Here is a 72089-nt window from a genome sequence, read left to right on the forward strand (position 1 = left end):
CTCGATTATTTACGGCCCGTCGTTATTCACCTGCAATACGACGGAGTCCAGCGTTAATATAAACAACAAACACCTTGTCTTGTCTTTAGGTCAATCCCGAACACATACTGAGTGATATTCCTTTTGTATCATCATGTATGTTAAAAATTATGTATGAACTGGGTCTTGGGGGACAATGTGACAAGCTAGCGTCTTTCACAGATGTATAAGCCGGAAAACATATTGTAACAAATAATCAAGGCGTTGTTATGCACGATACGTTCGCAGTCTTTGAAATAAATCGTGTCTTCAAGGACCACTGGCGGGTATTTTAGAAGGCAGACTGGGACACAGGTTGACTGGTGGCATCCTGATACTTGCAGGACCGACAACTGCATCCTTCTGTAGAACTGTCACTGGATTGGTCATCACCCTTGGAGTTATTACAGGTGAATATCGCTATTATGATAAGTGGTACAAAGCAGGTTCATTGGTATGAATATTCTACACATATTACCAAACATAATAGTCAGGATACACTGTGAGCGATAACATGTTTTGCTTTTGAGGATTAAATGACAGATCTAGTGAATAAACTTCTATATCATACAAGGTCACAACTTTTCGAGACAGTTCCTAGTCTCTTCTTCAGGTAACGTTGTGACCTTGTATGATAAAGAAGTTGAACCATAAAGCATATTTAGTTTGATTCCACCAACTTCTAAATGCCTTTGAAACAACTGGTAAATAAATGACTGATCTGGGGAATAATGACTGATCTTGTAAATAAATGTGATAGTGTCAATTTACACAGAAGTACATAATAGCAAACGACCCACGTACCTTCTTATTTAGGTTTAACCCAGTTTCCTTATTATTAGTCCACACTCGTCAACCGCACATACAGATCAAAGGACCCTCTTCAATGAATGATGTATATATTTAGAAGATAAAGATCATGTATTGGCCAATTTCCGGGTGTTATTGCGTATTTGAAGCACGGGAATACATTTGAAACCGACGTTTATCGACAATGTAAACAAAGGTAAACCAAAGGGTTTTACGGTCTCCACTCGTTTACATCGAGTACGGGTACAGCAGGGAAGTGGCATCTGGAGCTGCTTATTTGTGACGTCATTCTGATTTACGTCACAATATGATTTGTATGACGTCACCACTGTGGATGACACAACAAAACAATTGCTGGCGATGTTTCTACGTGTCAATACGCAGTAAATAGTCTTGTAGATTCGGGAAATCAAATACCAATTGATCATGTTTTTCAGATAATCAGAGTACAGAACACAGTGTCTTTTGGTTTACAATTTGGAGATAAACATCATGTGTTGGCCAATTTCCGGGTGTTATTGAGTATTTGAAGCACGGGAATGCATTTGGAACCGACGGCGTCAGCCGGAAATTGGCCAACACATGATGTTTATCGACATTGTAAACAAAAAAGTAAACCAAAGGGGTTTTAGTGTCTGCACTCGTTTACATCGAGTATGACTACAGCAGTAAAGTGTCATCAGCTGGCCGTTTCAGCTGGTTCCCATGGTAGCATCTGGAGTTGCTCATTTGTGACGTCATTCTCACTTTACGTCACAATATGATTTGAATGACGTCACCACTGTTGATGACACAACAAAACAATTGTTTACGTGTAAATACGCAGTGAATAGTCTTGCAGTTTCCGGGAATCTAATACCATTTGATCATGTTTTTCAACCAATCAGATTACAGAACACAGTGACTTGTGGTTTACAATTAGGTATATCATCAAACTATGTGTCATTGCACCATTCACTCTAAAATATTGCCAGTACTTTCTCGTGCTCCCTGATGTCCAAATGACATCTATTTTCAGGTGTAGGATGTGGTCTTGCAGCCAGCGTGAGTGGCGTGGCACCTGGTGACTACTTCGCTAAGAGGCTCCCAGTAGCTTATGGTATTTGTATGTCTGGAGGTGCATTGGGACTTCTTACAGTTGCCCCATTGACAGTTTTTCTCTTAGACCTATACAATCTTTCTGGAACTCTGCTTATTTTGGGCGCCGTTGGATTTCATGTGTGCCTCGCTGGAACTCTTATTAGACCACTTTCTACATTGGCAGACCAGAAACCAGTCTCAACTGACTTTGATAGACGCGACCTTGACTGAAAAGAAGATCTGTTTGGACCTCAGAGTGTGGAGAACAATGATGGATGGGCTCAAAAGAGGAGTTCCGACAGCCAGCACTATGACGTCAGACACGATTCTTTTCGAACTGCTGATACCTACAATGTTCCTGGTTGTCTCACAGAAGACAATTCAGTATCAACCATTACAACTGTTGCACCTCTACTAGAACCCCAAACACGTTTGTCAAACACAATATGTTGTGGTACTATAAAGGCCAATGTAGTTTTGTTTGGCAAAAGCGGATTCTTCTTCTACCTCACTAGCGTCTTTCTATGGTCCTTTGGGCAAGCAATCTGCATGGTACATTTGCCATATTATGCTGAACTGAAAGGTAGTACCCCGGCACAGTCTTCAAGGCTCTTCACCGGAATGGGTATTACCACCCTCTTGGCGGGAATACTGACAGGCTTTGCCTCCTCTGACCCAGCTATTGGAAGCATTATCCTCCATGTCGGACTACAAGGAATGTTAGGGATATCACTAATGGCACTTCCCCTGCTCTCCCACACGTACTGCCTTCAAATGATGTTCAGTGTATTATTTGGTGCTTATAGTCAGGGGGTATTTACGTTAGTCTGCCCTATATGTATCCAGCTGATAGGCCGATCCAAATTGGCCCTTGGCTATGGCGTATGGTCTTTTGTCTTAGGAGCTGGCTACATGATTGGACCACCCATTGGAAGTAGGTAAACCCTGAAAATATATTTTCTGCTATCCATTTGTTAGATGCCTCACACTATGAAATTTAATATGTATCCATTCTATGTTTCTTGCCTGGGGCTTATTGAGATTTTCTTTTTATATCAGAATATACACGTGTTTATGAGCTACAAGTTAGTCCCCATTATCTATTATTATTTCCTTTTATGTCAACGTGGACACGTGTTCATGAGCTACAAGTTAGTCCCCATTATCTATTATTATTTCCTTTTATGTCAACGTGGACACGTGTTTATGAGCTACAAGTTAGTCCCCATTATCTATTATTATTTCCTTTTATGTCAACGTGGACACGTGTTCATGAGCTACAAGTTAGTCCCCATTATCTATTATTATTTCTTTTTATGTCAACGTGGACACGTGTTTATGAGCCACTAGTTAGTCCCCATTATTCATTATTATTTCCTTTTATGTCAACGTGGACACGTGTTTATGAGCCACTAGTTAGTCCCCATTATTCATTATTATTTCCTTTTAACGTCAAAGTGTACAAGTGTGTTTGTGAGCTACGAGTTAGTTCCCATTATCTATTTTTGTCTCCTTTTGCATCAAAATGTACACGTGTTTTTGAGCTACACGGTAGTCTATATTCTCTATTACTGATGTGACGTTTATGGAATTGGTCCCATTTGTGTTTATTACAAATGATTCAGAAAATGGCCTTGATGTAATTATACCTCTTTCCGTAAGGCAACATGCAAACAATGAACTTCTTGTGCAGGTTCGGTGGCAGACGTCACTGCTATATGCATACCATGACCACCTGGTGTATATATTTATCGTTTCCAGTGGTCTATAAATATTATTATATCATTTTATACCAAACAGAATTTCTTTCAGTCCAGATAATCGACACTGGTCAGTCACTCTTTTCGGTGTATCATAATTTTTGTTTGTTTCAGGTCTCATTTATGAAACAACCGGAGTTTACGACTACACCTTTATCTTCGCCGGTAATTGAAATACTATATCTGAATATTTCCCAGTATCTGACATCCCACGCTCCCTGACAAATTACGTAGAACGTTTTATTGGCTTTGTTCTATTTCATTCACAAACTGGAGTCTAGTCACACCATACGGCCAGTTAGTGGCAATTATCAGCAAGAGGGCTTAGTTCGCTTGTTTGATGTTTAACACCACACTCAGTAATATTCAAGCTATCAGGACCAGACAATCCAGTGATGACCATCATGAACATCGATCTACGCAATTGGTATACGATAACGCGTGTCATGCAAGTCACTGAGCTTGACCACCCGATCGTTAGTCGAATCTTACGACAGATATAGGTTGTTAAACAGTAGTAGTAACCCTGATTTTCACGTGTGGGATGAGGGTTTATCTAACGGTCGCGTTATGTAACAGACGTTTTAACCAAGTGGCTACCTTCGATTCGTACAGTGACTGCTGGGTTTATGTACGAACCTAAACAGTATGGAATTAACTGTTGACTCTCTGTACTAGTCTAAACAGTCTGGAATTGCTTGTTTACTCTCTGTACTAGTCTGAACAGTGTGGAATTGACTGTTGACTCTCTGTACTAGTCTGAACAGTATGGAATTGATTGTTGACTCTCTGTACTAGTCTAAACAGCCTGGAATTGATTGTTGACTCTCTGTACTAGTCTAAACTGTCTGGAATTGACTGCTGACTCTCTGTACTAGTCTAAACAGTCTGGAATTGATTGTTGACTCTCTGTACTAGTCTAACCAGCCTGGAGTTGACTGCTGACTGTCTGTACCAGTCTGAACAGTCTCGAATTGACTGTTGACTCTATGCGCTAGTCTAAACTGCTGTCAGACGACCCTTGTCCCGCGTCGCAGCTCGGACACATTACCCGTTGTGTTGGCTATTCGGTGCATGGTGTCACATTTATTTCTTCTTTCAGGATGCTGCAACCTCGTCAGTGCCTTCTTTGCCATGTGTATCCCTGTGTGCAAGAAGACGACACAGATACATGGCCATCATATCATGTACTAATCAAGACAACCTGGAATTGATTGTTGACTCAACGTACCAATCTAAACAATCTAGAACTGATTATTATATCATTATTATTACGTTCTACAATTATCAATTATAAAGACTTAATGGATGTCCACATACATGACGGCCAAGGAAGGGAAAATGTGGCTGTAAACCCCGTCCCACATCCATAAGAAATACAGTCTATTGTCCAACTGGGACTCTATGATAAGTATGTGTTTATGAATTTCTATGACATAGTGATGGTAGAAAGGGTTGGCGAACATGTAAAGCTATCCTTCTCCTTCGGGGAGCCCGTTAGGACCTGTTATTAACGAGGAACCACTTAGGTTGAAGGTAATTATAAGAACAATCATCCAGTGTGGAGGTGAGAATGTCGATAAGTTGACGGTTAACTGTACATATACATCATCGCTTTCAAGGAAAGAAACTTTTCATAGTTAATGATATATATTTCACTGAACAGAGACACATTAGACATTATTATGCAAACTGCTGCGCAAGAGTCACAAGTAGATTAAACACCTACTGTCACGGACAGTATTTCATATGCACGTGTTACTCAATATGACGTCATGAAACTATCAAGTTCATAAACACATCGCTCGTTTCGAATGTTGTCAGTCACTGGATTGTGTGGTCTGATATGGTTACAAATGCACAATCGGCTCTTCTTTTAATAGATTTCCGAACGATGCGGACAGGGTTTTGTCGTTTGTATTATTATACAAATGTTCATGTTAGCACATACTCATGATATACCAATATAAATGCAGCTCGCCTGACGGTCAATCAACAATGGGGTTCCAGTGTTCGCGGTCGCAGGATACCTCTCTGGAGCACGTTCACAACGAGATGTTGACCAGGTAGATTGTGACCTGCATAAAAACACAAGCTGATATTCCACAGCTTATGTGAACGGCGTTGAATGCACGTGTAATGGGCATAATGCATTCACTATTTTTCTGTTTGTCTAGGAAATTGTGCAGAAAAACAGACTTCTCTGTATTGTTGGGTATTTCAGTCAGATTAGGAACTGAGCTTGTCGTGGCTACATGATTTGATCTCTTAGACACCGTGAATTGGTTTATGTACGTTTCCTTGAACCGAGACGACAAGCGTTGTTGCTCATAATATCAATCATTGGATTGTCATATATATATATATATATATAATAGTGGTTAAAGCGTTCGCTCATCATGTCGAAGACTCGGATTCGCTTCTCCACATGGGTGTAGTGTATGAAGCTCATTTCTGGTGTCCCCTGCCTTGGTCTTGCTTGAATGCGGCTAAACTAAATTCACTCACTTCATACCGGTAGAACGTGTTTATGCGCTTGCTATGTTTTATGGCTGTTCGTGTTCGTTGTTAAAAGATCCAAACAAAGGAATAATGCAGCGTCTTCTTCTGATGTACACTTGTATGACTGAAAGTTGCAGCGTGACAATTCTCCACAAGATCGTATGATTAGAGGAATGACGACCCCCCCTCCACAACCCCCTTCCCCCTCCCCCCCAAAACACACACACACTCACACACCCATTTGCAACAAAATATTGATAATTTGTTAAACCGTTGTAATTCATATGACCCAAATTATGAGACAAATCAATAGAGTTGGTCTGTCTATTTCATGTGATTGCGGGTTTTGTTGCAATTACCTGATATTATGTTAGTGAGCAGTTCATCGGCCTCAAATGAAATCAAACGGAGTGAAGGTTCGATGACAAGACGACACAGCGTGCAGTAGTGCAACACGCAGCTATAAATAATGTGCACACAGCTCCACGGGAGCAAACACTCTCATATCACATCACCTCCTCCAATCTAGCTCCTTGACACAGTTCACCACCATCCATGTTTGTTGTAGAATGTCATATCCGGGTTATATAGAGGTCACTGGGGTGGATATCGCGTGAGAGGTAGGATACAATATTTATATACTTAGTCTTGTCCCTATCTTTGATTGTTCTCGCGAGTAGTTTCATAAATGAACCGGGTATTTATCATTAGCAAAGACAAAGAAGTATGTGTACATACGACATAAAGTAGTGCCTCAAATCTGAATGTCCGGGTTAGAATCGACCTTCAGCAACCCGTGCTTGTCGTGTGAGGTGACAAATGGGATCGGATGGACAGACTCGCTGACTTGATTGACTCATGTCATTGTATACTGGCGGTCCGGACCGTAATGATCACCGACATGTGCATCTATACAGGCAGTTAAGATATAGGTACGATGCTTTGCCTTATCCATTCAAGGTAGTGCCTCAGAGCTGAAGGTCTGGGTTAGAATTGACAAACCCATCTTTGTCGTGTGAGGTGAGAAATGGGATCGGGTAGACAGACTCGCTGATTTGGTTGGCACATGTCATTGTATACTGGCGGTCCTGACCGTAATGATCACCGACATGTGCATCTATACAGGCAATGTAGATCCAAGTCAGTGAGCCTGACCACTCGATTCCCTTAGTCGCCTTGTACAACAATCATGGTCTGCTGGAGACAGTTCTAGCCCTGTGGCTCCTTTCACAAAGCAACCTAAACTAAGGTTAACCTTAACTCCCATTCTTTAACACTGCACTAAGGTTACCTAAAGCTAAGGTAACCATAGTTTAATGCTATAGAAAGTGAGTTAAGGCTGACCTTAGTAAAGATTGCTTTGTGAAAGGAGCCCCTGATCTTCACGGGTTGCACCTTCTGCAATTAATGAAACATCTACATGGACCTTGTTTAGAGTTGAGTTGATGTTTCCATTATACTTGGTTATGTCAGTAATTATATGATATCTATATTTTTATGTTTGTCAATCGCATACAGCGCTGCAGGTAAATATGGACGATCTGTCTGAAGTTGTTACTACTGTATTCTGTATGTATACGGTTTGGATATTTGAGACATAAATATTTCGAATAAATGAGAAATGTTGTATTTGTTGTTGGCAATATTCAACCAGCTGTTGTGAGAGATAATGAACTGCAGTCAGCCAGTGGGCACGTTCATTTCAAACAGAATCTACATATACATTACCATTTGTTAGGAAGCATATTGCTGCTGGTCAGTCAAGCGGGACTCTCTGCAAAAGTGACAGATGCATAGATGCTTTCGTGGAATTGGAGCAATAAGATTTCAGTATGATATTGTTAATGGTAGTGACAATGATGGTGATTGTCACAGGAGATAGGTTGAGTGGTTCATCATCTGTGTCAGGTCCAGCAGCTGGTGCTACACAAACACCTCCCTCTGGTAGCTATCAACAACAGGAATATATCAGCCCTTCTAGTTTCTGTACTTTCATCCTTTGAAGATAGGCAAGAACATATATAGCCACGATTATTTCTCAGTTTTGTGCTAGTGTATACTGACAACTCTTCAGAAGACTATTTGTCATTGAGGTTAGTTGTACACGGCTTTTAGCAATATTACGTCCTTATAACGAGGAACAACAAAAATGGGTTTCACACATATTATTCGGGTCTCCGTCATGACGAGCGAATGTTTTAACTACGAGGCTATTCCACCGCCTCATATATTTTATTACACATTAATAAAATACGATTCATGTGCATGAGGTGATTGGACATATAAGCATTCATTTAGCTGCTTGTATTTAATGTCAGGTGCTCCTATTCAAATTGATCTTTTTCTCGGAAAAGGACGCTTAATACAAACAGGAGAGGTAAACTGGAAGTACTGGTAGACATTTTGCAAATAAATGGAATGTGAAGAGGAGGAGGAGGTAATTAGAAGCAGAAAAGATGTCATGCAGATAAATATTTGTTATCGATATCTATTGATTGCCTTTGTCCAGCTACAGGTATGTATAGCTATGTACAGCCAGTGTAATATATTGAAACTCATTGAATGATTCTTTTGACACGAATGAGCAATGCGTTTCTTGCTATTTTACCTATAAACATAGTCTGACTTAGGTTTGCTCCATAGATTCAATATTCTATTCTACGTCAATATCATGAACAGTTACATGTCATACTATGTTGGCTTCCTGTAATATACGACCACAGCGACAGCAACGGCAACAAACAGCGGTGGTCGTATGGTGTGTTATTGTTAAAACCCCACCTGAAACTGTGAAACCAATCTCCTATATCTGACTGCAGAGAACAACAATAATGTTGATACACTTTCAAGCGTCTGATTCATGTTTCATGAGCCATTGATTAAATCAATTCCCTAAAGAGAACAGAATGACCGACCCTAAAATAAGGCTCATATTCCAGAGAACAATATACGGATTTACGTGCAGAATATTTCTAAAGTTTGCCCATAATATAACATTACGCTATTAGTGCTAAAACCTCGACTGGGTAGCGTAGGCGACAGGTCGATGGCTGTCGATAATACATGATTAAGCACGGTCACATCACGTTGGCGGACACCTACCTGAATACAGCTTGTTCAAGGTAGTGTTGGTTTTGATTTTTAGTTAACAAGGTAATGTATTAAACATCCCGCTACTGAACATAGAACATGTGAGTCCGTTTGGCTGATAACGTCTCCTTTGATGTAAACAATGTGCACGCACGATATTGATGATGTCGCCACCTTGAACGATATTGGTCTGCTTTGATGATGAACACGATGTCACACTGACCTGCGTGGCTGGTCGGCCGGTAGGCGGGTGTTTGATAGATAAACAAAGCTTTTGTGTAATTTGAAATGTGTCTTGGTCATATCAGATTTTAAAATTGTAATTATGTATACAAATCAGGAATCTGCAAATGTTGAAGGGAACGGTTTGGGGTAAGAAGTGTTTTTATTCAAGCACATATTCCACTACAATAAATTGTGATTGACTGATTAACGAATGTTTTTACAAATTATTTACAATAATCATTTCCTAGATATATGAGTCGGAGTCGGAATGAGAAAATATCGGATTGTCGAGAATAATTATCACTGTTTTAAATGGTGACAAAGTGACAATTTGGATTACTCTAAGACTAAAGGAGTTTCCGAGTTAAGCACATGGAGTCTACGATTCAATGTTTGTAAAATCATGCTCGTTTCGTCCAGCATTTCGAATATATAAATTAAAGAGTTGATAAATAAAGAAATAAATAAATAAATAAATAAATAAATAAATAAATTTGTTTTCATTAAGGTTATCATACAGAGAAGCAATGCTGTAACATATAGCACTTTTGTTTAGCAATTGATACTGTTTGTCATAATATGCCAGTATCATATTCACCCGTATGCACGTTACATGGTTTGCATAAACACTTTTCCTTCATAATCCCATTATTACCCTTTGCACCTTCTGTACAGACTCTTTTGAATTTAGTGATACAAACATTAAACCATTAAGTTTTGATTCGAAAAAATAATATTCAAAACCCATTAGTAAAGCTAGATATGAATAATATATAACAACAAATCATAGCTTTCCTATTTAATGTTTCCCAATCACGAAATCGGCGTCAGAAGTTCTGTGATGGTACCTTCAGCATGTGGCCGAGTTTATATTGTCAGATCTACTCCATCCACACCTTTGTTCACGATAAGATGTTGCCATCAGAATATGCCTTGTTGCGAAACAAGAAGCAGGTTACGTACCAGAGACTGTTCTGCTTCCTGAAACAGAAAGCCTGCCACCGCTCTGCACGTCATATTCCAGCCTACCTACTCACGTTTTCACCGACCTCGAGCACTGTTATACGTGTGCTCTCAGTTTGAAACTGTCATTCTTACTGGCGATTTTAATGTTCCCACTGGAACACTGTGTGATTATGTAAGTCTAAATAAACATTTGTTTAAAAGAGTTGGATACTGACAATGATGAAATGTCAAATGACTTTGACCCTGAAATTGTTTCATAAGAGCTGGGTCTGCTTCAGAGATATTCACGCGACAGTAACAAAATTACGGACATAAACTGATTGATATTTGCAAAAACTTTGATATGTTTATTTGTAATGGTAGAATGGACAAGGACGGAAAATCACGAATTGTTACTCGGAAGGACACGAGCACTGTTGACTATGACATATGTTCTACTAAATGTCTGTCATATATCGGGAGCTTTGAAACTGTTGATATTTCTCCTTTATATTCAGACGTGCATTGCACTATAACAATTTCGTTAGCAAACATGAATAGCAGTTTTTTTCCAAAGGCGCCTAAACCAATTATTGCTAATCCTGTAATTACACTGATTAAACCGAACAGATATGACTCTTCAAATAAGGATCAATGTGGGAGTAATATTGATATTATGCAAATACAGAGTATAAGCACAATATTAAATGAAGTGGTTAATGACAACAAACGGTAAATGAATAAGAAAACAAAGCCACTGTTGTCTTCTAGGAAATTCTTACAAAAACAGCTAGAAATACTTTTGGCATACACCCCTTCACGCCCATATAATTATGCTGGTAATGGTAAGAATAATAAAACTGACAAACCTTGATTTGGAAAGGAATGTACTCAGAAACGTAAACACTACCATACAGCTAGACAGAAACATCGAAGACATAGGAATCAGGGAAATATTATATATTACCGCCACGCAGGAAGGAGTAGAAGAATGTATGAATAAGTACATGAATAAGTATAAGTGTAAATTAGGGAAATAAATAAGAAACAAGCAGAAGAAAAACCCACTGGAATACTGAAAATTACTGCAGAAGCGAAAGTCTACGCGTAATGATTCTTCCCCAGTCTTGTATGAATACTTTGAGAATATATACGCACAAGGGCGTAATGACACAGTCATTGAAGACATTAATGAGACGCATGTACCCGTTGACTGCTCAGTTCTTATTGTTGCCGTAACACAGAAGGAAATTTCTGAAGCAGCTTCACAACTGAAAAGAAATAAAGCATCAGATGGAGATCTTATAGAAAACGACCACATGACTGACTCAATAGACTTACTTCTTACATTCCTGGAAAACCTGTTTGATGCTGTCATCGAGCGCATCTACAAAGGTAGAGGTGTCTCATGTGATCCTGGCTCTTACAGTTTCGTTTAAAATTTTTAGCTGCCTTGGACAACAATTTACCAGCATACGTAACTGCAGATTATCCAGATTTCTAGGTATTAACTCTTTACTACCCCTTGCCAAGCTTGTTTTCGCAAAAGTTACTCAACAATTGACAAAACGTTTATCCTTAATTCAGTTATTGAATTCCTAAAACACAATAAACATAAAGTGTACTGTGCTTTCTTTGATCTTTCTAATCAGTGCCTGGAGAGTTGGTCTTTCGTAAAAACATGTTATCTTATGGTATAAAAGGAAAGTTCTTTACATTAGTTCAAAATATGTACTCTAACATTGCATCCAGTATTGAATTTAACCACGAAAAGTCTGCCTCTTTCCCAAGTTTCTTGGATGACACATGTCATCGGTTCCCAATTGCGCAGATCGATGCTCATATTGTTGGTCAATGGATTGTCTGGTCCAGACTCGATTATTCAGAGACCGCCGCCATATAGCTGGAATATTGCTGAGTGCGGTGTAAAACTAAACTCACTCACTCACTCTCAAGTTTCTCAGGGGTTCGGCAGGGAGAAAATCTTTCTCCATTATTGTTCTGGTTTCATAAATGGTTTAGAACATGGTTAAAAACACTTGATTGTAGTGACGTTGATCTATCCATCAATAATTATGATATGAATGTAGTTTTCATACAATGGCTGGTACTTTCATATGCAGACGACACAGTGCTATTCGACACCTCAAAGTCTTCCCTGAAAAGATCCCTGAACCGTTTTCATCTATATTGCCAGAAAAGGAGACTGACTGTAAATAGTGCCAAAACTAAAATTGTCATTTTTGGAAGTGGCAAGTGTAGAGTATACGCAAATAAGCTATCATTTTACCATGGCACAGAAGAAACTGAAATAGAAGATAATTATGAGTACTTGGGAGTGTAATTTTCACAATAATAGAAAGATATCTGTAGGTATTAATGTACTAGCTACACGGGCAAAGAAATGTATGTTTTTGTTATTGAAAATGGCTGGAAATAATGACTTACCACTTGATTCTGTATTTAAAGCACTTGATTTAATGAGTTTACCTAACATGTACGGCTCTGAATTTTGTGGGGCATAGAATGGAGTGAGTGAGTGAGTTTTAGTTTTTCGCCGCTTTTAGCAATGTTCCAGCAATATCACGGCGGGGGACACCAGAAAATGTGGGGCACAGAAAAATAGACATACTTGAAAACGAACACACCAAGCTTTTGAAATTAGCCTTGGATCTCAGAATGTCTACGCCTAATTAATTAGAAGATATCCTATCAACATTCACGTATCAAAAAGAATTATTAGTTATTGGCATTAATTCACCACGCCCCTGTCCAATTTCAATAATTTCATGTCATTAGATAGTTTGGTAAGTAATCATTCCTATTCTTGGCTTGAAATTGTTGAATATATCCCACATGCACTAGGGCTTAGTACTGTATTTATGTTTCTAGGTAATTTTAGACGGACGTGGTTACTGAATATGGTAGAAAGTAGGATAAGAGATATTTTTTTTCAACAGTGGAGGAATACCATAATAATAAGTCCCAAGGGACAACACTATAAACATATTAAGACCCTACCATCCCTTGATGCCTTTCCTTTATAGCCCAAATATATTTATTACCCTCTATTAAAATTCAAAACATCTAATCATTGATTACCAATTGAGACGGGGCGTTGGAATAATACTTCAAGAGAACATAGAGCTTGTACATTATGTGACACTCCAGCAATTGCAGACGAGTGCCATTATATATTTCGCTGTCCTGTTCAGTCAATCCATCAGTCAATCTGTTTTATTCAGTCCACGTACAGAGCGATAACAATAAACAACTTTGCCATTGGGATACATTAAGCAATAGAAAAGTGACAATTTCACAATGAGGAGTTACGCAATGCAAAACCTTGTTTTCCTGTTTTTCGTGAATCTAGACGACAATAAAATTAATATCAAACAAATAGTATCTTACAGAATCTGGTTTGATAGTTCAGATTTTATTGTTCTGTTTGAAAAAAAACCTACAACGTTTGTAAATGTTATCTTCTCTACTATAACAAAACTTTAGATAATAAACATTTCATACCAACAGCTGGTCTTCCATACTATATTGTAATATTCCGGTGCCGTTTTGACTGTATGTAATAATTGATGTGTAATATGTACTCTTATAACCACCGTTGGTGGTTTACTGAGGGTAAGAAAACATCTGAATGTGAGAGGGCCGCCCAGAATTACACAGCAATAATATTGATGCAGTTGCAGGGTGGTGGTTGTTTGAGACCTAGGGAGAAGAAGTATCGCCAGCTTGAAGAACGGCTCGACCTCGAGAAGAGACGGCTGAAAGATGGTGCCAAGCCTTGCTTACGGAGACTATCTCACCTTGTGGGACCATGACTAATGATATCTGCATGTGATATTGTTACATTTAATAATGTAAGTTTGTGTCATGATGATGGCGCTAATATTGCCGAATGGCTGTATTTCATAATGCTGTTGATGAGATAGTTGTTGTTGTTGTTGTTATTGTTGTTGTTGATGATGATGATGATGATGATGATGATGATGATGATGATGTGCATGTTGAAATACATGACTGAATGAAGTCACTGGGGGTACACACTCTTGATCTATCCAAATATAACCTAAAGCGAATTAATACACTATAAACGGTCCGCTTTAAACATGGCCTACCCTGTCTGGTCAGGTTCCCGAGTATAAGTTGTTGCAGTTTAACATTTACAGCATGATTGGATGAACAATATTTTCATTCAAATAATACAATATATACAAGTGTGATTCAACTGAGTAAACGGAACTCATTTGTAGGATATACTATGGTGTACCAATTGCTTCTAAATGGCATTACTTGTGCTTAGAAATGATTACGTTAGTAATCATAAGTCAATCAACATCCATCAGTTATCAAATAGGGACCAGCATATCGCCCTTCTACTAATTGCGATCACTGTTGATGTAGAAGCTGACGAATCATAGGCGAATCTCGTCACGCCGCTGACCCATTTACGATTCCCAACATGAGTGCAATGTTCTAGGCTCATTTTAGTGTCTTTCCATGCTGAGATATCACTAAAGAAGAGCTAAAAGTGTTGCAAAGTTACATTCTGGTGCCCAAAAGAGAGGACTGACCTGCTGAAATGTCCTCTCAGAGTGGGTCAAGACAGTGGATTTTGACAATTGACATTGAGCTGATTTTGGTTAAACAAATTAAGATGGATATGAATATGTATTTATCTGACTTTCAACTGCTTGATCAAGTGTATTGTGTTGTGTTTCAGCTACGGCCACTATGAGTTGTAACTACAGACTATGTTTCGTGATATGTCTGGTGACATCTCTTGCTGCGGTGGCTTTCTACTTGACAAATACTCCATTACTGGATGCGTTTCTATTGCAAAGCTCCAGTCTAACTACATATACAAGACAACTGTCCCCCCTTGAGGTGTCCATCGAGCATCCCCTCGTGCTTTACAGACAGAGTCTGAACGTTACTACAACAGGCTACGAAACGCGGAAACGTATTGTGTGGATGAATGTCCCGCCCTGGTACAAGACTGTAAAGTCCTTTGACCACTGTTACGTTCGTTCGTGTGAAATAAGTACGAACGAGGCACACATATCATCTGCTGATGCTGTGGTTGTCAATGGAGTTAATTTACCTGCATCCAAACAACCAAACACCAACATGAACCAGGTGTGGATTTTGTATGGATGGGAATCACCTCTTCACTATCATTCAAACACAATTTTCCGTTCTGACTGGAATGGACGTTTCAACTGGACATTGACATACCGCCTAGATTCAGATATACCCTTTCCTTACAATAGGATCTTGTACACAGGAGGCACTGTGAATATAAGTGATGTTCTAAGACGAAAACGCCGATCAATAGCTTGGTTTGTTAGTAACTGTGGTACACCGTCAAAGAGGGAAGTGTATGTTAAAGAACTGCAAAAATATATTGATGTTGACATCTATGGTGCCTGCAGACAAAACAAGAGCTTTGACTGCTCCAAAGAAAGGTCTTTCGAGTGTCTTGGTCTGTTAAACACAACGTATCGGTTTTATCTGTCGTTTGAAAATTCACTTTGTAAAGATTACATCACAGAAAAGTTGTACAACACGTTCATGACTACAGCTATTCCCATCGTTCGTGGAGGCGCTAACTACACACGTCTTCTGCCAGAAGGAACCTTCATCAACACGGCATCATTTGACAGTCCCAAGAGTTTGGCGAATTATATCAAATATTTGGAGAGAAACGAGACAGCCTTGAGTGACATTCTTCAAAGGAAACAAAAGTACCAATACATCAATTCAGAAGGGACTGACTTTGATTGGAGGTGCCAGCTGTGTGCCAAGTTACATGGAAATATTACAAGGACGCATTACACAGATATGAAACAGTGGCTTAGAACCGGAAAATGCCTAGAACAACCGACAGATCTGCCCTAATGCTTGGTATTGTAATAAACTTGTCCTAGTCGTTAGATATCACAACGTGAATTGCACAAGAAACACGTGTTGTTGTCAAACGATTCTTGGAACACACTAGTTGCAGTGAGTGGGTATGGCATTACGCCGCATAAAGCATCACCCAGCAATATCAGTTCTTGGGACGTCAAAATGGATTTAACGCATTGTACCCATATGGGGTAACTTAATCAAAATCCTTCCACGTATTGGCCCACCTGAGCAACACGTAACATGAAATTAAATGTCTCATGCGTTTCACATTACAAAAAAACATATAAAAATCCAGAATAATAATATTTAACTTAGTTACAGAAAAGTTTGTTATGGTTAATTTACTACAGCTTTGTCCGCTTGATAAAGGTGCTGTTAGTGAAGGGGATCCAAACGGCGTTTGCTCATTGCCATGCACTCCTTGACATCGGCCCGTAGTTTGCTGATGTAGATGTTGCTCACAGCACCGTAAATCCCTATTCATTCTTAACCCTCTTGAAATATTCATTTATTCCTTTACAACTCATTTTTGTTTGTTCGTCAAACCTGAATAAATTACAGATACAGATAGCTGTGCTTCTCTCGTGTGTGAAATTATTATGCTATAGAAACTGTCAGACTGATATTTAGCTGCAAGTCTGCTGAATGGTATGATGACAATTGCATGGACAAACCCAATACCCAGAAACAGGTTCTGTGTGGTCTGTTGCTTTATGCCTCACTCAGCAATATTCCAGCTGTAGAGCGACGGTCTCTAGATAATCAAATCTGGACCAGACAATCCAGTGACCAGTTCGTTCGTCGTAAACAAATAATATTTTCGATGTCCTCACATGTTTTACCCAAATGGCACTATTACGTTTATTTCAAAATGTCATGTAATGAAAATAGCAGAATAGAATACATTATTGTTCAACATCCACGAGGCCTAATTTCAATGGTTGTGGTTCATTATTTTGTGCACAAACCCTCAGAAAACCGGTACTGGATCGTGTTATACGTACGAAAAACAAACATGACATGCTTCGTACAACCCTTACATAAAATGTAGCTATTTTTATCAGAAGGTTTACAGGACGTTCCTGTGTAAGACCTGGCGAAAGAGGGATCATTTCGTATTCTACAAGCGTTTCATATATCATTTTCAGTTTAGTGTGACGAGGGACAGACGAAAATTAAGATCGCGAAATCTAACTAGTTTTCTAGTAAATGCAAAGGTCAAGAATGTTATGGTGTATTTTTGACTATATAAATGGCAGATAGAGGAAACAATTTGGCCTTGCTCCCGAGACCCGGAAACAGTAGTCGATCAACACTCCAGATGCAAGTTTTCCAGTATATTTTATCTGAATTTTCGTTCATATCAGGCCCATTACTTTACTCTACTCTGAATATGAAGTCAGTAAACATATGACTGTGATGCATGTTGATGATAGCATTGTTTTACACATGGTCCGACGCAACACCGTTTACAAACATCAGCCTCAACAACAGGTGCGCGGATATGGGCATGGCATTTGTGTTTCAGAATAACATTCATGCTTTTCTTTTTGTGACGATGTAGTGCAGTGGCAACTGCACGATACATATGCTTTGTTAAATGAAATATATTTTCAGTTATAGTTTCACATAAAATTCGGGATGATTTCATAAATAATGCGTTCATATTGCATGTATGCCAAAATTATATGTCTCACTTCAGAACAAGTTGCATTACATTCATAATTTTATGCAATAATTTAATTATGATAGATTTGTCAATGCTTTATGTTTAACAACTGGCTGCAACTTTAAACATTTTCATATATTTTCATATCAAATTGATTCATAATAATATGACAAGTATGTTTCTCTCCCAAATAGTGATGGGTAAAGACACTCAGGATCTGTCAATGCATTAGCAAAGTGTAAACAACCAATTTTTAATAAATATCTTTCAGTGACTTGGAAAACTGACAATTTCACATTATTCTCAAATACAAATACATGTATATCATAAAATATATGGATATATGTTTCATTTTGTTTTGTTTGTTTTGTTTCTCTATAATATCTTGTTAGAGCGTTATCACTTAATACAGTGATATTTTCCTGATATGGACTCTGATACGGGCAGGATCGGCATGGTCGTATCTGAGCCCTGACAAGATATCGATATCTCGCCCGCTCAGAGAAGGGACGATAGAGATATCTTCCCCGCTAATATTGTGCACGACGTCACGGAACGTTAATGAATCAAATGATGTCACATCAAGAACGATGTCATAAGGATGGCCAGCATCAATGCGTATAGCAGCGCTTCGTTTAATGAGCCGCAGTGAATGTCCAACCTGCTTGTGCCATATGAACCTGCTCATAAACTTGCTGTTTCCATGGTTACAGACAATCCCATCACTTATCACGAAGAAATCGTTGACAATATGACTGACTATGACTGCACCGTTATTGACGATGCTAACTTTGCTCCCGATCCTGTTGCCTTTCTTTCTGTCGTGTATTTACCTCTCTGTTATATCATTCAATCAGGGTATGTCTGTGCAACAGTCAACACACTTCTTACTGAACTCACTTCTCAGAAACGTAGTCCGCAAACCTATCTATGTCGGCTACTTCTGATGGTCGATCTTCCAAGAGATGAACCCATACATCGTCTAGTTTCTCTAATGGCACTAGTGGTAAGATAGTCTGTCGTACAGACCCTGAAATATATATATCCAACAAATCCCACGCAAGTCTAGAAAATGTGGCAAGTCTAGATTTCCATAGCTTCAGGCTGAAAATGAAGAAAGTCTCGGGGCTTCATTTCATTGTATTATTTTTTTTCACTATGAACATTTTTTCAGTAAAATATGTTCATTTCAGAGACTAGCTGTTAATCTAGTGGTAAGACTGCTGCACGCCTGGTGACTTCTAGAATGTCTCTCTAGGTAGCTGACACCTTACATGTCTCTCTAGAAAACCAGGTAAGGCACTGCGTGTAATGGAAGAAGCAGCCCTTCATGTGGACACACTGGAACACTGTTGATACATCAGATCAATTTGCATATGCCATTTTGACTGAAGCTGTCTAAGTTGTCTGAGTTTTCATATTATGAACTGGATGACACTGAGTGAACACTGAAGATAGTGAGAGAACGCTCACTCAAGGCATTAGCGGTTAAAGTTCTCCGACTCTCTATCCAACACTCACTCAAGGTGTCGGGGAAACAGGCTGTAACTCAGAGCGTTAATCCCATGTAACAAAACTGCTCCTTTGGGATTTTCGGGCTGGGCGGGAGGATACCGTCAGGGGAACTAACCGTAGACACACTGAGAGTGACCACTGTGGCCAGTGCTAAATATTGCGCAAGTGAATGGTTATAATGGGATTAATCAGGGTCTGTTACCAGGTAGAGAGGGCGGCAGTCGATACTAACTGAGTAGATACGAACATGTCTCGCTGGGGGACACCTGTTTGAATACGACTTGATCAAGGTAAAGTTGGCTTTTATTTCAGTTTAACAAAAATGTATTAGTCTTCCCCTTTACAGAACACGAAAATGTGTAACTCCATTTGCCTGATAATGCCTCCTTTAATACGAACAATGTAAAAGCACGATGACGTCGCCACTTGATCGATATTTGTCTGCCTCTGTTATCAATGCTATGTCACACTGACCTGACTGGCTAGGGGGCGATCCGGCCCGTATGCGAGTGTTCCTCAGATAAACTAAGCTATCACGAGCTCACTGTATTTGAAATGTATTTTGATAATATCACGTGATCAAATATCAAACTCAGATCAGGATCAGACGTTGGCGGTGTTAAAGAGAATGTTTGCTTAGTGACTTAGTCAACCACGAGTAAGTGAATTAAGGAAATCTTTTCACAAATTTGTAAGAGAGATAAGGTGCAAACAGGCTATTATTTTACGTTATGCGAGTATCATGAGGAAATGAATTAACTTTGTCTTTTTAACAATTTGTAAGAGAAATAAGGTTGCAAACAAAGTACATGTATTACTTTACGTTATGCAAGTGGGAGGATTACCATTTTAGAGTTTCACATATCACAAAACAAAACAAAAAAAAAGTCCCCGCAAATTATGTTGTGAAATTGGAAGTAGCAGGATTATTGGAATCCAGTTGAAAACATGTATTATTTGGGTATATAATAAATCGGGAAAATGTTGTTATCACTGTCCAAATGGCAAATGCGATGTTGCAGGTTACACTGACCAGGGAACCTATATAGAGTAGAGTATCCCTGCTATGACTGACAACATTAATGGAGGTCACAATCTTTATCACAATGGATTCAAGTATAGAGTCAACAGGCGCAGAGCTCAGAAAACATACTGGAGATGTACAGATGCCACCTGCCCATCGTATTTGGTTGAAGACCGACCTTATTGCCGACAGACTTACTGACTTGAACTACACAGACCACGAGTCAGAATTGCTTCATCTTGCCTGAACATTCAGATTACTGAAATGGCCTATCATCACAATTCTCAGACGTTAATACCCTTTTCACTTATATAAACATATCTATATCAAATTATATTGTGTGAATATATACGGTCAGAATGAACGCTATATACCCCGTTACAATATAACAAACAAAGGTAGACTGTTTATCAATGTTCTTATTCTTAAGGACTGAATACAAACTGTAAATATATTCCTGCGTCCGTCGACTCGTAGGGAAGACATTTTATTCTTCCATCAAGAAACTATTCTTTACCAATCAACTAGTAAGTCTAACGTTAAGACAAAATCATTGCTGAAAGGCCGATGTAAACACTGCATTACCACCGGAAATCTTTTCAAACATAATCTAAAAGCAATTAGGACACTTTAAACCTGGCTTACCCCATTTGGCCAGGTTCCCGATTATATGTTGTTACAGCTCAACATTCACAGTCCCGTTTCAGTGAACAACATCTTCATTCAAATACAAGATGGAACACACTTTATGGATAGCAACTTCTTTTAATCGTGAGAGCACCCATGATGTTTGTCCTATATTGTACTTCCTAACTTCTAAAATGCCACTGAAAGAAGTTTATTTAAAGAGATAAATATGTACATGTATGATTACACTGTTCATACGGAAAATATTTCTAGAATTTCCCTTGATCCAACATTCACTTTCCAGTAGCATTACTTATGATTAGAATTGAGTAGGTTAAGTCACTCAAGTACTAACTCTACTGACAAGAATAACAACCTTCGTCAGCCCAGAATATCGGATGCAACATCATACTAATTGGGATCAGAACTAAATAATGGTTGTGGATACTGACGAATCTTGGTGGTGTTCTAAGTAAGTAGTTAAGACATTCACACTGATGACACGGGCATGAGTACAATGTGTCCTTTCATGGTGAGATATCACTGGAATATTGTTAAAAGTGTTGTAAAGCCAGATTCATTCTCGTAATTGCCCAACAGGGAGAAGTGACCTGTTGAAATGTTCTATCAGAGTGGATTAAGACAGAGAGGGATATTGACCTTTGACAGTGAGACGAGTTTGGTTAAATAAATGAATATGAATATTAATATGTGTTTACACGAGGTTCAACTTCTTGATCAAATGCATGGTTTGTGTTTCAGCATTTGCCACAATGAATTATAAGTACAAGACTATGTTTCGTGATATGTCTGGTGACATCTCTTGCTGCGGTGGCTTTCTACATGACATGAACTCCATTACTGGATGTGTTTCTATTGCAAAGCTCCAATCTAACAACATTTACAAGACAACTGTCCCCCCTCGAGGTGTCCCTAAATTATCACCTGGTGCTTCACAGACAGACTGAACATTACTACAACAGGCTACGAACCGCGGAAACGTGTTATGTGGATGAGCGTCCCATCCTTGTACAAGACTGTAAAGTCCTTTGATCACTGTTTCGTTCGTGTGAAATAAATAAGAACGAGGCACACATATCATCTGCTGATGCTGTGATTGTCAATGGCGTTAAGTTACCTTCATCAAAACACCCAAACACCAACATGAACCAGATATGGATTTTGTATGGGTGGGAATCACCTCTTCACTATCATTCAAACACAATTTTCCGTTCTGACTGGAATGGACGTTTCAGCTGGACATTGACGTACCGCCTAGATTCAGATATACCCTTTCCTTACAATAGGATCTTGTATACAGGAGGCACTGTGAATATAAGTGATGTTCTAAGACGAAAAAGTCGATCAATAGCTTGGTTTGTTAGTAACTGTGGTACGCCGTCAAAGAGGAAAGTGTATGTTAAAGAACTGCAAAAATATATTGATGTTGACATCTATGGTGCCTGCAGACAAAACAGGAGCTTTGACTGCCCCAAAGAAAGGTCTTTCGAGTGTCTTGGTCTGTTAAACACAACGTATCGGTTTTATCTGTCGTTTGAAAATTCCCTTTGTAAAGACTATATCACAGAAAAGTTGTACAACACGTTCATGACTACAGCTATTCCCATCGTTCGTGGAGGCGCTAACTACACACGTCTTCTGCCAGAAGGAACCTTCATCAACACGGCATCATTTGACAGTCCCAAGAGTTTGGCGAATTATATCAAATATTTGGAGAGAAATGAGAGCTATGGGTGATATTCTGATAAAGAAGCACAAGTATGAGAGTACATTAATTCAGAAGGGACTGACTTTGTTTGGAGGTACCAGCTGTGCGCCAAATTACATGGAAATATTACAAGGACGCATTACACAGATATGAAACAGTGGCTTAGAACCGGAAAATGCCTAGAACAACCGACAGATCTGCCCTAATGCTTGGTATCTTAAGAAACGTGTCCTGACCGCTGCATATGATAACATGAATTAATATTGCACAAGAAACAGTTTGTGGTCTTAGATAATTCTTCCAACACACCCTTCACAGTGAATGAGTGTGGATGTTTCTGTTCGTTTGACAAAATTGCTGTGTTTATGCAGAGGATTTAAACGGTGTCGCCTATTGTCGTGCACTCCTTGACATCGGCCTGTAGTTTGTTGATGTTACTGACAGCAGCGTAAAAGTTTATTTATTCTGCATCCAGTCATTGAAATATTCATCCATATCTTTACAAATCAAACTGAGTCTAAACCTTCTAACAAAGTACTCGGAAATATTTAATATTATCCCATGGAAATGCACTTATAGCTCTGATCTAAGATGGTTAGAGAATTATCCAGCTTACAAAATTACCACATACAAATTACAAAACAGCCATTGTTTGGGATCAAGTAGACTCTCCCATTTGTAGTTTTAGTAATTATAAAATTGAATCAATTGCCCATCTCTTTTGGGACTGTGAAAAAACTCCAGTCATGGCTCTTAACTGACTTGAATATTCCGTTGCATCACACAAACAGAATGTCTTGTTTGGGGTCAAACGGAAAAATAATAATCCAATTTATGCCATAATACTTGTTGTGAAACAAGTTATCCTAAGACACACTAGAAATTCAACTTACCCTTTATCGGTCTTGTGAAAAGGGAGATAATTAAGTATTTTGACATCGCAAAATATGTTTATTAGGCTTCTTGTGGTGTTGACAAATTCGTTTCGTTTTGATCATCTCTACAAGCACGTTTCCAGCACTATAAGGAGAGCCATGGATAATTTCGTCTATGTTATCTATATTATCTTTGTCTCATATCCATCCATCCATCCATCCATCCACACACACACACACACACACACACACACACACACACACACACACACACACACACACACACATGTACACAAGCAGTAGGAAGTGCCACCTTTTGACTGCATGTACCGAACCTGTGAGTGAAAAAAATGTAAATAAAAAAATGAAATGAATTGCACAAGATATTTTGTCTTCTCAGATAATTCTTCGAACACACTTTTTATAGTTAATGAGTGTGGATGTTTCTGTCCGTTTGACAAAATGCAGGTGACCTCAACGGCTCATTTTCGTGCCCTCCTTGACATCGATCTTCAGTTTGTTGTAGTTTTATTTTCTGTGTGCGATCTGTAGTTTACTGACGGTAGCGTAAACCTTTATTCATTCTTCATTGAAATATTGAAATATTCATTCACCTCTTTACAAATCAACCTTTTGCTCGTCAAGCCTGTATAAATTACAGATACACATAGCTGTGCTGCTTTCATGTGTGTAATTGTGCTGTATAAATTGCTTACAGAATGTTTATGATGATAAATGCAATGACAAAACCGATACCCAGAAATAGGGTTGGTTCGGTGTATTGTTGTATATGGTGGCGGACCGTAAATACTAGCGTCTGGACCAGATAATCCGGTGATCAACAGCATGGACAAGGTGGGCGAGCTGTCTAGAGTGTCGCACTAGTAAGTGAAATGTGCCTCCATCGATCGACAGATCTGACCAGGTGTAATGACCTCGGAGCTAACATTACGTGCAGGCTCTTTCCGTGTTGTCACTACCGCTAATGTGCAGTACAAAAAACTGTGTACTTAAAAGAACCGACTCATCTAATGGTACGTGGCCAGGTGGTGGACACGCTAACACGAGCCAACACCTAGTTACGGGTATAGTAACGTGCAGTGTCATTGGGCAAAATACTTTCTGTCCATGCAGAAGACACTATACATACATATTATCATTATATATTAATTGATGAAACATTTTATTTATAGCATTAAATAAAATAACAAGAGTAGTACAAGAAAGCATACCTTAACTAGAATGTAGAATTCTGTAAGTCAATGATCCGTCAAAGAGATGTGTCAACATTTATTGTGAGGTCAAATGTGTCAACAGGAACTGACCGACCTCTTTATATAGCTGAAACACCACTGATCAATGTTTGAATTCTTTTACGATTGGCCGAAAACGTATAATAGGTGTTTTAATTACGATGTTGATTGGTTGACCCAGATCAGACATTTTTACTAACGGTTACTGATTGAACAAGCCGAAATGAATGTTTGGAGGGGTAGTCACGTGACCGTGACATGATTATTACACCAGCTTAATTACGGCTTGTTTTATAAATATCGACAAACAGTACATTGACAAAGTGCTTCAAACGTCAGTGCCCCCATCCCCTTATCGCCCCACCCCTGACATACCTGGTCCTCGCTAGGGACGTGGTGGTCGAGAGAATAATGCATGTGACGATGCTAAATGACATGTACCATTTTTCAATCCTGAATCTAACAGTACCTACTCCCTTGAAATCCTTGAAATCAACAGTGACCATTGCTCCGTTGTTCAAAACAACCTTCGCTAAGATCAACCTTAAGCACTAAGGTTAGACTTACGGTCACCTTAAGAAAAAGATACGCCCGTTGCACAAAACAACCTTAGGGCAACCTTAACTCGGACTCCAACCTTAGCCGTAACCTTAACTAAGGCTGAACTCTTCGGCGCTGGAGTAATGGAAGCTTCCCTAGTTACCACGCTGTTTGTGACCCTAACACCCAAACTGTAATGACATCTCAACTTTTGTTAACTCCACCTGATATATCTAAAAGTGATTATGTCAGTAGAGATAATGGTGGAGCACTAAATCTATACCTAGTAATGCAAAACATGAATATAATGTCTGTAACAATACTGATACAGGTAATAAAGGTGATTCTGCAAGTTACCTTATCAATTCAATATGTGCTTGTGCTACCATTGGCGACTGCTTAACAAATACTGCTCATTTTAATCACAGATGTGGAAAAGTCAATGTCCATGGTGCCGTAAGAAATATTAGCACTATTAATAACAGTCATGTAACCGTCACCGAGACAGATTTGGATGGTGTTGTAAGTAACACCTGCACTAGTGATTACAGTGTTGTTACTGTCACTGTCATTCTTGCTGACGGTGTTGTAAGTAACACTAACATTGTAGATAATAGTGATGTTACTATTACTGACAGAAATGTTAATGGTGTTATAAGCAACACTAACGCTACTGATAACGGTGATACTACTGTCACTGACAGAAAAGGTAATGGTATTGTAAGTAACACTACCACGATTGATAACAGTGATGTCATTGATGTAAATGTCGATGGCGTTGCTAACAACGTTGAAGGAAATGAAAATGATGTTAATAATGTTGAAGACAATTACGGTGACGAAGAAGTTGTGAATGATGGTGTTGGTACACCTATTCTAAATTGTCTCTCTGTAAATGTATGTGGTCTTAGAGAAAGATTAGATTATAACGAGTACATATCCCTGATTTCAGAAAATCACATTATAGGCTTTCAGGAGACTAAAACTGATTTCCTGGATGAGTTTGACATTGAAAACTTCCCAATCCACCTCGAACATCGACAAAAGGCCTTGAGAACATCTGGTGGATTAGAGATTGCCATCAGAAACAATCTTAATGATTATATATCAGCAGTAGAATGATCAGATGACAGTGAGTATGTGCTATGGATCAGAGTATGTAAGTCACTTGTAAATACTGGTGAAGACCTGTACTGTGGTTGTGTTTATATACCCCCAGAGGGTTCAAGACATGTGCATCATGATGTATTGACAGAACTTGAGACATCAATCCTTAATCTCGCCTCAATAAGAGATTATATTACTGTGTTTGGAAATTTTAACTCAAGGACTAACGTGATTTTTGTGCATCTGACGAACACATTATAGATGAGTTTGGATTAGACGTAAATGAACTGAACATTGAACTTAAACCACAATTAGTTCCAGACGAACTACATCTGTCTCATGAGAGATCAACAACAAGATTGGACAAATAATTTCGAAGTTAAACGTATTGGCATGGGTAAACATCTTAATTTATTAATATGTAATGGTCGCTTAGGAAAATATCATAATGTCGGAAAGGCAACCTGTAAAGACAGATCTGTTGTGGACTATGTTCTATCTACTCCCCTCTGTCTATCACGTTTTATAGATTTTGAAATTCTAGATTACTCACCCCTATTTCCTGACATGCATTGCCCGGTAAGGTTCTCTCTCAATTCCACAAGTTCTCAGACGGATATCCAAACAAATGCAAAAAGTAATTCAGACAGAATTCCATGTGAAAGTAGAAAACCGAAAAAGTATGTCACTGATTTATCCTCCACATTCAATAACAATATCAATGAAGGTGATTGAGCGCCCACGTGCAGCACGTGAATCACAGGTTAATGAACAGGTGATCAACAGTGTGACTCGTGATGTCGAGAATGTGCTTACTGTAGCCGCCTATGCAACATTTGGAAAAAAGAAATTAATAAAAATTAAATACCACTCATTCAAGTATTACAGATAAGGCCTAGTTTGACCAGGAATGCCGGAACAGAAAATTATTCCAGAAAGCTAAATTTAAAGTTAAAGAAAACAAATTCAGCTATTGATAGAGCACATTTTCGGCAAATGTCCAAGAATTATAAAACAAGGTTAGATAAACACATACGAAACTATCAACATCAAATCAATACTCTATTTCGGAAGCATAAGAAAATCTCATCTAGAGAATATTGGAAAATGCATAACAAAGCGCACGGTAATCAAATTGAAAATAATCCTGATGTTGACACTTTCTATAATTATTTTGTTGGAATAAGTGAGGACTTCGAAGCAAACGAGGCTGATTTGGACGAGGAATTGACTGAGACATATACTTTCAATACTCAAACCCTTAAGAGCGATATTTCACGAGAAGGAAGAAGATTTGCGGTAAAACAATTAAAAGGAATATAGAACATTTCAACCTTGTATTACCAGCAGGTTTTCTACCGGTGCTGTTAAGCCAATCTATTAAGGTAAAATGTGTAAACATGATCCCAACTCATACAGACCTATAACAATCTTAAACGTTTTACAAGAGTGTTAAATAACAAACTGAATTATACATTCTTAGATACCAACAATACATCACAGGCAGGCCTCCGACAAGGGTTTTCCACATGGGATAACAGTTTTGTTATGCAAATGATGATCCAAATACTAAAATTCTCTAGCAAGAAACTATATACAGTATTTGTAGATTTTACTAAAGGATTTGATAAAGTCTGGAGACTTGGGTTGTGGCATAAACTAACAAAAACTGGGATAGATAGGAGATTGTTCACACTCTTAAAAATATGTATCATAACATAAAATCTAGAGTAATGATTGAAAATACTATATCAGATGAATTCCCGGGTTTTGAGGGTGTGCGACCAGGAGAAAACCTGTCGCCCCTTTTGATTTTTTTTATACCTGAACGATCTTGAACAGCATTTCTTTGACAGTAGTTGTAATGAAATGCATGCAAACAGTATTAACCTCTTATGCCATTTTATTATAATGTCATACGCAGAAAACGCCGTAATGTTCAGTGAAAATTCAAATGATTTTAATTACAAAAATCTCCGAATGTCTTCTTTCATTACCGTAAGATATGGAAACTTAAAGTAAACCTATCCAAAACGAAAGTTGTTATCTTTGGAAGCGGCCCCTCGAAATCTTCTAAATTTCACTTTACCTTTGGAACTGAAGTTATAAATATTGTTGATACATACGATTACCTTGGAATTAAATTTCACAGGAATGCGCGTTTTGTTCAAGCAATTAAAGCACTGACGGAGGGCGCCACCAAGGCAATGTATTGCCTTTTGAAGAAATCCAGGAATGACAACTTCAGTCTGGATGTCAGTTTACTTCCTACAGCTGGTGTCACCTGGCTGTGACAACAGTAGTTAGGGCCAATTAGCTTAGGGTTAATTAGACTGGACTTCTGGGTGTCCATAGATGGCCTGTGTTAATTATCCTTGCCAGGTGCCTTACATCAGCTTGAGCCATGACATGAAGGCTAATTTAGGTGATATTCCAATATTAGCAACTCTGCAAAATATATACAAAATGCATACACACAGAAAAAATATATGTGGCAACTATATATTACAAAATACATACATGCAAAAGAAAATATACAAATATGAAGAATATAAAGATAAACCGTGCACTGTCACAGTACCTTGTGAGCATGAGGCTGTGTGATAACTTGCTGCGCTTAACAGGCTGCAAGAGTTTAATACACCCCAGGGAGTTAAGATGCATAAAAGAACATGAGCAAAGGACATTCGTTGATCAAGGGAACACTCAAGCGCCTTGAGCATGTTCCAGTTGATATGTGTGCTATATAAAAATGCTATGCTGTCCTATGCTAGATACGCAATTGGGATACGATTACAGGCGTTAACTAAGTCAGCCTGACCACTCGATACCTTTAGTCGCCTGTTGCCACAAGCATGGGTTACTGAAGATCATTTGCAACCCGGATCTTCACAGGTTATTTCAGACTGAAACACAAAAGTCACTACATAGATATCTTAAAGGTCACATGCAGATTCCGATACCTTTCGGTATGCACTTACAAAAACAAATCACCAAAAATGCCAGTTCATCCTATAAATTTGAAAAGAAAACGCGATGAAAAAATGCCCGCGAAATCGGAGTTCAAACGATTCACTAAATGTCTCCCCAGCTGGGGAAAAATGTGGTTTCAATAACTGTGCTGCGCGGCGCCAATAACGCATGCTCAGTGAATAGGTTCACCTATATGTCTGCCTGCCTGTCTGCTAAAGACAATATGCAATACACAGCTTCAATCATTGACCACATGCAATTTGAACTTAACACCTATCAGGCTATACGCCATAATCAAACCCAATTGAATTATGACTCGTGCACCCGAGTCTTGTCTCTACCACATTATGTAATTAGGCAGGTGTGATACTTGTACACATGACATGTTTTTATGGTTGTGGGTTGCAAACAAACTACATCCATATTTCGCGGATGACTGGATCTAACGGAAACTGGTGCAAACTCTGGTCAGTTTCAAGTCCTGCTTTGTACTTGGACGAATGAGTTTCCTGCCGCGCAGTGGGTCACCATCTCTACTGAGATGATTTTTGATTGGATCGAACGCAAATTCAGAGAACATGTATTTACAAAAACCAATATCTCTCTATACGTTCTTTATGGAGAACAACTTCTTCTAGTGTATATGATTTTGTTTGACAACGGTACAAGAATCCATACTGAAACGATGCATCAAAAACGATAAAGAAGCTGTTTTCCGTAAAGAATGTTACTTTCTAGTGACTCGCCATACTTATAAAATGCCCATCAAACAGATGGTCTTTCTGTACATACAATGAGCCCTCAGCGTATCAGTAAATGAGCCAGCCAATCGGAAGTCGTCGTTACACTTGACTGCACACCCACCCGCTATGACCGGGTTCGGTCTCCCGAAGGTTTCATTTCGAGAGAAGTAAGCCCAAAAACAAAGTGTTTCACTTTTGAATCGCGACTGTACGCTTATAATTCCGTGTATTTGTTTTTGAAAGCAGCAATGCATATTATATCTCATGAATAAGTGATACTTGTGTTTTAATTATGTTTGATTTTTTGGTTGCATGTGACCTTTAAGCTATATCTTACAACAAACTAATGACAAACTGAATACAAACTGATGATATGAATTCCTCAAGATGTTGATGAATGCAGGTGCTTTATTAGTGTACTATCCAAAAAAAAGAAACGAATAGACAAGAAATCTGTTCAAACATGCATAACTCGCCCACTATTAGACTTTAGTGCATGGAATTTTACACCAGTTTAGAAGGTAATGCATGTGCAATCAAGTGGATACTTTTAGATAACGGACACGTTGAGCGCGATGATGACGAAGTAGCACGACCAGGACGTTGGGTTTTCTGGTTCTCAGGCCAGTCTCTTTCAGTTTGTTCCATACAGTTTGAAGTTCGAAGTCCAGATACCCTGGCTGCTGTGCTCTCACCCGTGGCAGTACGATCACGCAATTGTAGTACTCGGGTGTACCGATCTTGGGATGCAGTGGTAACTCGAGGTCTGCCTGTACAAAGACGGTCATTTGTTATCCCTGTTTGGTTGAAGCGAGCTGCAAGCCATGATATCTTGCTCAAACTAACATTCAGACGACTAGCAGCAGAAGATTGGTAATCTCGAGGATGCATTCCTTCACTGGCGACGTTGCGTCGTTTCACCTTGAAACTCCTTCAAGACGAACGCCAAATTTCTGAAAGTAGTCTGAATTTTTATTGCCAGACAGTGAATGCTGTTTGCTGTACAATTTCAACTGAAAGGTGATTCCTGTTGCGTTGTGGCGATGCCTTTCTAATCCTTGTAAGAAATCACATTGAAATCAACATTTGCAGGAAAACTCGAGTTTTTATTTCTGCAACCGTGCAAAATAATTTTATCGGCACTTTTGTTACATATTCTGACGATTGTTTGAAAACAGTAGGTCATTAATTGATTTCTAACAATGTAAATAGCCCACTCGTTTGTTTTGTTTGTTTGTTTGTTTTTTTGTGTGTGTTTTTTTTTTTTTGAGATAATCTATTAAACTTACACGATCTGATTCTCTTACACAAAGGTCCAATCGTCCCCGCATTATTAAATGTTAAATCACCAGCATTCCATCTGTAACACTTTCCCTCTCAGCCTTTTCCAGTTTATTTTTACATTTACTTGCAAGATTTGGTTGTGGGGCAATTCATGACAGGACGATATACTCGTACACGATGTGAACAGAGACTATGCTCCTACTTTAAGTAGCGTGGTGGGAACTCTATCGAAAATGGAAAAGCCATGCATTTTATTATGTAACTTATGGAGTTAAGAACGAAATATATTGATCTACTTATTAAAATGTGGAATACGACTTGCATGATTGCTAGCGGAAACGTATCTGCGCAAAAGAATCGTTGTTGTTGTTCTTGTTTTTGCCTCTGTATTTGTTTTTTGCTTTTACTTCTGTAAAGGTGTCTGGCAACCCACGACTCACTGAACATCTCTGTATTGTAATGGGGCATTTTACATGCGCTTCACCGTAAAGCCCGATCTCATGTCTAGTATGTACTTTTATGTGCTCATCGAATCGATCGCTTTACCCCGTACTGCACTGGTGTTATCGGCCGGTGCTAGATCTACTAACAATACTGTATTTTCAGGAAAGGAACTGATACAGGGTTACATTTAACGAAGTTGGGGTAACATAAACGTTAAAGCATTCGCTCGTCACGCCGAATGTCCTGGTTTCGATTCCCCACAAGGGTACAAAGCACAAATCTCATTCGATTGTCCCCAGGAATGTTGCTAAAAGCGGCGTAAAATATTATTGACTCGCCCACAAAGTCAATCACGTAAAGACGTTCTTCTTAATAAACATTCGTTTTAATTACTTTTGTGAATCCTTCCGATAACTGATAACTGATAACTGATAACTGATACTGCATTACTAGCGGACAGAAGAAATCACATGACCGTGTAACACCAGGGTGTCCGTCACCTGAGACGAAGGGCTGGGGTTTTACAAGTTCAAATAGAAATAATATCTGAAACTGTGTATGGCATGCTAGTTCTCAGAGTCGGTGTCTATTCATAATTGAAGGTTGAACCTTTCATCCTTGATCTTCCTAAGTGTTCATTGATACGGATCGAGCAGGCAGGTTCTGATTCATGGTTTGTCACGTGTCATTCTGTCGAGGAGTGTTACAGACATACAGACACAACTGACGCACCAGCTCTAAGAAAGCAGACAACGGTATGCCTTTGTTAATGGTATAAGAGTGAGTGAGTTTAGTTTTACGCATCACTTAGCAATATTCCGGATCTATGGCGCCCGTCGGAAAAAAATCAAGTCTGGACCAGACACTCCAGTGATCAACAACATCCCTGTAACATGGGCATCGATCTGCGCAATTGGGAACCGATGACATGTGTCAACTAAGGGAGCGAGCCTGATCACCCGATCCCGTTACTCAGCATATATGATGTGACATTTCGGTATAGAATCGTGTACCGTTGTTAACGGCATAAGAATCTATTCCGAAAGGTAGTATATAGTACAGATATTCCCACGAGTAGGCTTTTACAGTAATCCAGACGAAATAGGGCCAGTAATAGTGGCAGTGTCCAGACACCTGCATGATTTTGCGTTGTCGCTACGTTATTGACCTGCAATTTCTAAATCCAATGTTTGTGCGCAATGTGTTACAGCCGTTTGTCGCCAGTGATGTGTGATCCACTTGTTATTATCGAGCCGAGTTTATTTTTACCTTTACTTGAAATCTAACATCAATAAACACAGAGTGTGTAAAAATTGTTTGTTTGCAACGTTTTGTATTTCATAGCATTTGATTGGTATGATCTCGTAGTAGCGAGACTGAACATTCGTAGTAAAAAAGTAGTTCCACATTCCATTGGGGCCTTGGAGGCCATGGTTGTATATCCGCCTAATGAAATTCGTTTATTACACGTGTGCAACGTATGATGCAACATATGTTATGTTTCACTGTATGGATGAAAACAAAAACAACCTTTACGCCACATTGTTACAGCAGCCGTGACGACAATACTAAGAATAAATATATTAAAACATTTTTAAAATCCTGTCAGTGAATAGAGCGTAACGTTTCGAATATCACAAATGAATTAAAACTAATTTGAGTTCAGTGTAAAATGCTAAATCATATCGAAACAACACAATGTAGAATCGGACTAGAGATTGCCAGGAACTGAAGGTAGATCACAATGCAAGGGACCTTGGTTGGTGTTAAAATAACACAGGTTACGTCTGCAAATATTATCGTATTTACCTGACTGAAAACCACCCTACATCCTCTCTATTCATCGTGGCCAATATGTAATGGCTTAGTACATACTACGTTCTTCCATCAAAATGTAGTGTAAATCACCCTTGACGATAGCTCTCCCAAACTAAAATGTTTTTGCTTTTTTGTCACACGTGATTGTATCGTTTTGTTTGATGACATTTCTACCGTGGGATAAAATTTATTAGAATACAATGCATATATAGTTTACTATAAAAGAAGATGACGTCAGCAGCAAAACCTTCAAAGAAGTATGCAAACCACACGGCATAGAATATCCAGGTGTGCAGGACCTCCTTCGGTGTCATGTCGGGGATTGATAAAACAGGCACAGCAATTTCTCTTTTATACCAAAAATGTTTTATGTTCGGGGTTTTCTTGAATATTGCATTTGCGGGTTATTGTTATTATTTTTTTTGCAATGATTTTCCCTTGTGATTATATGTTGTAGGTAAATGTTATGGACGGGTTGGAGTAGGGGATAGGAAGCTTACCCTTGAGTGTGAGACTTATTGATGACCTCAGTGGTCGTGTCCTATAGACTGATAGTTGCAACAGCAACCGCACCTCCTCCTTCGTCATTGTTTAAATTAACTGATATTTCCTGTGGTAGAAAATACTACAGCGTGGCAGGTATCAAATGGGGTGTCTGGGGTCAATCAGATACAGACACCCTACTCACCTGGTTGAGGTCACCAGGTAGATACATCCCAGCTGTAGTTGATGCTGAAGCAAATTGACGCCACTGAAATACTATTGCAAGCCAAATGTATGAGTTAGTTTAGAGCTGGAAGCAGAGCACCTGTTAATCCTAACTGTACCTTAACATAACCTTGGTATCATTGTTTGTTGTTGAATGGTACAGCCGCCCATTTGTTGTTGGGGGCAGGGTACGATTCCCTCTTGTATCTTAAGCAAGCAATTATTTAGAGGCTACCTCTTGGGGTTATCTGCTTATAAAAAATATAACGATGCAACCTCGAGCAGACAGCCCCCGTTCCAGTAGAGTGACTACCGGCATCGTCGAGCCGTAGACGATGGTGTTAGCTGTTGAAATCCACACAGAGTCGGCATACGCAACGTCCGTCGAGGCGCTCCTGTTCCGCAAGTAGGAGGTAATATATGGGTTAAAATTACCTGCAATAAAAGATTTACAGCATCACCCAAGAGCTACCAGCAAGTACGTGTCACCTACTTATGGCATGTTTCCATCCCCCTGCGATGGCCTAGTGGTTTAAGCGTTGGCCCGTCACGGCTAAGACGTGGGTTTGATTCCCATGGGCGGAGTGTGTGAAACCTATGTCTGGGTTTACCTGTGCCCGTGAGTAATATTTGAACTATCGTAATGTTACTCATAGAGTACTTGTCCATTGAGAATGAATGTTGAAAATGAGATCAAGAGATAGGTCTCAAGCAAGGTTGTAAGAGGTCACTCAGCGGATCGTGTGCGACATTAGCTGCACGTGTACATTAACACTTCATGTGCTGTGTGCATCATGAGTTGCACGTATACATTACCCCTTGCTGTATGCTGTATCAGGAACTGCCCGTGTACATTAACCCTGTATGTACCGTGTGTATCAGCAACTACACTTGTATATTAACGCTGTATGTACTGTGTCTATCAGGAACTACACTTGTACATTAGCCATGTATGTACTGTGTGTATCAGGAGCTTCACTTGTACATTAACTCTGTATGTGCTGTGTGTATCAGGAGCTACACATGTACATTAACGCTGTATGTACTGTGTCTATCAGGAACTACGTATACACTTGTACATTAACCCTGTATGTACTGTATCTATCAGGAACTACACTTGTACATTAACGCTGTATGTACTGTGTCTATCAGGAACTACACTTGTACATCAACGCTGTATGTACTGTGTCTGTACATTACCACTGTATGTACTGTGTCTGTACATTAACCCTGTATGTACTGTGTCTATCAGGAACTACACTTGTCCATTAACACTGTATGTACTGTGTCTATCAGGAACTACACTTGTCCATTAACACTGTATGTACTGTGTCTATCAGGAACTACACTTGTCCATTAACACTGTATGTACCGTGTGTATCAGGAACTACACTTGTACATTAACACTGTATGTACCGTGTGTATCAGGAACTACACTTGTCCATTAACCCTGTATGTACTGTGTTATCTGTTACATGTCATCTCTCGAACCTTTATATCAGCACTAGAGGGTGATTTGTTGATTTGCCACTCACAAACATACTTGAAAATACTCTATATTTGTCGGAGAGCCAAACTGGCTTTGAAGCGAAAAATCAGAGCTGGGTACGGCCTTCGGTAGGGGCTCATAAGTATTCTCCAAATTGTTTTTTGTAGAATAAATCTATGAAAAACTCACCGATGAATCTTATACACCATGATGTCACCTAAAACATTGCTCAAGACGATAAACAGCTCACTCAATTTCACCTGCATCACGCAAGCGTCCTCGTGCTTCAACTATAATAGTTCAGGACGAAAATGTGCTTTATTACACTATACATGGTGGTAGAACGAACTGTATTTCTTTTCTAAGATGCCATATTTAATCATTTCTAAGCCTTTTTCGATTAATCTATGGCAGAAAACGGTGTCTGTGACCTAAATTAAGCCTCGCACAGGGCCAACTGATGCGTTGTTCTTTTGACGTGTCAGCCCCCAACGTTAAGACAAACGTTACAAATGATGAACAGTTTGGTGAAGGTTTATGTTGAGGTTAAATATCTTCATTAGAACGTTTAAATTACGTCTGTGATTCTCTTAAACCATAGAAGGCAAAATGACCGTCTCATTTCTACTACCAACGAAAGTTTAGATCAGTACATTCAGCTGAGCCTGACTCGTATTGCGACATTCCAAGACTGCATTGTGGGAAAGTAAACATTGCAAACATGACAGTGTCTCTGTAAAGTTGAACTATGAGGCATCATTCTTCGGAAAACATAAACGTAATGTTTCCACCGGTGATGTTAGCTGTTCGATGCATCTGCAAACCAAGAAACGGGCCGCGACGAAGCAGTTTACTGTGGGAAGCTGTACGAGGCGATGACAACTGACATCCATCGTGACGTCGGTTACATTGTGACGTAATGCAAAAACATTTGATTACGAGGGGGCAGAGTGGAATTTCGCAGTGACGTCAACACATTGTGACGTAATGCAAAAAGTGCACATTATCGTCTGATAAATATCGTCTGATAAATTATTGTCGGCGCCTTTGATCTTTCACCGAAGCTTCTTAGAATATCAATTCTTTCTCTGCTTACCTGGCGTGAAAGTGATGTTATGTGACTCAGCTAGTTTAACGTCGAACATTGAACAACATCTGCTTAATGTCCTATTATTATGTAGTAATGAGATGAAGGAGCCATAGTACCTTGACCCAGCGTAGTAATGAAGTGCCTGTGTGCCATAGTACCTTGACCCAGTGTAGTAATGAAGTGCCTGTGTATCATGTTACCATGACCCAGTGTAGTAATGAAGTGTCTGTGGTCATGGTATATTGACTTTGTCTAGTAATTGAGTGCCTGTGTGCCATGGTATCTTGAGTTCGTGTAGTAATCAAGTGCCTGTGTGCCACGGTATCTTGAGTTCGTGTAGTAATCACGTGCCTGTGTGCCATGGTATCTTGACTTCGTGTAGTAATCAAGTGCCTGTGTGTCATGATACCTTGACATCGTGTAGTAATGAAGTGCCCTTGTGTCATTGCACCTTGGCTTCGTGTAGTAATGAAGTGTCAGTGTGTCAGTATATCTTGACTTCGTGTAGTACTGAGACGTCTGTGTGCTATGTGATCTGAACATGGCATGTCTGTGTGATAATGAATTGCACCTGAATCGTCCCCAGGACGTTGTGTAGTCTGACATAGCAGTAACTGAACACTCTGTGCACTATTGCTTGAAATGATGTCATGATGACGTCGATCGTTGACGACAACAGATTATAATAACATGGATAACACTTCTCAAGGCAAAAACGTGCATGGCTGGAGAAACTAATACATAGTTAATGTAGTGACTGTTACAAGTGTGGACTTCGCCCAGCACCTGCTGGAGAGTCAGGACGGATTATTAGCGCATATTAGAGCCATGATCTGAGAAATATCATCTAACTTTCAACGTAAGCGATACTTTCCTGCTTTTCACGTAGACGATCCACTTACATACAGAGGAAACCTGAAAAGTAAAATTTAGTGGGACTCGCCAAAATTGTTTACTTATTGGATACTTTACTTATCCAAACCTTATCTAAGGGCAAGGTTATCAAACTTATCTAAACCTGCAAATGACAACCATATGCAACATAAAACCAGATAACAGTTGTAAGTAATGTGACATATTTTGTTCCATAATATTTCAATCAGTTTAGTAGTACATATATACTAATCATTTGGTTGCCCAATATATAATATATTGTTAATAACATACACCTGTATGTAGGTATACGAAAGTATTGTCTATGTAGATGTATATTCGAGCTTGCAGGACGATGGTGAGAGTTGACTGCCATTATACACACAAGAGAAATGAAACTAGTTGCTATGACGCCGGTAATATCGTCTGCTGCGTGGCTTCATCAGACCTTGCGAACAGGAATACAGTGAATGAGTTTCAGTTTGCCTTGCAGAGACTTTCATTTATGTGACCGAGAGTTTAAGGTTTCTTGAACAGTATTTCATTTATGTGACTGAGAGTTTAAGGTTGTCGCGATCGGTGTTTCAGTTAAATTTCATCTTGCCTTGAATAATTTGTGAGTTCTGTCACAATAAGTGAGCTTTAGGCTACCTTAAGCAGTATTTCTGTTTATCACAGTGGGTGAGTTTCACATTGCCTTGAATAATATCTGAGTTCTGTCACAGTGAGTGAGTTTCAGACTGCCTTGAACAGTTTTCCAGTTGTGTCATAATGAGTGATTTTCAGGTTACCTTGAACAATGTTTCAGTTATGCTACAGTGAGTATTTCAGTTTTGCCACAGTGAGTGATTTTCAGGTTCCCTTGAACAATGCTTCAGTTATGCCACAGAGGGTCTTTTAGTTTTGTCACAGTGAATGAGTTGAGCAGTTTTCCAGTTGTTGTCATAATGAGGGAGGAAGCCTGAAATAATTGAGGCCAAACTCGCATCCCGGTTCATGGCGATCCACCTTGCCCGTGGATCATTGCTTACAATGTGAGTCAATGGATTTCCTGGTTCCTCGATTTGATTTTTGTCTATCATCATATAACCGACTATTGCAAAGTTAAATAAAAAGTGTTTTTTTTGGTCCTCTGGTTTTATGTTTGCAACATTCTCTTTTGTGATTGATCTCTCCTGAGTCATTCCATTCTTCATGGATACACGTTCTGTAAAGACGCTCCACACTACCATTGGCCTGGTAGAGGGGGGAGGGGAGGTAATTATGAACTCAAAACTTACACGCACGACTTTGATAGTGTAATGTTGCCAAAGCGCAAGACGCCCAGTCTGTGAGTCAGATCTGTAGAATTAAACAGCTGTCATCTCTATCCCATTGTATGTGCTAAAATATGACACCGAATGATTCTGTGTACTAGCTTCTGCGTTTTGGAGGTGTTTAGCGGCATACATCATGGAGACACCATTGGGTCAGAGAACAGAGAATACATTTTGCTAGAGTCCTTCAAGGCTTAAGCCATAAATCATCACCTGTCTCTACAATAGCGGTCACTATGTGGCCACTATCAGGAGTCATAGACAAGTGCAGATTACTGCTAAGGCTGTGCACAAACTCACAAACATGCAGTATGTTCGTACTTCGTACATGTAGTATGTTCGTACTCAGTCAATGATCCTAATCCCAACACTAGCACCAGCCTATGTGATACAATGATATCAACTTTTTGTAAATACAACCATAATAGTGCCATTTCTGTCTTTATCAGTACTGGAACATTCCCCTACACAACCGAATGGAGAAGAATGGTATCTGACGCAATATCGATGTGTGAGGGAAATAGGTGGCAGCGCAGATTGTTTCTGACAGAAGATCTGGTCACATACAGGACAAAGCGTAAGTTGCTCATACTATGGAAATTAGCACTTAGGTATCCTCATCTTGCAGCCTACACTCTCTTAAGACCAATTACATCTCGAGAATGTTCCAAATGTGGCAGACATGCCTGACTGATTATGGCAGACATGTTCTTTTACAGTGTGAGCATTATTTAACTATGTTTTTCTCTACCCTCATTGACAAGCTGGAGGTTGACAGTTATGTTCAGATTGAACTTTTGAATGAAAGTGAGATCCGTGCACTACTTTAGGGTTCGAATCAAACATCACCTGGAATTGTTAGCCAGACCATTTGGAAAAGTGTGTCGTTATTATTGTGTAAATATACACTTCATCTGAAGAATGCATTAGGCCATCCTCTCTTTTCTGTGCAACAATAGATGTCATTTGTGTACATATATGATATCGAATACATGTAGTTACTTACACAGCGTGTGTCACTAGGACTCATATTTATGTTCATGTATATATTAACATTCAGTATTTGCTCTGAGTAGCATTTGTATATTCTGGTGGAATTCATTCATTCGTTCGTTCGTTCGTTCGTTCATTATTCATTCATTCATTCATTCCTGCTGTCCCTAGGCTCAGTGTCGTGCCTGAGTTGCATCAGTGACTCCATACTTTAATAGTCTATAATCTGCTAGTCAAACCCTGCACTATACAACTAAGATTCAGCCTTCTTAAAGCCACAGTGTATGGCACCGTCTGCTTTCCCAACGTTACCCGGCGTGTCTCTGTGTTACAGATGGACTTAGGGCTTAGTTCTCAATCCCGTCACCATATAGTTCGGTCATTGGCATCCCAGTCTTTCGAAAAAAACAACTGCACATTTTCCAGTACCTCAGTCTCAGAGAGAACTCATGAGATTCTTGGGTATGGCTGGCTATTAAAGAAAGTTTTGTTAAAACTTCTCAGATGTTGTATCACCACTTACCAACCTTTTTGGGGAAAAGGTTAAATTTCAGTGGGATGGCACTTGTCAGACTGCATTTGAAAAAGTCAAAGCCATACTCATGAATTCTCCAGTATTGCAGGCACCAAAGAAGAAAGAAAGCATATAAGTTGCAAATTGATGCAAGTGATGTTGGTGCAGGTGCTGTCTTGATTCAAGCGGATGATTCAGGAATTGAACATCCAGTTTGTTACTTTTCAAAGAAATTTGACAAGCACCCAAGAAATGATTCTACCACTGAGAAAGAGACATTAGGTCTTTCCTTAGCTTTGCAGCATTTTGAAGTGTACCTTGGTATCACCACTTTGCCAATTGAAGTTTTCCCTTATCACAATCTCTTGACTTTTCTTCACAAAATGAAGAACAAGAATCAGAGACTTGTGAGGTGGAGTTTGACCTTGCAAAGGTTCGATCTTGTGATCAAACACATTAAAGGCAAACACAATGTTTGTGCTGATGCACTCTCTAGGGTATAAATGTATGATGACTTGATGATGCTGTACATATGAATCTGCATCATAGTAATTTTGCAAGAAGTTTCACATATTACTCATATTATGTCATGTTATTAGGTTATTATTCCTATGGTTGTAACAAAAAGTTCCTGCGAAACCTTCTTTTCCTGAAAGGGGAGAGTGTTTCGAGAGTGTATTTTCTGTATAAATCAATTAATAATTATTATTGGGTGACAACGTTTAGAGCTTTGAATAATATTTATGATGGGTCACATTCCGTACAATAGATGATCCTCATTTTTAGGATTCAGGTTTTCTGGGAATTATATGCCCTTGACTTCCTGTTTGTTTACTTCCGGGAGACATTCTACAGTGTTGGCGATGGCAGTAGGTGCTCGTACTTACGGGAAACGACTGAAAATATATATAAAGGCTAGTTGTTGTGTTGTGAGGACACAGATTGACACACATTCGGACATTCACTGGAGATACATTGTCAACGCTTTATCTGTCAGCGCCTGGTCTACTGCTGTCAGACCACTCACTGTGTTCATTCTGCACGACTGTTTCTCTCTCACACTGAGACTTTGTTGAGTTTGCTATACTATATATTTTGTGACCCATTGCCTTAGATTTTGTTTCACTTGTATTGTATTCGCAATTGATATTGTGACTGTTGACTTGTGACTTTGTATACCTAGCTCTCGTTGCATAATAATACAAAATTTGCATGTTTCAGACTTGTCTTTGTTCTGTTTTGCTGGTTCACAGGGGATTTCTTACATTGTTTGTCACGGTAAATTCTTAACCGGAACAATATACTGCATAACCTACATCAGTACATCACTTATGACTTTACATTGTAATATCGATATTTGCATGTCCATATCTTTAGTGACAGTCGAACCAGTCTCAACGAACATTCATGCCCAAAAATGTCATTTGTGATTGCTGTCCGCTCAGATCCAAATGCTTATTGAACAACTGACCCTTAAGAGAAAGAGTGCGTACAATTCCAAAGTGATGGGCTGGTGTTTGAATTGATATGTATTTACTACGTTTTGTGAGTACATGTCAGCAATTCACACATCACATCACTCATTATAAAGACTAGAATATAATCTGTAATTAGTCGAATACACATATTTAAAATGGGTCCCTGGTTTGATGTACAGTGGAACTAAATATCATTGAAAGATACAAGGAGTGTTGAACCAATCCAGGATGAAATTCTGATATCGCCCTCTAATTCTTTCATTGATACCAGTGTTAAGCACTCCTAATGAATCAAATATCCTGCCTGTGATACCAGAGAGCAATTGTTGATTGCAGGAAGCATGGACATTCCATGGACCCTGGGATTAGGTCAGCTTTACAGAATGGTTTACCTGGACACAAATGTGATGCTCTGCGCTACCCAATGGAACCTCAATCAACGCCCTGACGGCATATTCCCTGGAGCGATAAATATTACAATGTGCATATTACAATGCATAACATAACGAATCTCCGCTCGACTAGAAACAAGATTTATGATAAAATTATTGATTAAATTATTATATACTTCCATTTAGTAATTTGCACGTGTCTGTATTCACACAGAACGTACAAGTGATGATAGGAAAACCACTGGTCCTGAACATGCAAAATGTGGCATTATGCAATTGACTGTCTCAGCAGCATCAAACCTTCGGAGTGTGGAGCGAATTCGTGGGGTCATGGCAGAACCCCAAACAAGAAAATGCAACCATGCACAGCATCAGTAAGTGTCTACTACTACTACTGCTACTACTACTACTACTACTACTACTACTACTACTACTACTACTACTACTACTACTACTACTACTACTACTACTACCACCACCACCACCACCACTACTACTACTACTACCACTACTACTTGCTATACATTGTCAACTGTTGATCACAGGAATGTCTGGTCTCGGTTTTTAAAAGATTGCCGCCATATAAACTGTAGCATTGCTGAGTGTGGCGTTAAACAGCAAACACGCAACATTAAAAGCACGGCAATACTGTTGGAAAGGTTCATATTACTACATAAGTATGGTTATTAGGGACTAAGGTGTCTTTTTGTAACGTGATACTGTAATGTGAACGGTCATTCACCCTCAGATCTGCTCATGTACCCTGTGTGGGTATCACACACCAACCTGTTACGATACCTCGGCTCTAGTCAAGGTAACTAGACATGTATGTTAGCATGTAGAAGTCGAATCACATAGATGCATTTGTTCACCAACTGTAAATGAGACAACAGCCGTGACCAGAGTCAGTGAGTGTAGGTATTCCGCCTTCCAGTGCTGGAGAGACACAATACACAACCAACTGTCGTCGTATACAGACAGGTGCGGGGCGTCTCTCGCTGTCCTGACAGGATAGCGCGTGGAAAACAATCACATTCTGAACAGGTACTGTAAATGCTGGTAGCAGTGTCTGGGCTAATTGTTACAGTCTTCTTGCGAATGATATTGCTTCACCATCATGACGAATGTTATGTCTTATCTTGAAATTAATGGCGGCTCGATTCCTTCTATTTGAACACAATGTTACAAAATCTCACATTCAGCTTTAAAATGTTCAATGTAAGCGATTTAACTGACTTCTCGCGTAGGTGGAGAACTGGTGGAGGGAGGAAAGCGTACGTAATATAGTACCAGTGTCTGGAACCATTTCTGGCTAAAAATATCACGTGGAGCGCATCCCTATACACAGACAACCATGGCTTTCCAGCCGACGGATAGTGCGTGGGTACTGAAGGGGTACTGTTAGCGTGTCCCTATACACAGTCACCCATGACTTGCCCATGATGTTTCTCTGGGCAGTATCTCCAGCCGATGGATAGTGCGTGTGTGTTTGAAGGGGGCTGTCCGTATCCACAGTGTCCGGACTGTGTAGCTGCAGACTGCGTGTGGTTTGTTGTTAGTATGCTTCCGCATTTATTATCCAACCAATACGCCTCTGTGCTTGCAAGGTGTACAAGAACTACACAATCGGTTATGAAAGGGTGTGTATTCCAGCAAATGGCCAATACTGATTTCAATATGTTTGGACTTGTTTCTTAACGACCAATCTCGGTTCTTTCATGCACTGCATGAAAAAAAACCTGTAGGTACTACTACTACCAGTCTTCTACTGCTACTACCAGTACTGGTACTGGTGGCTTTGTACGATCTTTTTCAAAAGTGTGATTACTGTCCCATGTACGAGCTCTTTCTGTACATAGTGTATAAAATCTGTTTGTCCTGAAGACAGAACAATCACTTGACAAACCTCTCACGAGAAAATGCCAACATTGACAAGGACGGGCCACAGGAATGTCACACGCGGTTGCATCCAACAGCCACATTACAAGGACATTGGTTTGCATAAGACAAACCATAATGCGACTGGTTAAACGTTTCAGTATGGCAGGCCAGCCATGTGATCGACAGGGTAGCCTCATCATTGGGTCATCCCGCGAGCCGATTCACAGTGAGATGACGACTTCGTGCTGCCGGCCCATGGGCCGACTGACCACTTTGCGGAATTCCATTGACCTTATATCATCGAAGGAACCGTCTACAGTGGTCATCACTTCATGGCTGTTTATTGTTACAAGGGCATTTTGCTGATAAAACACGCGTATTGCAGTGTGCTTCAACATACATTTTCAATTCATGGAGCGGTTTCGTTATTTTTTTTATTTTTATTTATATATATTATTTTTTCTTTTATGTCCCGGAGTAGAATAGGCCTTCAGCTTGCCATAAAAGGCCGTAAGAGGCGACTAACGGGATTGGGGGGTTAGGCTCGCTGACTTGGTTGGCACATGTCATCGGTTCCCAGTTGCGCAGATCGATGCTCATGTTGTTGATCACTGGATTATCTGGTCCAGGCACGATTATTTACAGACCGCCGCCATATGGCTGGAATATTGCTGAGTGGGGCGTAAAAGTAAACTCAGTCACTCACTCATGTTATTATTATTTTTCTTTTCGAAAAAAACCCCACAATCTATGTACTTTCTTTTGCTCGTCAGCGTATTACTGCATTCAGGATTCTGAGACTTTTAACTGTTATCCATGTTCAAACCTACGATACCAGTTATCCTCTTCTGTGTTATGTTCTAAGTGTTATGTTTCTGTCTGTTCTGCTGCACGTCCATTGTGGCTGATACAGAAGTATTTTACACAAATCCAGAATATACCAATCAACCCAGATTCAGTCCTGAGTGAAAACATCGCGGATGTTTGTTATACCGCCAACGTAACCGCTGTTGTGTAACTTACAGTAGAACATCTGTTACTCGTGAATATATCAAGGCCATTTGTGTGGAACAGTTAGGGAACTGTGAAGATGATCAAATATCGTTTCACTAAACCCGGCTTAGAATTAAATGGTACTTCTTCTGCCACCATAACTTGGCCATTCTGATGAAATCGTGAGGCTTTAGGTGACAAAACTTTCGATATTCAGTATGAATAAGACGGGGCTGGGGACGAGGCTGTGGACGGGGCTGGGGACAAGGCTGGGGACGAGGCTGGGGAAGAGGTTGGGAACGAGGCTGGGGAAGAGGTTGGGAACGGGGCTGGGGACGAGGCTGGGGACGGGGCTGAGGACAGGGCTGGGGACGGGGCTGAGGACCTATCAGGTGTGTTCGTATTTGACAGAACAGAACAGTACAGTACAGAATTTTATTCTAGTAAATGATGCAGAATGTTATAGAGAACATACAATCGTTATTATACAATAACATATGAGTGGACAAATGTATTTAGAAATGACTTAGAAAATGTTCAACAGTAATAGTTTCCATGGTAGTGGAGTATTATGTGATTCCATCAGATCAGATGTGGATTACTGCAAATACACTAAAACAAACACACGATTAATTACCTTTTGTGTTCAAACATCGTCAAATTATGTAACAAAGGTGTTGATTACATGATTTTACACAATTGTACAAACAAAAAATCAATTTTAACTGAAAATGTTGATTTTGATGAGATTTCTTACAAGGATTGGAAAGGCATCGCCACAACGCAACAGAAATCACCTTCCAGTTAAAATTGTGCAGCAAAAAGCATTCACTGTCTGGCAATAAAGATCCAGACTGGCATTCGTCTTGAGGTATTTCAAGGTCAAACCACTACGTCACGTCTTGACTCTGCGACACAGATCGTCGCCATTGCACGAATGCATGCTGGAGATATTCTGTTCACATCCGTCTGAATGTTAGTCAAAGCAAGATATCTTTACTTGCAGCTCGTTGTAGCCAAACAGGTATAACAAATGACCGTACGTATACAGGCGGACCTCGGGTTACCACTGCAGCTGCAGATCGGTACATATGGGTACTACAGTTGCGTGATCGTACTGTCACGGGTGAGAGCACAGTAGAGAGAGTGCCACGATTTCAGAGCATATCCGGTCCAGCTGTACGGAACAGGTTGAAAGAGATTGGTCTGAGAACCAGGAAACCGATGTCGTCACAATAGCGTCTCCGTTATGTTAAAGTATCCACTTGTTTGTATAGACATTACCTTCTTCTAAACTGGAGTAAAACTTCATGCACTAAAGTCTATTTGTGTGCGGGTTATATATGTCTGAACATACAGATTTCGTGTCTATGCGTTCTGGCTTTTACAGTACATAAGAGGGGTGTAAGAAAATACGTAATTGACGATGACTGACTGTCAGGGCCCATACAAGTAGGTTAACTGCTGATTGAGCAGAAATATTTGTCAAAACCTCTCCTACGACTGTAAGATTCTGAGAGGTCATGAACATTTCTTGGTGAATGATTATCAATAGTGATGGCACCAGGTGTTCACTACAAGGTGAGTGCATCCTGTATCTTTAAGAGCATTCGTCGTAAACAAATACAAATACAAATATCGTTACCCAGAGAAGATACGTGTGGTACAAACCGTTCTGTTGAACTGACATCATATTTGTCACCGAGATATCTGATTTTCCTCGAAATATCTGCTGTCGACATTTTAAAACAGAGGCCTTGGATGTTGCAAACTTGATCAACCACCGTATGACGCTCTTTGAAGTCTTAATATTCGAGTTGCACCTTGAAAGTTGTGGAATTTAAGGACTCGAATCTTGGGCTACAGACATACTGAGTTGACTGTTGAAACTGTTGAAAGTTAGTAGAAAAGCTAGACCGCTTTATCTGATGATGCGTGAAGATAGAAGATACATTATAGCACCGGCCATTCAGTCTTCATTGAATTCCAGCAAGGGCTGGTACACAGGGGATTGAAGTCCGTAAACATACATGGATGTTCCCTTGTCAGACAAGACTCTTAGACCAAAGGAACATCCTCTTCTGAAACTCTCTTTCACACTCGAGTACTGTTTACGTCATTCCAGAGCAATGTAGAATGTGAATGTCATAAATATTGTATAAGACCCAAGAGTGGCATCAAACCAGGAGCCTTTACAATCTAGTCCACCCTTCTCCACGGCAAAATCAGCCCATGCACCTTATCTGACGTCTCCTTTGGCTAAAAACGTCTCTGAATATATATAGTCTCTGAATTAGTCTCTGAATTATATATAGTCTCTGAATATATAACAAAATTAATAATAGAAGTAACATGCAATCCATTTGACAGTGAAAAGTAAATTCTGCAGTGAGATTGGATATTCCGAAGCTGAGGAAATCGAGACTTACTTTATCTAGGACTTTAGCATTGCATGGAGCGCTAGAAGGAAAATAATGTGGTTCAGGGACTGTGAGACATACTGCTTTGAAGACTTAGTTGAAACAAGACTAGTTGCAACTATCCCATCCTTCATTGTCTAGGTATGTGACGCCATCTCCCTGTTTAGGAGACAGGTGGTTATTGAAAGTATATAATCCATTTTGTTTGCGGGCATTGTAAGATGAAACATTTACAGACTGCAGTGTGAATGTGCTACATGTAATATCATCTGCCGTGTTGGTAACACAACGTTTGAGGTACTTTAATGTCCTTCGTGATCCAAACATCTGCCATTTGATTCATCACTGAGGAATGTAGGTGGCGTTTACGCAAGGATGTAAAGTTTTGTATGATCTCTTTAGTCCTCACCAGGTCCTCATGTAGCCCTTCCTATCTACCAAGGATTGTCTTACACGTTGGATTATCTAGACCACCACAACAACAGAAGGACCGCGTTGATGACAATATCATGCGCTGATGCATGACAAAGTCGGATGGCTCCACCTGCTATTGATAAAGACCTGACAACATATGGCAACCCAAAGCATGCATTATCATGACATTGGGTTTCTGGGAATGGTAACCCATTGCCTTTTTTATTAAAAGGGTATTATTATTCAAACTCGCACACACGTGTACCGAAGACTGAGTCGTGCAGGGACCTCTGTTGATATAAATAACCGGAAGCGACAAAACTCTTTCCACATTCATTACACATCTCTGCCCAGCGTCGATTGTACAATTGTGACTATTCCATGGGCATGGATTTGTTTCAGCAGTGTTACAGAAGTTTTGTATGGTCTGGAGTAACAAATTACTGTCTAACACACAAACACAACTCAAGTCAGTCAGATTATCCATGCTGCAGTTTCATCGTGATGACCGTATAGAAGATCGGAAAATGGGAACGTTCAGGATCAATAGTGATATGTCATGCATCGTGACATATATCTGCAATGGAAGCGACAAAACCTTTTCCACATTAATGACCAAAATCAGGATCGATTGTACAGTTGTGACTACATCACGAGTAGTTACTTGTTTGTGCAGTTTTGCAGTTCAGTCGTGTACAGCTGAAAGGCTGGTGAGCTTCAAGCACAATGTCATCGTCAGTATTTATGCACTGACGTAAATTGTGCATTTGTTGTAGCTATTTGATATAGAGTCATTCACGTTGGAAGTTGAATTTGTATATACTGATGGAGAACACATGCGACATTGACCATGGAGATATTAACTTTAGATAATGGTATACTGGCCATGAGAACTGTTTCTTTAGTCAACAGATGGCTTACCGAAGTGGCATTGACCAAGGCACAACATTCATATATACACATGACGTGCACAAGTGACATTAGCCATGGGACTGTTTGCTTCAAATACATGGGTTCTATACAAGAAATATTGCCTTGGAAATATTTGCTTTACATACAGGAGTCATACACTAGGGTCATTGACCATGGGACTATTTGCTTTAGATACAAGGGTACTACACAAACGATATTGACCATGGGACATTTGCTTTACATTCATTCCATAACCAGGCCTTAGACCCATATTGCATAACAAATTACAATCATACTATCCAGTATGCATTAACTTCTGTTTTCGAGGGTGATTTTATGGTGAATACTTTAAATAGATTGAGTCCAAGTTTGTATAATACATCTTTATCTGTAGATTTCAACAATTGTTTGAAATTAGTAGTTCTTGGCTAATCTGGGTACAGCAAGCTGGTAGATATTTTTTTCAGATGAGAGAATGTTTTACACTTCATAAGTACATGCTATTCATTTTTCACAGTCTTCACATTTTTCTCCAAACATTAATCAGAGATTCTTTTTTCATGGGGTATATTGTTGTGTCTTCCAGTTTCAACTTTTTGTCTAAAATTGTTACACCTGAATTTTGACATATAATATTTTAAATACAGTGGAATGTTATTTCTTATATATGATTCAACATTGAGTAGAGACTTATACTGATGATAAAATTCACCTTTAGAGGAGGATTTCAGGGAGAATGTGCCAGTCTTCATTGAGGTTGTCTGATAGTCTTATCTTAAATTCTCGGAGAAATAAGTCTACCAATATTTGTTGAATCCACTCTGTACCAAAACTTAAGCGAACAAGGATGTTCTTAATTGAGGTAGCCCGTGAATATCTTTCGACAACATCAAGTGTTTTGAGCATTTTATGTGCCTGTCCATGGATATATTTGCTTTATATGCTGAGGTCTAACATAAGGGAGAATGGTTTCTTGTATCTACAGATGGCATATACAAGTGATATTGACCATGGATATATCTGCTTTATATACAGGAGTCCATCATGAGGGAGAATGGTTTCTTGTATCTGCAGATGCCGTATACAAGTGATATTGACCATGGATATATTTGCTTTATATGCTGGGGTCTAACATAAGGGAGAATGGTTTCTTGTATCTACAGATGGCATATACAAGTGATATTGACCATGGATATATTTGCTTTATACACACGATTCCATCATAAGAGACAATGGTTTCTTGTATCTACAGATGCCGTATACAAGTGATATTGACCATGGATATATCTGCTATATATACAGGAGTCCATCATGAGGGAGAATGGTTTCTTGTATCTGCAGATGCCGTATACAAGTGATATTGACCATGGATATACTTGCTTTATACACACGAGTCCAACATAAGGGACAATGGTATCTTGTATCTACGGATGGTGTATACAAGTGATATTGACCATGGATATATTTCCTTTATACACATGAGTCCAACATAAGGATACTGACCATGGGTATACTTGCTTTATACACACGAGTCCAACATAAGGAACAATGGTTTCGTGTATCTTCGGATGGTGTATACAAGTGATATTGACCACGGATATATTTGCTTTATACACACGAGTCCAACATAAGGGACAATGGTTTCGTGTATCTAGAGATGAAGTATACAAGTGATATTGACCATGGATATATTTCCTTTATACACATGAGTCCAACATAAGGGACAATGGTTTCTTGTATCTACAGATGGCATATACAAGGGATATTGACCATGGATATGCCTGGGTGGCGCTGCTGGCCGTCTTCAGCATCCAGTTCATAATTGGAATCATGACGTACTCAACAGGAGTAATAAATGTAGCAATAATGGAAGAAGTCGAAGGCGATATTACGAAAACGTCATGGATTGGTTCAACTCTTTTCGGAACATACACTTTACTTGGTTAGTATAAGGATTTTATCTGTAAAAGGCAGTCATCCAATGTACCTGACACATGTTGATAAGCAATGATAAACGATGTTTCAAAAACATGTATTTCTTTGCATTCAAACTTGGAAAATGCTGATGTCATTACTAATCATGGAAAGTAATTAGGAAATGTAAACATTGTTTTGAGTGAGTGAGTGAGTGAGTGATGGAGTATGGTTAAACTATTATCCTAACCCGAAAGCAATCGTGGTATGGATGTGAAAGTTGTAACCGTTATTATATATCAGCATTAGTATTTTTTTTACAATATTATTGTTTGAATTATTTCAATGCCAAAGGCAGATAACCTTGTATGGAAGGCAGACTTCATTTCAAATACATCATGTTCACAAAATATGTTCTAACCCCTTTGGTACATACAGGCCCCATTGCTGGCATTGTTCAACAAAGATTTGGTGCCAGGCTGACGGCTATGACAGGAGGTCTGTTAATGCTTCTGGGAATGTCAATAGCCTCATTCTGCCCAACTGTGGTCGGCCTACTATTCACATATGGCTTTGTTGCAGGTAGGGGTGCTCTTGACATTAAAGTGAGTGAGTGAGTGAGTGAGTTTAGTTTTACGTCACGCTTAGCAATATTCCAGCTATTTGGAGACGGTCTGCAAATAATCGAGTCTGGACCAGACAATCCAGTGATCAACAACATGAGCATCAATCTGCGCAGTTGGGAATCGTCTTAGTCGCCTCTTACGACAAGCGGAGTCGCCTTTTCTGGCAAGCATGGGTTGCTGAAGGCCTATTCTACCCGGGACCTTCACGGGTCGCTTGACATTAAATCCATGATTACATTATAATCTGTTTTGAGAGAGAGTTTATACAACATTTTAATGGTGTTTAGAAAGAGGTGATAAACTAGTATTATTTTCATTTTAAACATTGTCTAAAGCGTGAGTTGATGATATTTATTTTATCAAACTGAAGTGTCTACATAAGATGATCTACATTTCACATTACTTAAACATCAACTGGAACTGTCCCCTTAATACATAGTATATATACTACCCATCAAAAGTTTAGCTTCACTTAAGGCACTCAGTTTATGTTATGTATACATATTGGGTTAAATCGAAAATGAATATCTCCACTATCCTCGGGAAGTCAACTGCAAACTTTCTGCATGAGGATCAAGTATCAAATTCATGACAATTTGCATTTGGGTGCAAAGGTTGTTAAGAATTATGAAATTTTCACTACTTTTCATCATTTCCTGATCTCATGGCAATAATCTTTTTATGTGGTATGAATTTATTTTACAATAGAACAGTTCATGTGTAAACATTATCTTAAAACAGTATGCAACATTTTGCAAAATGTAATTTAGAACAGTTGACTGAAGTAGGTGGCTACATTTGTACTAGTGAGTCTAAACTTTTGATGGGTAGCATATTATCAACACACCATACGTACCCTGCAATACTTCACACTTCTTCCTAATCTTGTTTTCATGGCATAGCCTACCCAAGTGACGTCAGGTTCATATACTGATCAAGCAAAACTTCACGCTAAACTGCTCATTTTGAAAAGGGGTAGTACGATATCGTAAATATGGGGCAACAGAGGTTGGTGGCCAGGTCTAACCTGCAGCATGCGCCAATTTCAGGTTTATTGAGCCACGTGGGGTGCACGTGCATGCACCGCAGTCCTTTGTGAAAACACAAACCACAACTTCATATGCAGTATGTTGCTGGTGTTTAGAAAAAAAGACGTCAACAACCCTTGAGACCTTCTCATGCCACACCTTGCAAATATGAACTTGGTACGCTGTAGGTCAAACAGTGTACTGTGAACGTTGTACGTGTCATGAGTTTCTTTTCTTTTTGTTTTCCAAATCATTTTCTAATCTGTCTACTGTATTTTCAGGTGTGGGTGTAGGGCTTGGCGCCAATGTGATCGGAGTGATACCAGGACAATACTTCCGTAAACGAAGGCCTGCAGCATACGGAATCTGCATGACAGGATGTGGAGCTGGATTGTTTGTGGGAGGTCCACTCTGTCAATATCTTCTACATCACTATAACCTTCATGGTACATTGTTGTTAATGGGTGGTATTGGATTCAACCTATGTGTGGCAGGTGCTTTACTAAGGCCAGTAAATCCAGTTACACATTGCCAAACAGAAGATGAACCGGAACAAGAAGTTTTGAAGACGTTTCAAACTGATGACACAGTGGGTATGTCCCAGACTGTCGAAAAGTCGTTTCGTGTGGAGAACGAATTTCACATGAGGCATATGCAGGCAACAGATAGTTCTGAAGAACAACCGCAAGTTACGACACAGTATGATGGAATGGAATCTTTAAGTGAAACGAGACACATTCGAAAAACGACATTTTTCAATTGGCCTCTGTTTTGTAAAACATTTCACGTCTTTAGACAATTTCCTTTTGTCATGTATAGCTCGAGTATGTTGCTCTGGAGTCTAGGAGAGGCTGCTTGGATATTCCACTTGCCGAACTACGCTGAAAACAAAGGACGATCTCCTGCAGAGGCTGCACGCCTTTTAACAGCTATGGGTGCAGGGAGTATGTTTTCACGGGTATTCGCGGGGATAGCAGCCTCAGACTCCAATATAGATGCCGTGTTGCTTCAGGTTGGGCTAGCGGGTTTAGCAGGGACAGTCTCATTCTTGTTTGCTGTTGGGTCATCCTCATACATGTCACAGCTATTTTTCAGCTACTTTTATGCGACATACAGTCAAGGTATTAATACACTCATAGGACCAATCATCATAAATCTGCTTGGCTTGCCCCATGTTGCTGTTGCGTATGGAATCGTGTGTTTCTTCTGCGGGATTGGCCATTTGTTGGGTCCTCCTATAACAAGTACGTACACCCGGAATACATCAAACGCCAAACGAAACATTACCGCCCTACCTTCATGAATTACTTAAAAACTATCAAAGATATGTTAGCACGATGTTAGTTTACAAGAAAGCTTCACAACACAGATCAATCACGAAAACAATCTCACATGCATTCATATTTAGGTGAAAGCATAATTTTCAGAAAATTTAAGGTTAGTCCTATTTTGGAATATTAGTCCTAACCAATAAGAGTAATATAGATGTCTATACGAAAGGTTGAAATAAATTCTGGTTTGAGACAAAGATGAAACACTTAAAGTCTTGCTATTGTGCAAAAACTGTTTATGAACATCTGAAAGTATCGTTGTTAACATTTTTGCTGTTTAGACACAGCAATATCACTAGCCAAAACGTAGCAATATTCAAGCAGTATCTGCATCCATGGCGCGTGTCGTATGATTCTCCGGGTTGGCAAAGAGACTAGAATGCATGCTATGATTCACAAATACGAGAAGTATGTCACGACGAACAGCTGATGAGAGAGAGGGAGACATCGGGATGGTGTCAGTGTGGTCGACATACATTCATGTTGCCAACGCCATAGGATGCCACCGGATTACGGTTATAAGACCTATTCAGCGCAACCGTCCGACGTCACCGGTCAGACCAAGAATAGGACATCCAATCATTACAATGAAGCAGAAAGTTTAATCCTCAAGATTTTAAGAAATATACTCTTTAAAAAAGTAGGGGAACTGTACTCTTAATGTATGATTGTCAAAATTAGGCGATATATGGGATTAAATCAATGTTGATACAATAATAATGGATGTTTTGAGAATACATCACCACATGGATTTCATTCAAAGCAAAGCTGTTCTTACAGTTATCCCCCTAGTTAGGTGACTGGATTATGACATGAGAATTTCAGGTTTACAGTCAGTGGTGTGTGATTTGATCCTGACCATGCACAGATGCAAGACAATTACAGGCATTGTGCTTTCGTGTGGTGGGTACATGAAATGATGCTGCGTACAAGAGATGAATGTCATTGTAACGTTCCTCAGTGGGTTTTCTTTCTACCTGACTTCAAAGTTCAGGTTCCCCTACTTTTTATAGATTATGTTTTTAGGAAAACCGTTTCTTTGGCGTTTCGTGTATGTCGCATATGATTATGATGCAATAACGTTTCCAGTGGCGCTATACATGTATGACTGGTTAGATCGCTTCGAAGATGTTTATCATTTCTCTTTAAGGTTCTGTATGGTTAGTTCTTTTTTGTTATTAATAAAGTAATAACTTCGGGATAGGTCCTCAGTTATCAACCTTGAGAGTGTTACAAACTAATGCTCAAAGAAGATGAAACAATTTCACCTTATAAATTGACGAAGTTGCTTGAAAGAAACGATATGTGTTCGACTTTGTATGTGCCATCCTTATCAAACTAACAGAAGCACAAAAACTAACAACAGAAGGAGGGCTCCGTGTGTGCGCACATTGAGGTCATGATACTGCTGCCGAAATATGTAATATGGAAAATAGTATATTTTGAGAAGTAAGAGAATAGTGGAATTAATGTGTGCAAGCGTTCAGAGTTAATGATGCCTAAATACTGAAATAACGTCCCGTTTTATCGGTGAATTAATATCACTAGTTTGTAATTTTTTTCAGGCACCTTGTACAAAAGAAGTGGAAAATACGAGTACACGTATATCTTTGCAGGTATGGTTTGAGTGTTGTAGCTTGTTGTATAGCAACCAACGAAACAGACATGGCAAATATAGCAACCAAAGAAACAGACATGGCAAATATAGCAACCAAAGAAACAGACATGGCAAATATATATGTAAAATGGAAATTCGATTCTAACTTTAACAGTAATCTACAGAAAATGATCTCGCTCGAGTTTTCTGCATGCAAAGAAACTCAACTGAGTGTTCCTCATTGGTGTAAATATCGTAATGTAGCCATTTTCAGGATTACTCTTTTGTTTCTTCATTTCAGGAGCATGCCTGGTCCTTGGGTCGATAAGTACAGCGTTAACAACTATACGCAGACGGAATAAATCCACGCAGGAAATATAGGAGGAAGGGACTGGTCATCTTGGATCACTGGGGCTATTGAGATGTATAGCGAGTGAATGTCAGATGGATGTAAGGGTAGGGGTGTTGAGATGGGTGTAAGATGGGTGTTGTGGGTGATACTTATAGATGCAGGGTTGTGGGTCGCTCTTTTGGTCATAGGTGTTGAGATGGGTGTCAGATGGGTGTTGTGGGTGATACTTATAGATGCAGGGTTGTGGGTCGCTCTTTTGGTCATAGGTGTTGAGATGGGTGTAAGATGGGTGTTGTGGGTGATACTTATAGATGCAGGGTTGTGGGTCGCTCTTTTGGTCATAGGTGTTGAGATGGGTGTAAGATGGGTGTTGTGGGTGATACTTATAGACGCAGGGTTGTGGGTCGCTCTTTTGGTCATAGGTGTTGAGATGGGTGTCAGATGGGTGTTGTGGGTGATACTTATAGATGCAGGGGTATGGGTCGCTCTTTTGGTCATAGGTGTTGAGATGGGTGTCAGATGGGTGTTGTGGGTGATACTTATAGATGCAGGGTTGTGGGTCGGTCTTTTGGTCATAGGTGTTGAGATGGGTGTCAGATGGGTGTTGTGGGTGATACTTATAGATGCAGGGATGTGGGTCGGTCTTTTGGTCATAGGTGTTGAGATGGGTGTCAGATGGGTATTGTGAGTGATGCTTGTAGATGTAGGGGTGTGGGCCGGTCTTTTGGTCGTGGGTACTGAGAAGGGTGTCAGATGGTGTTGTGGGTCATCATAAGTTGATCACAAATAAATGTAATCCAAGTACCGAATTAAGATTGCTGCTGCTGTACAGAACCATCCAAAGAATATTGCTAATGGACATTCCCACAACAAAATGTGGAGATCCCTAAATGTACTTTATGAAATGATTGTGACGGAACAATGTATCATATCTGACAAGGTGGAAAGCATATGGCATGAAAATATAGCTCAGAGTTTTACGATTACCCAGGCAATGTTTGGGATTAAAGAAATACATAACTATGCCCTAAATGCAATAATTATTATAGTCAAGAATATCATATACAACTGAAGTATGAAACGTTTCACTCCATATCTTTCATACATCATACAATATTATAATACCACCATATATATATATATATATATATGTATGTATGTATGTATGTATGTATGTATGTATGTATGTATGTATGTATGTATATATATATATATATATATATATATATATATATATATATATATATATATATATATATATATATATATATATATATATATATATATATACATTAATCGCGACCCGGAAGCAGACTTCCTAAAAATATGGTCAAGCTTACACATGCTATGTAGAACTGTTAAGAAGGTTAATTGTTTCGTTGTACATGTAACAATGGTATTGACTCTGTACGGTTATATTAAATTCATGCATTGAATGTATACATTATGCTTATATGATCTAATGGCAAACGGGTGCATTGTCCTGTTTTCCATCACTAATGCAGAATCGGCTGGGAGATTTTAAAACTTTTGGGGCAGCACATGTTCAATACTAGGTGTGGCCACCCCCATCGGCAACAGTGATGCAGGCCCGAATCCGGCGTCAAAATGAGTGGATGAGTCTTCTTACACCATTCCTTTAGCAGCGCAACTGATTGTGGTTCCTTCCCAATTCGTCAAAGACGGTCAATTTGGGACAGATCGAGCGACCTCAACCTTCAGACTTGAAGAGGCTGTACCTTCTTTCGTCACTAAAGAACACTCTAGGCCAGTTTCTCTGTTGACAGTCGTTGTGCATCTCAATCTGGCACGTCGGTGTTGACACTTCAACGTCTTGTCACTGAAGAGTCTTTAGGCACCGACGCCATGATGATGGAGTTATCTGACCACAGTGTGTCCGCTGACTGGTTGTCTACGGCTAACGGCGCTATCGGTTTCTAAGATGAAGCACCCGTAAATACCGCTCATCTTGCTGGGTAGTGACCTTTGGGGTACCACTCCTTGACCTGTCAGCAGTACTGCCAGTCTGTCGTAAACAAGTGACATGTCTGGCGATGAAGGATTTGCAGCTTCCCATGCCCATAGCCATATGCTCGTGTGTTGCTCCCCTCTGCAGCTCTCTCATTCAGACTAAAACTAATAGCAGAGTGAAAGCATACTCACTCATTCACTTCCAACAATTACAAAATATTTGTTACAGCTGTTCAAACACGCTTTAAACACGTGATAAACAAATGTAGCAATCCTATCAAGCCATTATCATGCCCAGGGTTTCCTTACATAAAGCTCTGAGGTGATCGTAAGTCACTAGGATGTTAAAGAATAGTAACTAAGGTTAACATTATTAGAGGTGGCCTCGTGACAGGAACCTCCGGATAATATGATACAGTCAAATGTATATTCATTTATGTAGAGTTAAATACCACAGGGTGCAATGTTAAGATTTTGTGAATTAACCGAACAGAGCGCATGCACACACATGCATGCATTCATCTTAAAGCATCACGCCATGTTTGTTCATTCTCGTTTACTACACTTAGTAAAACCGATTCGATTTCCTAAGAATCAGTCTTAATTAGAAGATAAAGGCATTCTGTTTTCATTTTTCATCTGTTGACCAACAGATAAAGGACCGAAAAATGAAAACAGAATGCCTTTATCTCCATTTTAGCACGACTGACACGCGTTTGAAATCCGGACACTTTCGCGCGCAAGGGCACAGAGTTGTGATGGGGCGTTTTTTCCAGGAATCGATATGGAATCGTCCAACTCAAGAACAGGATGTGCAATGATTTAGACAAAACATTTGCAAAGTACAAGAACTTTATTTTGGATGCTCAAACAACTTGTTTGTGTCTCTTGCATATGGATACAATACTGTCAGTTACATAGTTTAGAACCCCTAAACAATTTTATACAATTATATGCAATCGAAAAATCACCACCTCACCCCTAGAGTGCATTACTATAGACTCGCCCATGACCTACAAGTAGGACGATTGTGAAGCGTTGTCGCTTCAAACTTTCAAACTTACTCACGGAAGTAATTATTAAACTCCACGCTGCTGTTGCCAATTTGGAATAGACTAGACATGCCAGTTTTAATATTGGACACGTTTATAGTAGATGTGGATGGTGCAACAACTGATGATGCAGCGGTTACTAAAGGCATCAGGTTAGGGATAGGCCGAGTGTTTTCATTGCCGGTGTGAAGGATGGCTGAGTAATGGCGTTTCTGTGCTGCCGATGAATCGGTGTTGTAAGATGATAACCTTTGATGGTTTTTGTGACCTGTTATTTTCACAATTTCTCTAGCCTCAACACCTGCATGTAATAAGAGTGTTACAGTGGTGGACCGAACACAATGGTTTGTGTACTGCTTACTAAGATCACATTTAACAGAGATTTGTTTATGATAATAAATTTCATTTTCAAGTTAATTCATACTGTTTTGTGCTTTGTTTTGGAGTGGCAACCGTATGCAGTACAGTCTTGTACGACTGTTTTGTAGAGCGGTGTCGGGTATTACCGAACAAGCGGCCGTCACTGAACAAAATTCCATCCCCGCATATATAGATATTGTGAGGTTCGTTTTGTGTATTTATTTGTGTTACGAGTGATGAAACACCGGGGGAATCACTAACTTAGGCGTGATGTAATGTTAGCAGTTATGTAATACACGGCGCCGCTCTATGTGGAATCTATCGTTAATTCAGTGACACTCAATATGTGCCGAAATTCTGTTGCTGAAGAAGTTCATTTGTACCGCTTGATTCCAGTAGGTCGTCATCGAACCATCCGGGTTTTAGATGAAATTTCTCTTCTCCGAATATCTCGTAGAAGGTGAAAATCACCTATGTCTAATTCAAACGACAGGTTTGTTTACAAACAAAAAGGTCAGAGGGTGCTATGTATTCATACGCAGGTGAAGCAGTCGACGTGTAATTAGCGGTCCTTTGATTTAGGTTTAAGGACGGTCACGTGCAGCAGTCAACCAATCAGAATCGAGTATCTCACAATGTCGTGCTAGAATGGAGTATCACGTGCATGTGGAGAATTGAATGTCCACATGCATATGGAGTACCGATCTCCAGGGCCACTCAGCAAGGCCACTTTCATGGTTCATTTGTCTTTTAAGCTGCTTTTCAAACTTGAAACAACTGCCTCAAATGAACACAAGCTGTTAAAAAGAACTACGTCAAAAGGAAGAGCGTTGGACCTGTCCCTAATTCCCCAAGATGCATTGCCTCTACAAGATGCGTGATACACGCTGAATGACCCTTCATTACGATGTGGGGTCATGTCCAAATTATCTTGATCCTTTAGCCCAGCACTTGCACGTATCAAGAACTCAACTGAATCTGCATTGCCAACGGAGACTGCTTCGTCAAGGGGTGTATTTTTGTAATGACGCTTTTTATTTACTAAATATCCTAGGGTTTGAAATGTGTTTTGTTCGTTCTTTACCATTTATGTCGATAGCTGGATGCTGCACAACTGTGTGTGCCTGATGGTGAACAACAGAAGTTTTCATGTCTGATTCAATGTTTGCGAACATTTCCAGGTTCTGCCTACTGCTTCTTTTCTATCTTGCTGCCATGTGAAATATACTATATTTGCAAGAATTCTTTTCTGTCACAGGTATTTCCGTACCGTGTTTCAGAAGCAAAGATACATATTCAGCACCCCCATGGCTCATCGCACATCCTCATGCAGTTGTTTCCCCTTGCATATAATTCACGTTAACACGGAGGTATACCTGGATCCCCTTGAGCAAAGTGATCTTAGTACTACGAAGATCGTAGTGCTATGTTAAAGTGTGCGTGTGCGTGTGCGTGTGCGTGCGTGTGTGTGTGTGTAGTATGTGGGAGGCGACTTATTTTCTTAGTCATTCAGAACTTACCAGTGATATTTTTGAACACAGTGTTACCTCAAACAGCAGAAAGTAATGTCACAGTACGATTACTTGGATATTTACGGTAGCAGTGAGCAGCGATCGAGTTCATATCTCTCACCTCCTCCGCAATAGTTCAGTTATATAATGGCGAGAACAATTAATAATGAAATAGAGATCAATTTAATTCGAACATAAACGTCTGTTCAATAAAATACCTGTGTGCCACAACTATGCAGTGGACTCTACACAATCCCACTGGGACCGAGAAAATGTGTGTGATTGTACAGAGTGTCGGATAATTCAATGTCACCTTGCTTAAATACTTTTCAAACGATACAATAACATTGTAACTGGATTATATCATGAAATCAATGCTTCGTGGTTATGTTGTTTGTAAATAAAGGGAAAGGTAAACAAATTCTGTATTTATATGTACATGTATATCAATGGATTTATTATCTCAAGAATAAAATATGTATACATTGTGCATGTAGTGCAGTCATAATAACATTCACATTTTCATGAGAAAATCCTCCGTTGTCTCTAGTGTGGCTAGCTGCAGAAAAGCCTATCTGTGATGTCCCATTATACTGGAGGTAGCCGATTTTCATGTAATGACCTCTTACTGAGCTGGATGTCTGACTTTCCTACCGGGTCTTACTTTTGATAGTAAGACTTACAACCGGAGATACTTTCGTATCTGATCCAAGTACCTGGCTAGCTCTTCAGAAAGCGATCCGCACTTAACTTAACGTGTCCTAACTTAATCATACAGTTCAATTCAGTTCAAATACATAGACAGAACCAAGTTAGGACATCCTATCCTGACTTTTTTTTTAATGTTGGCCCTAGGTTTCTTGTGAAATGTCACATGAATAACAAAACTATCTTTCAACAATTCTTTATTTCAGTTGATAGGTACAGAATATGATTTTCTTTGCACTTTCCCGAGTTACAGGAATCATGTGCTTCCGTTTCAAGAGTTTGAACAATTGGTTCGGAATCAACTTAGCCGTCGGGGAGAACGTATAATAGATCGAAAACTGATGCTTTTTGCTCATCTGAAGAACTCTGAAGACGAACGGCTTCACTGCGATGACCTAAATTCAATGAATTAATTGATTACTTATAAGAAATAACTCTAGTATCACGCAGATTTCATTATCGTACATAAAGTGGAAGCTATCTAAACCGGCACTCACTGGGACTGAAGAAGTAATCCAGGTAAGACAAGGTGCCGGATTATGGAACTGCTGATATATACAAGCCACGGGTGGGATATTATATGCTGGTGTTGACAACTTGCCGGATTGGACAGAGGCCGCTGATTATTTAACATGCTGCATAAACACATCTCTTAAACCGTACAATTCAGTATTTAGTGCTATTTTTGGAATAAGTACCAACTCCCAACTTTTGCGGAAAGCAAATAAATGCTGAATGCAAATAAAATATCGAGGAGAAAATGGAGAAACGAATACAAAATGGTGCCAAGGACTTAGTAAACAAGCTTAAAGCATTTGCCATAGTACCCGGGGGTACCGAGAAGGACTGTTCTAAAATCAGCTGAATAAAAACTCATGGGTTTGGTGCAGGAAAACAGGTTCACGCCCATTGGCGTGAGATTTGATAACGCCGTAGTTTGGTTGAATTGTAATAAGAAATAGATACTTGACTTATGTGCCATGTTTGAAGAGACACTGTCGTATGTGTGCAACCCAAAGAACACGGTGTGATCACGGAAAAGTATTCTGGCACATTATTTACATTATGTGTTGAAGACAAATTATTTCGCAGTTCACACTATCAACCACTTGTTTAAAGACGACGATTGATAGTGTTGCTGCTTAAGGTCACTCTCAGCAATATACCAGCAATATGACGGTGGTCTGTAAATACAAGACAAGATATGTGTCAACAACCCGTTATTCGCCTTTTACGACAAGCATTGGTTGCTAAAGACTAACCAGTCCACGTGTAACAATAGCACAGGTGATTTATAATACAGCTCTCACCCGCCATCTGGGAAAGTATCCGGAGAAGAATGCCAGTCAGAGGAAACTGCTTGTCGTCTTGTTGACGGTACAGCTCTCTATGACTGAATTCATGTAGTCAGGAGTCATCAACTGGACGGTGACTGTTTACAGGGCGTACCACGCGGGTGGCTGTCACGTCCCTGCAAATGTCTTCACTGTCCAACCGGTTTATAAGAGGTCATTATGTTTGTGTAGACAACGACTTAGTATACGTTAGCACCCTCCTCAAGGGTGATATGGATATCAACGCTCGAGCCGTAAGGCGAGAGCGTTGAATCCATATCACCCGCAGAGAGGGGGTGCTAACCTACTTACACCACGTGGGCGCTGAATGGAATCGTCCATTGCTTGTCGCACGTGGCTTTCCTGCACCGCCAAGGTTATGTGTACACGTGGTTTGGGGAAAAAAGTCAATGTGCAAGATGAATTCTGATGATGAGCTTTGTCGTGCCTCGCAAGAAGCGGAGGCATGCCATATCAATAGCGATAGCGACTCAGAATTGTTGGAAGCATCTCAAATTATTGAAAAAGAATTACAAGAAAAAGGTAAAACTGGTGAACGTTTTTATGAGGCTAATGATGGTGAAATTGGGAAGCGTGCGTTGGATGCTGTGCCTACTAACACCCAGCGGCGGGATAAATGGGCGTACAACACGTTTACTGCCTGGGCTATCGCCGTAAATAATCGGAGGGGGGGGGGTGGACGAAAACCGGTCACTCTTTTGGAAAATATGGGACTTGACGAGTTGGCGTATTTCATGTCAAAGTTTGTTCTGGAAGTCAGAAAAAAAGATGGCTTGGAATATCCCCCGAATTCACTCTTTCAGATGGTTATGGGTATACAATCATACATAAAGACTGTTTCTAAAGTAAATGTTGAATTTCTCCAGTCTGATGTGTTCGAAGAATTCCACCAGGTTCTTGACGGAGAGATGAAAAGACTGACACTTAAGGGATTGGGACAATGCGTTAAGAAAGCTGAAGCTATCAGTGTTGATGAGGAGGAACTGCTATGGAGGAGTGGTCAACTTGGAGACCGGAACCCGCGAGTACTAGTGAACACCTTGCTTTACCTGAATGGCAAACATTTTGGACTTCGTAATGGCCATGAACACAGAAAGCTAAAACACAAAAACTCACAAATATCCCTTAAGATGGGTTCTGAAGGACACGAGTACTTGTGTTACCGGGAAGATTACTCCAAAACTGTGCAAGGGGGGTTGAAGCACAGAAGAGTTACCCCTGAAGAGATCGAACATCACACCAGTAGTAATCCTTCCCGATGCCATGTTCGTCTGTTTAAGAAGTACTTATTACTGTGTCCTTCAGACGGCCATGATGACGCTTTCTACCTTCAAGCTCTTCAATCTCCGACAGATAAGTGTTGGTAAGTGTTTCGTGAGCTTACAACTTCCGGTTTTAATGTGACCGTGTAAGGGATGCCAATAGTCATCAAGATATTAAACTAAATATTATGATCAACGAAATGAAACCTGTTTCACATTCAAACCAGACCACTCGTTCAAACCAGTGTATATACTTTATCCTATACAGGATAGTCAATGAATAGCAGATTTATTGTTAGAAAAAATGAAAATAAAATTAAAGATGATAATTATTGAATATGCAATACACCCAGCGTTCGGTATTGGATTGGTCAGTCCATAATTACCAATTCTCCCATGTTCCAGGTACAGCCGACAGCCACTGGGTCACAACACGCTACAGAAGATTGTCCCTGAAATGTGTCGGAAGGCTGGTGTGCAGGGCTACAAGACGAACCACTCACTTAGGGTTACCACGGCAACCCGTCTGTACCAGGCTGGGGTTAGCGAACCATTGATAATGGAACGAACTGGACACAGGAGCGTTACAGGTGTGTATTTTTTTTCACTAAAGCAATCATTTAAGTGGTGAAAGTTCTAAAGTCCCATTGTTGAGCTTCACTACATATGCTACATTACCAATTTGATCCAATTTTCTTTCAAACCGGTGTGCGCAGTTACACCAGAACCAGTGAGGACCAGAAAGCCATAGTAAACGCCATACTGAATGACTGGGAGATACTGGCGCGTCAACGGAGACCGCATCATGGCCAGACCAGGAACATGGCAAGGCTACCTCTGCAACCTCCAGCTCCACCGTCCAGCTGTCGGCAGCACAAACCAGGCACCAGATTTACATGGACAACTGCGTTGTAAATTTCACAATGAAATAAATCCACACATCCTTGTTCATGTTATTATTTTAGATTGGCACCTGGACGGAATCGCTGTATTCACACCCTTTTGATACTTTTATAGAGGTAATTTTCAAATATTGTTTCCAGGCGAAGCCGAGAAACAATATTTGAAAATTACCGATGTCCAAAATTCCGTGGGGAGATAAGTCAATGACCGAGGCGAAGCCGAGGTGTGACTTATCTACCCCAGGTTGGCCAGTCCAGCTGCCAAATAATATACCCGGTTGTTAACATCATATCAACCTCTGCACGTGCAGATAGAAGGTTGATACACAGAAAATCAACCTGCCAGAACAATGGACATAACACACCCAAGTGGTGTAACACTTGGATGGTGCCCTGTCAATGGGAAATACGACTGTTATTTCAAAGTCCACCTGCACACTATATATAGTTCCGGCATGTTTCCCTTTCAAATAATAAGTAGATACATTGTCTGGTTGTCTTAATAATGATTACATATATTTTATTATTCAATGGACAGTCCACTCGCCATCGTAAATGGGGAGCTTTAGCGGCAGGGGTGTTGTAACGCTGACAATAGAGTTAATTATTTTGAGACATAGGTAACACTGGGATACTAATTTATCAGTTACTTTTACACCACATTTGTTTATGATATAAAATAGCAATTACCTTTTTGAAGTACTACTGCGTTTTATTAAAACTACAATCTCTGTGAGAGAATACAACTGACATGACATGTTGACATATATAGGTATAAATATATTGTGATACCTTTGCCGTTTTTTGTGTCTCTTTTTGTGTCTTCTTCCCTGTGATATACATGCAGCATCTTATACACAAGTACCATAAACCAGGACGTAAAAAGAAACCTGCAGTCTAGTTGTCTCGATTCTGGTGCACATAACTTCAGCAAATCCTAAGCACGCGCGCCCACGCGCCCACACACACTAATTTTGACATTGGGGGTCGGTTAGGGGGTGGAAAAGGGGGGATTGAATTCCGAAATTCCTGAGCAATGTTCATAATTACATTCCCACAATGCATCCGTTGAATGTCGCATGGACATCAGCTTCATCTATTATAACCGTTTTATAGCGTCGTCTTGCTTTAACTATAATGGTTCAAGGCGAAGGTGTGCTTTATTACACTGCACAAGGTGGGGCAGCGAACTGTATGTCTTACTTCGTATACATAACGTTGAGGAAGCGTGTTCCATGGTCTTTATACTCTGCACAACTCAACGAATATCAGATGCGATGATAATAAATGATGAAGCTATGGTCAGACATTAAGGTCTCATCATGAAACAAAGCGCAATATACCATACATAAGGTGACTCTGTTCCTATTGCTTATTGCTTACGGAAGAGGTTAATCAGAGCAGCCTAACACAAGAGTGAGTGAGTGAGTGAGTGAGTTTGGTTTTACGCCGCTTCTAGCAATATTCCAGCGATGTCACGGCGGGGGACACCAGAAAATGGGCCTCACACATTGTACCCATGTGGGAAATCGAACCCGGGTCTTCGGCGAACGAGCGAACGCTTTAACCACTAGGCTACCCCACCGCCCCCCTAACATAAGAGCTTATAGCACGACATGGCTGCCTTGCGACCATGTTTCAGACATAGCGCCAGGTGATGCTATCAGATAAATGACGCGCTGCGTGTAACGGGAAAATGTACTCGTATTCTGTCCGAGGCGGTGTAGTGTCCCCAGCCGTCATATTGCTGGACTATTGCTGTCCCCAGCCGTCATATTGCTGGAAAATTGCTAAACCTGGCGTAAAACTAAACTTACTAGCTTGTGTTTTATTCACGCGTTGAAATGTGTGCACACTAATGTAAAATTCATGAAATTATCTTATAAATTAAGGTAGTAAAACATCTCAAAAGCAAAATGCCATAAATAAATATCATTGTGCAAAATTGTTCAAAGAGGTAAGCGATACAGGACAATGCAGGCCATTTCAGCTGAGCAGGCAAAACAGGCCGGGGCACAACGGAGCATTGGATCGGTGTTGGCAAAGTTCAGCCAAGCGATAAATCTGGGTCACGGCGGAGATGGCCGAGACGAGCCGAGTTCGCGCGATCTGTACAAAGATGGACGCGCCCACAGCGAAGATAGTAAGGACGCTATTATTTCCGAATTTGACAAGTTTTTCGGGAATAAGCCGTTCTCTGGACCGCTCGTTAGGGACGATCTAGCCAAATCTATTAAAGATGGGTTGGCAGGGGTTCCAGATATGAAAAAAAACTTGACAAACTACTTGAGAAATATCCCAAACCAGAGAATGTTGATCTGCTGATGGCCCCTAGAGTGCCTGTTGAAATATGGATACTGGTAAAACCCCCAACCAGGCACAGAGACACTAGACTGCAATTTTCGCAACAAATACTGGCTCAGGGTATTCGTTGGTTTCACATTAATTTCAGATTAAAAAGAGTAAAAATATTTAGTGGTTACGTTCCGGCTTGGTCGTATGCTTACCGATAGTGTAGATACACTCAAAACAAAATGATTAAATAATAATTATGTACGAGTGACAACTGTTCATAGCTGACTAAATATATCGATTTACATATGCTTTTCAGGTACTGATGTCTTAATTTGGTTGCAGCTGCATCAGAAATGTGTGTTTTGATAGTAGTGACAAGGGCATGTGCGGGAAGAACGGTGGTGGTGAGATGTGTTTATACAAGAACTTATTGACATAAATCAAGCTATTTATTTCACTACTCCTGGTGTTTTGTACATACAGGTATAAAATAAGTTGTAATAGACATAAAACTATGTATTTGGTTTGATTTTTCGTCTTTGTTAGAGTGTGTTTACACTATCGGTAAACGTACGACCAAAGCGGAACTTGACCAGTAGATATTTTCCCACGCTCTGCGCATGCGCACAGCGGGTCTGAAATTAATGTGAAACCAACGAATTGTCCCTGTACTGAGGATAGTGGAACAACGTATGGATGCAGTGACCCAAAAGAAATCGCCAGATGCAGGGCAGCTATATTGGGACTAGCTATGGATGCCACACAAATGCTTGTTGGAGCATATACAGACATCAACGAAAAGAGAAGAGAGTCACTGAAAGCTGATCTGTTTGGTGAATACAAACAGACATGTTCAGGGAAGATTATGACGACAGAATCCCTCCTAGGAGATGACTGCGTGAAAAAGCTAAAGGCACTTCAAGATACTAAAGATCTCGTTACAAAAATATCGAAAACCAATAGGCATGGTGGGAAATCCAGACCAAAACCATATGCACCATCTCGCCAACACTACCCACAGCAGAACTACCCAGACCAGAACCAAACTTCAAAGAAAGGGGGATATAGCAAGGCAAGTCAACAAAACAGGGCCTACAGCAACTCCGAGCGATCAGTGCCTTTTTTAGGACAACACCCCAGGGGACCAAAGACGGGACCCAAACAACGTTACTAAGGGAAAATGAAGCCCAAGTCCAGGTGAGCAATGAACTTGAAAACACACCAGGAAACTTTGTCGCCGGCAAAGTTAGTACATATTATGATGACTGGGTAGATATCACCTCTGACCCATGGACTGTGTCCCAGGTGGAAGGTGCAGATATTGAATTTCTGACTTTGCCTGCACAAACTTTCCACCCTGTCCCTATAAGATTTAATGAGGTTGAAAAAGAAAGAATTTACAGTGAAATCAATATCATGGCAAAAAAGGGCATCGTAGGAAAATGTGACCATGAGGATGGAGAGTTTATTTCAAACATTTTTGTAGGATTAAAAAGGATGACTCTCTACGGATTATATTAAATCTGAAAAAAACTTAATGAGGATTTGGATTCCTCAATGGATACCTTCAAATCTGTGTTGTATTTGATTGAGAAAGATTGCTATTGTGCCCCAGTAGATCTGAAGGATGCCTACTGCTATGTGTCTATTAAGGAATCAGACAGAAAATACCTATGATTTTATTGGGACCGTGTGCTGTATCAGTACACTTGCTTACTTAATGGGTTAGCGTCTGCTCCTAGACTCTTCACAAAAATGGTAAAACCAGTGTATTCTACTTTGAGAAAACAAGGATTTGCCAATACTTCTTACATCGATGACTCCCTGTTAATTTCTCCTAATGAGGATGAATGTAGGAAAATTTTGGAGTGCACTGTGGGTACGTTAGACCAATTAGGGTTCACTATACATCCTGAAAAGTCTGTGCTTACTCCATCCCAGACCATTACATATGGTGGGGTGGAGTGTTTGGCACAGTTAGCACAGGGGACTATGGTCCCAGCTCGAAAGTGAAAAACACATAAACTACTTGGAACTCCTTGCTGCCTGTCTGGTCCTTAAATCTCTCCGTGGAACTCTTTCACATACTCATGTTAGACTCCTGCTTGACAACACTGCTTGATATCTCAGCTGCTCATTTACCAGGAGTAAGTAACACTGAGGCAGATTGATGTTCTAGAAATATGTTGGACGACAAGGAATGGAAATTAGATGAAAGGGTGTTTGATAGAATAACTACTTTCTTTGGATGCCCCTGTAGGGACCTGTTTGCCTCTCGCTTGAATAAGCAAATTGACAGTTACGTTGCCTGGCAACCGGGCCCTAATGCTGAAGCTATTGATGCTTTCTCTGTGTTTTGGGGAGATGCATACAATTACTTTTTCAGCCCTTTCAGTGTCATCGGACCAGTTTCTGAGGAACATACAGCTGGAGAAAGCAGATGTGCTAATGATCGTACCTCTTTTGACAACCCAACCTTGGTTCTGGAAGCTTCTCTCCTTGTTGATAGACTGTCCAAGGTTGCTGCCAAGATCACACCGACTGTTAACACTTGTCAACAGGCCTCAGATAACACACCCACTACATAAAAAACTCAGGTTAGTGGCTGTCAAGCTATCAGAGAAAGTCTCCAGCAGCAAGGAATATCGAAATCAGTTGAGGACATCGTCATGCAGTCATGGAGAGATGCCAGTCGAAAACAGTATGGGTCGTATCTCCAAAAGTGGCTGTTGTTTTGTGAGCTGCGGAACTGTAGTCCCTTTTCACCATCTTTAAAAGAGGGGTTAGATTTCCTTGTGAGATTATTCAAGGAAAGGAAAGGAAAGGTTACTCTGCGATTAATGCTGCTAGATCAGCTCTCTCATCATTCATAAAAATTCAAAATTACCAGCAATATTCAGCATCAGAAATAGGCTTCATAAAATGTATCCATGTAGGGAATGAAACCCGAGTCCTCGGTGTGACGACCGAACGCTTTGACCACTGGGCCACCCCACCACCCTACGATAACAAGACACAGATCCGATAATCGTTAGAAATGAACATTGAATGAGTTGATTCCTTTACTAACTTCATAATTAAAGCAGTATGGATACTACGTAAATATTGTTAAACATAAATAAATAATGGGATTACACATAATTATTATGCTAGAGTAGGCCACTTTCAAAATGGCATTTTGTATTCATAGCTTTAGGTGAGTGATTGGGTGAGTGAGTTTAGTTTTACGCCGCACTCAGCAACATTCCAACTATATGGCGGCGGTCTGTAAATAATCACGTCTGGACCAGACAATCTAGTGACCAACAATATGAGCATCGATCTGCGCAATTGGGAACCGATGACTGTGTCAATTAAGTCAACGAACCTGACCACCCGATCCCGTTACTCGCCTCTTGAGACAAGCATAGTCGCATTTCATGGCAAGTATGGGTTGCTGAAAGGGGGACCCGTGTTTGTTTTCGAGAATTGAGACGTTTTCAGTTTTAGTGAGACTCGTGTCACAGGTGATTTGATTATTGGATGCTTATATTTGACGTACGGCCTTTTGACTGCTTCATTCGTTGAGAAGTATATATCACAAACAATGTTTTCAAAGAGTTTTCAAAGAAAATCAAACAATAAAATAGTGTTTTTTTAACTCGCCAGCGTTATCCAGAATGTTTTTCTTCAGGAGGTTTATGGGAACATCATCTGTGATAGCTTGGATGGTATTATACAGCTAGACTAGTGCTGCCAACACACGTTATTTCCTTTGATGGATTTATAGCTACTGATGTGAATCACTTGGAACTGCCGATCATTTAGAACAGTGAGACAGGGATACGTGGAAAGTATATACATTTCATCCACGACATAGAATCAGTTCACTACCGTTTTTTCACAATGCTTACTAACGCGGCAGATATCGAACTGACCATCAAGCATGTCCCTGAAATGAAGGTAATACAGATGTTAAATGTCTGAACAACACTGTATATGTAAGATAACATTGCTCAAAACCATGCAACAACAAGTCATTACAACCAATAGACCGCCTATAGTAAGAGATAAAAGTTCGCAACATATCTCTAGAATCTGGGCTTTTAGGCGACCAATCTAAAGTTCAATAGATCATGTTGATTAGAATCAAATATCACAGGTAAGAGTTCGTTATGAAATATGAATTACTTAAAGTATATGTATACTATTCTTAAAAAAAGAAAGCTGTAAATGTTACACTATCTTATCTTTCCACAGAATACAGTTTTAAAAGATGTAATGCTGTGACATTTTCTTACCTGCAAATACATAGGTAAAATCATAAACCATGCTCAGTCTGAAAATCCAACCTGAAATATATCACAAATGAATAGGGGGTACAAAAGAACATTAGCTGTGCCAAAAGGTTAAA

At 39.8% G+C, this 72089-nt stretch overlaps 3 protein-coding genes and 2 pseudogenes across 9 annotated transcripts in view; 4 read left to right on the forward strand and 1 right to left on the reverse strand.

The window, feature by feature from the left end:
• LOC137281058 (monocarboxylate transporter 12-like) overlaps positions 1–4862 on the forward strand; it is a 10309-nt pseudogene extending 5447 nt beyond the window's left edge.
• Positions 4863–6707: 1845 nt separating this feature from the next.
• On the forward strand, positions 6708–16928 carry LOC137281739 (glycoprotein 3-alpha-L-fucosyltransferase A-like). Of its 7 annotated transcripts, none has more exons than XM_067813320.1 (3): positions 6708–6790; positions 14129–14305; positions 15169–16928. In XM_067813320.1, exon 3 carries the CDS (start codon positions 15180–15182, stop codon positions 16344–16346), a length of 1167 nt encoding a protein of 388 aa, XP_067669421.1. In that variant the 5' UTR covers positions 6708–6790; positions 14129–14305; positions 15169–15179; the 3' UTR covers positions 16347–16928. The 7 variants fall into 7 exon arrangements, 5 of the variants coding, with proteins under 5 accessions (XP_067669421.1, XP_067669423.1, XP_067669422.1 ...); XR_010956762.1 differs by having other exon boundaries at positions 6751–7102; XM_067813322.1 differs by lacking the exon at positions 6708–6790 and adding an exon at positions 7247–7310.
• A 3720-nt stretch (positions 16929–20648) lies between these two features.
• Positions 20649–23201, forward strand: LOC137281059 (glycoprotein 3-alpha-L-fucosyltransferase A-like; annotated as a pseudogene).
• Positions 23202–43769: 20568 nt separating this feature from the next.
• On the forward strand, positions 43770–57402 carry LOC137282626 (monocarboxylate transporter 2-like). Its single transcript, XM_067814408.1, has 6 exons — positions 43770–43856; positions 51179–51374; positions 51785–51928; positions 53282–54244; positions 55897–55947; positions 56230–57402. The coding sequence occupies exons 2-6, from the start codon at positions 51179–51181 to the stop codon at positions 56307–56309; spliced, it is 1434 nt and encodes a 477-aa protein (XP_067670509.1). The 5' UTR covers positions 43770–43856; the 3' UTR covers positions 56310–57402.
• A 14042-nt stretch (positions 57403–71444) lies between these two features.
• The window catches only part of LOC137282627 (monocarboxylate transporter 12-like), a 3350-nt gene continuing 2705 nt past the window's right edge, over positions 71445–72089 (reverse strand). The window contains exons 4-5 of the mRNA XM_067814409.1: positions 71977–72027; positions 71445–71627 (exon numbers count right to left, since the gene is read on the reverse strand). Of these exons, the coding sequence (XP_067670510.1) occupies positions 71566–71627; positions 71977–72027 (113 nt within the window). The 3' untranslated portion in view covers positions 71445–71565. The remainder of the gene's footprint in view (positions 71628–71976; positions 72028–72089) is intronic.

This window comes from Haliotis asinina, chromosome 4, assembly GCF_037392515.1.
Source record: "Haliotis asinina isolate JCU_RB_2024 chromosome 4, JCU_Hal_asi_v2, whole genome shotgun sequence".
NCBI classification, from domain to species: Eukaryota; Metazoa; Mollusca; class Gastropoda; order Lepetellida; family Haliotidae; genus Haliotis; species Haliotis asinina.

What these genes read in the sequence shown, in the direction of transcription:
- LOC137281739 (XM_067813320.1), top strand. Translation starts at nt 15,180, where the DNA reads ATGAGTTGTAACTACAGACTATGTTTCGTGATATGTCTGGTGACATCT.
- LOC137282626 (XM_067814408.1), top strand. Translation starts at nt 51,179, where the DNA reads ATGGCATATACAAGGGATATTGACCATGGATATGCCTGGGTGGCGCTG. An exon ending in CACATATGGCTTTGTTGCAG is followed by an intron (nt 51,929 to 53,281) that starts GTAGGGGTGCTC and finishes CTGTATTTTCAG; the next exon opens with GTGTGGGTGTAGGGCTTGGC. An exon ending in GTTGGGTCCTCCTATAACAA is followed by an intron (nt 54,245 to 55,896) that starts GTACGTACACCC and finishes AATTTTTTTCAG; the next exon opens with GCACCTTGTACAAAAGAAGT.